The sequence below is a fragment of the Triturus cristatus genome, chromosome 7 (assembly GCF_964204655.1).
Source record: "Triturus cristatus chromosome 7, aTriCri1.1, whole genome shotgun sequence".
Taxonomy (NCBI): domain Eukaryota; kingdom Metazoa; phylum Chordata; class Amphibia; order Caudata; family Salamandridae; genus Triturus; species Triturus cristatus.
Window position 1 is genome coordinate 152,694,381 of NC_140590.1, and position 60,948 is coordinate 152,755,328.

General features: G+C 47.2%; 1 long non-coding RNA gene across 1 annotated transcript; it reads right to left on the reverse strand.

Annotated features, from left to right (window-relative positions):
* Nucleotides 1-22,672: 22,672 nt before the first annotated feature.
* LOC146809079 (uncharacterized) lies at nt 22,673-48,769 on the reverse strand. The gene is made up of 2 exons (XR_014965523.1): nt 48,286-48,769; nt 22,673-23,041 (listed from the first exon to the last, which is right to left on the reverse strand). It is a non-coding gene; the product is annotated as an uncharacterized LOC146809079 (long non-coding RNA).
* Between the last annotated feature and the right edge of the window lie 12,179 nt (nt 48,770-60,948).

Below are 60,948 nucleotides of genomic sequence, written 5' to 3' on the forward strand. Positions count from 1 at the left end.
CCCCACCGAGCCTATTGGCTCCGAATCCCATGTGGTCAATACAACCATTCACGTTGGTCGAAGTCCAGTTGGCCATTTTAAGCATCCAGCCGAACAAAGCACCGGGACTGGATCGGATCCCAGGTGATTTATATGGAGAAGAACCGACAGTTTGGGCCCCATACCTTCAAGTATTATTTAATGCGATATTGCAGGGGTTACCACTTCCAAGTACTTGGCTGGGGGCGGAGATAATTCCCATTCATAATAAGGGTTCTCCGCTCCAACCCGCTAATTATAGGCCTATTAGCCTTATCGATGTGACCCAAAAAATGTATGCCAGGCTCCTGTTACAACGTTTACAGGCTTGGTCTAAGGATAATAACATCTTCACCCCGCTTCAGGCGGGATTTAGGGCTAAAACATCAACAATAGACCAACTATTCCGGTTGCAGGTCCTTCATTGGAAGCATGTGGTCTTGGAAGGGGGTAGTCTATATCTTACATTTGTGTACTTAAAGTCCGCATTCGACTTGGTGGACCGGCACCAGCTATGGACCATTTTATTATCAATGGGGGTTCCGCCATATTTATGTCATCAGTTTAAGATTCTACATGAAGGCACTTTTGCCAGAGTTCGTTTTGGCAGGCAAGGTCAGTTAACCGGACCATTTCCAATTGAGAAAGGCGTTAGACAGGGCTGTGTGCTTGCCCCGTCCCTGTTTTCCCTCTTCCTCAATGGGCTTATTGAAGATCTCCTTGCCATAAACGACATTGACTCCCCCAAATTGGCTGCCCAAAGATTTCCCACATTAATGTTTGCGGATGACACGCTGCTGCTTTCTAAATCCCCAATGGGGATGCAGCGGGTGTTGAATCAGTTTGCCAAATTCTGTAATAAAAGGAACCTGGTGGTCAACATAAATAAGACCAAGTATTTGGTTTTTAATGCTAGTACCGTTAATTGCCCCCATCAAATGATGGAAGGTAGACCCCTCGAAAGGGTTCCAACTTTTGATTACCTAGGTTTAACTTTGAATGACAAAATGGGGTGGGGTCCACAATTGGCCAAGGCCAATTTAAGATTAACCCAGGCAGCTGGGGGTATCCTAAAAGTGCAGAAGAATTGTACCCACAAAATAATAAATGCCCCCCTTGAAATCTTTAGAGTTCAAGCCAGGGCATCATCCCTTTATGGGGCGGAACTCTGGGGACATACAACAGCAAGTGACCTATCTATAACAGAAAACAATTTTATAAGGCAATTACTGGATTTGCCAAAAAGTACTCCCTTGGGCCCGCTCAGATTGGACTTGAATATTCGCCCAATCGCAGACGCTATTGCTGCTCGGCCCCTACTTTATTGGAGGCGGCTGTGGAGCACCCCTGAGCTGGTGAACTACAAGGAGGAGCTCAAAGTAGTCATGGCTTCATTACGATCTGGTAGGATCCCTTGGCTAACATTTGTAAGACAATCACTTACATTGACTTGGCTCTAGGATCTCTGGTTAAATCCCGAGGTCTCCTGCCCAGCCATTTCTAAGAAAACCATGACATGTGTTGTAAAAGACTTTAATTTAAGGAATCTCTTCCGCTCAGTAAAAACCTCAAGCCTAACCGACATCTTTTTGGATGTTAAGTCTTTTTATAGCTTTGAGCCGGAGATTGATGTAATACAACCCACTTTGGCGAAGAAGCTCTATTTGCAATTTAGATATGGCACCTTGCCTTTTTACTCTAACACTGATAGGTGGATAGGGGGTCCGGCACGCCCTTGCCCAGGTTGCCGAACTGAGGAAGAAACCACTGTACATGTTATCCTTTTCTGTCCAGCATATGTTAACATCAGGAGGAAATGGATAATTCAGTTGTGTAAAAATCTGGGTGTAAAGCAATATTTGTTTTTTTTAGGATTCTAAAAACTGATACCAATGCACTGATTGTGTCTGCAGTAGCCAAATATTTGCTTTCTATGTGGTCAATTCGAAGGAATTTGATAATTAAGATTGCTACATATCTGCACTAAGTCTATTGGATAATGAGAGAACAGATTGTATTTTATTTAGCATAATGATCATTGTTTTAACAATTTTAGAGTCCTAGACACTATTTAAATTTTTTAAGTCTTAAAGGATATGTTTAATAACTTAGCTATACAACAGTGATTATATGTATGCATCAAATTGACTGATTAATTATTGTATAGAATTGTTTTACTCTTTTTTATGTGCTTTTATGGTAAACCAAACCGCAATCAAGCTTGAATGATGATGATGAGAATATTGATGAATTTATGAGAATAAATGTGCAAAATATTTTTTATGTTCCTTCTAGATCATAGAAATGTCTTTAGCTCATGCTTAAAGGACCGTCTATTAAAGATTGCAGGAAATGCTGTTAGCATGAGCTAAAAGCCATTTTGTTCTTGGCAGCCATTTTAGTTAGCCATGTACTCACCATGTGCTTTCTTCCTCTTCCAGAGCCTTGCACATGCTCAGAAAGACCTGTAGCTGTCAGAATGCACCTGACTTAGACTGTAACTTTCAGGCTGAAATAGAGCCAGTCAAAAATGTTTTATCAACTAGCCTCAAGACTGAGAATGATCTTGTAATGGCCGTTTCATTACTGAGATGGTTGTGTATGTGCATGCCTAGTTACATGCGAAAGCTTTAAATGTTCCAAGTATTTTTTAGTAGTAATTTTCAATTGCAGAAAGTGCTGCCCTGAAGGCGCAACCCAGAGCAAAAAAAACTAGGAATGCCTCCATTGGTCAGGGGGGCTTAGTTCAATATTGGGAGATCAATGATGGGTGCAGGTTAGTACAGAGGTACATTTTGGGAGCCATGCCTTTATCCCAGTACTAGGATTAACATTGCAGCTCAAGATAGTGGTACATTGTGAAAGTTATGTGCATATTTTTAGGGGTGGGCGGAATTTGCGAAATTCACTTTCGCAAATTATCGCAAAAATGTTAAAAATCTCCGCAAACACGCGGAAATATCGCGAAGATGCGGAAGTTCTTTTCCCGCCCGTTCGCGGTATTTTCTGCGTGGTCGCGTGGTCGCGGCTCGCCAAATTACCCATGCGGTTGCTCGCCGGCGCGGCCATCTTGTTTTCACTTGTCTCGCGGTGCATGATCGCGAGAAGAAAGACGTGATCGCGCGACGAATGCCGTTACTGCGGGCGCGAACTGTCGCGAGACAGCGCAAGTGGCTACCAACAATCCAACATCTCGTGGAGAACGCGACCGGACCAGGGAAACTTGTTGGCGAACGCGGGGATTCAGGTAAGGCGATCGTGCGCACACGAGAATGTATTATTTTAAAGCGCGAGCAAGCAAAAGATTTCCGGTAAAATGCGGATTGCGGAAATTTTTACATTTTCGCGCTCTCCGCTGAACGCGAAAATGTCAAATTATCGCAATTTCCGCGAGCGGAACGGAATTTTAGCCCAGGGCTACATATTTTATTACTTGTTACTAATGCAGGCGGTGTGTCTGTGATAGAGGTGGAGTAGGAGAGCTCTCTGGATGCAGGGAGACCCTGGTGCACCTAAAATCAGAGTAAGGCTGTATTGTTAGAATGCTGTGAGTGTTACAGTGTTCAAATATGAGGGAGCTCTGTGGATCTCAGTGCTGGCTGGGATAACGGCGCTGGACAGCCCAGGATTAAATGGTATTATGCCAACTTCTTGAGTGTTTCAGTGCTCAGAGTTCAGTGCATAACAGGTCAGAGCAGAGGAGTATTGAGAAAGCTCCAACAGAAAAAAGACTGAGATGTTATTGTAAATGATTTATAAAGACTGATTATGTTTTAAACAGATCGTACTACCCAACACTTCATTTGTAGTTGGTTCTCTGTTGTTTTGCAAGGGAAGTTGAGACAGTGTACATAGAACCGAATTCAGTGGTCCTTCAATAAAGGGCAAATCTGTATGACCTGCTCAGATAATCTTAATTCTCCTTGCAAGGGATGTGAAAAAGAAAGCATCAGCTGTTGACTTTACATCCTTCCTCTTTATGGCATGAATCATCACTGGCACAGTGCCCTAAGTCTTCAAGGTGCCAGCAGCTAGGTTTATATTTAATTTTAGCTTTCCTGAAAGTTAAATGTTGCCCCACTCACCCAGCACTAGAGGAATTTCCCTTTTAACTCCTGATTGTGTTCCTTATTGCTCTCGGTCAGATATAATGAGGCAGTATTTTTCTTTATTCCTTTTGAATCTTGCAGTTTTTCCCTATATTATTCAGGCCTTATTGTGGTCTAGGTTCTTGGTTTTGAAAGGGTGGCCTAGGAGCAATGGTCTTTGCATGACTGACTAAGCTGAGCCCCAATACCTATTTAACATATTCTAGCAGACCTGGTCTGTTGCCCCACCTCCGAACCCATTGAAGATGCCCCATGTGGTGATGAGAAGCTCAGCAGCAGAGGGTAGGCTTTATGGTGTATAGAGTGCACCCAACGTCTATTCCAACCCAACACATAGTTAAGGGTGCAACCAGCCGCTCACAAAAGGCTACAGGGTGGATGATGTTTGGCAGCTGGTCATGGTATAGTACATTTTTGCCTGTACCCCTGGAGGGAAGATGACCTACCAACTTCTCCCCTGTAAAAGTTATAGAGCACCGACAGCTAGGGCCCTCCCTTTCACCCTACAGTAGTGAGTTATGGTTCTGTGGTGTGTTTCAAAGGTTTGAGGTACAGTGGCAAGGAGACTCAACAGGGTGAATGGTGTACAGAAAGGATACTGTGAGCAGCGGCCCAAAATGGTGCCCAGTTCCCTGTCTTAAACTGCTAGACTCAGTGCATCAGAAATTGGCAGGGCACAGGACGATCATTATCCCCCAAGCCCCATGCTTTTTAGGACCCATGTTTCTGCTGCAACATTTATCTATACATTTTTAAGCAAATCTTCTCTATCTCTATCACAATTGAAATGTGTGCCAAATTCAGAACTGCCTGTCTCACACATAAAGCTCTTCACACTGGAAAACCGGCCTATCTGGCTTCCAAGCTCAAAAAGGCAGGACAAACGAGGAACCTCAGGAGCACCAACACCCTTCTTCTGGCCGGTCTGGTGGTGCAGTGAACTAATGCATCCACTGTAAGGGCCTGTGTTCGACCGCATGGTCACAGGTTCTAATCCCGGTGGTTCCACTCAGCCTTTCATCCATCTGAGGTTGATAAAATGAGTACCATTGAGTTGGGTAACAATATACATCTGTTGTTCAGCGCCTTGAGACCCTTGGGTGATATGTGTGCTTTACAAATACACGTGTTATGTTATGTTCTCATTCCACCGAAAGCTCGCAAACAAAAAACCCTGTCTTGCTCCTTCTCGGGGAATGCACCCAAAATCTGGAACTCCATACCAGTGCATATCAGGACTAATCTCTCCTTCGTCAACTTCAAAAGCCAGCTCAAAGACCTCTTCCTCAACCAATCTCACCCGAAGGGAGAGATGTCTCATAATGTGACAGAGCCCCTCCACCAATGGAATTCTGCCAAGTGCAGAACCTAGACACCTCAATAAGAAGGGTTTCCATTGCCTGTTATTTTTTGTTTGACTTGTTCCCAAGACCGCTGGAACAAGATTCGACACAAGACAATGCTGTTTATTGTAATACTGTATAACTGATTGCATCACAATATATTTGTAAAGCGCTCTGATACCTACGGGTCTGGCTAGAGCTATATAAAACTCTTAAATAAATAAAATAAATAAATCTATTAATGAATAGCGAGGAATGAAACACGGGTAATACAGCAAATGGCTTACATTGCTTTCAGTTTGCTGACACAGCCCCACCAAAAACTCTGACATGAGTGACTGAGAGAATCTGTCAATTCATTGTCATCCAAGGTACTACCTACACTTCATGAGTTACCATCCCCCTTTCCTGTGTTGTACTGGGTACAGCCAAGTTACCAGAAGAGGTGAACTCAACCTGTCTGGAATTAGACACGGGGGATACACAGAACATTTATGGGTGACATCTGCTTCATCCTCTGTCAGCCAGAGGATGCACTCTGCCCGGACTGCTCACCAAGCAGTGGAGCAGGAGAAGTTCAACGTCATTTCACAAGGACTGAAAGAGTTATATTGACTTGCTTCAACTTTAATAATGGTCTTTAAATTTTTCTGTTTGGTTTACAAGCCTTTATACCATTCGCCAATTGTATCACAAGGATGGCTGGGTTCAAACTGGAATGGCATGGTGAGCAAAAAAACGATGGATTTAGGCCCAGATCTCTGTACTGGGGTGAATGTATGACATTGTTCTGCATTCTGTCCATCAACTGTTGTTTTTGCATTTGTCACCCCGAGTGGGACGGGTATGCTCAGACGTGAGTCCCGTGCTCTCCATGCCACTGGAATCAAGCTATCCTGGCTGAAGAGGGGTGAAACCCCGAAACTGGTCCTAGGATGCTTGTTTCCAGTCTAGGGAGGACCTGGCTTGGCATTCGTGCTGGACTGTTCCCATGAGGCACAGGGTCAAGACTGATTTGCATATGGCTGGGTTCAAACTGGAATGGCATGGTGAGCAAAAAAACAATGGATTTAGGCCCAGATCTCTGTACTGGGGTGAATGTATGACATTGTTCTGCATTCTGTCCATCAACTGTTGTTTTTGAATTTTTCACCCCGAGTGGGACGGGTATGCTCAGACGTGAGTCCTGTGCTCTCCATGCCACTGGAATCAAGCTATCCTGGCTGAAGAGGGGTGAAACCCCGAAACCGGTCCTAGGATGCTTGTTTCCAGTCCAGGGAGGACCTGGCTTGGCAGTTTGGGCTGGACTGTTCCCATGAGGCACAGGGTCAAGACTGATTTGCATATGGCTGGGTTCAAACTGGAATGGCATGGTGAGCAAAAAAACGATGGATTTAGGCCCAGATCTCGGTACTGGGGTGAATGTATGACATTGTTCTGCTCATCAACTGTTGTTTTTGCATTTGTCATCCGAGTGGGACGGGTATGCTCAGACGTGAGTCCCGTGCTCTCCATGCCACTGGAATCAAGCTATCCTGGCTGAAGAGGGGTGAAACCCCGAAACCGGTCCTAGGATGCTTGTTTCCAGTCCAGGGAGGACCTGGCTTGGCAGTTCGAGCTGGACTGGTCCCATGAGGCACAGGGTCAAGACTGATTTGCATATGGCTGGGTTCAAGCTGTAATGGCATGGTGAGCAAAAAAACGATGGATTTAGGCCCAGATCTCTGTACTGGGGTGAATGTATGACATTGTTCTGCATTCTGTCCATCAACTGTTGTTTTTGCATTTGTCACCCCGAGTGGGACGGGTATGCGCAGACGTGAGTCCCGTGCTTTCCATGCCACTGGAATCAAGCTATCCTGGCTGAAGAGGGGTAAAGCCCCAAAACCGGTCCTAGGATGCATGTTTCCAGTTCAGGGAGGACCTGGCTTGGCAGTTCAGGCTGGACTGTTCCCATGAGGCACAGGGTCAAGACTGATTTGCATATGGCTGGGATCAAACTGGAATGGCATGGTGAGCAAAAAAACGATGGATTTAGGCCCAGATCTCTGTACTGGGGTGAATCTATGACATTGTTCTGCATTCTGTCCAACAACTGTTGTTTTTGCATTTGTCACCCCGAGTGGGACGGGTATGCTCAGACGGGAGTCCCGTGCTCTCCAGGCCACTGGAATCAAGCTATCCTGGCTGAAGAGGGGTGAAACCCCAAAACCGGTCCTAGGATGCTTGTTTCCAGTCCAGGGAGGACCTGGCTTGGCAGTGCGGGCTGGACTGTTCCCATGAGGCACAAGGTCAAGACTGATTTGCATATGGTTGGGTTCAAACTGGAATGGCATGGTGAGCAAAAAAACGATGGATTTAGGTCCAGATCTCTGTACTGGGGTGAATGTATGACATTGTTCTGCATTCTGTCCATCAACTGTTGTTTTTGCATATGTTGCACGGCCAGCATGCCATTACAGACTGGTGCATGTGTGCACCACTGGTATGTCCAATTTCATGACAAGCCTACCAGTTGCAGACTGGTGTGTGTGTTGCACCATTAGTACTTTCAAATACATGACCAGCCTATCATTGGAGACTGGTGTGCATTTGCACCGTTGTTATTCCCAAATCCACAGCCAGCTTGCCATTTCAGGCTAATGTGCATGTGCACCATTGGCATTTCCCAATAAGCAGCTGGTCTGCAATTTTCAGACTGGTGGGCGCATTTTGCCTCTAGTATCTTCAAATATGTAACCAGCCTGCCATTGCAGACTGGTGTGCGTGTGCACTGGTATTCCCGAATCCGTGGCCAGCCTCAAATTGCAGGTTGGTTTTCATGTGCACCGCTGGTATTCCCAAATACGTGACCAGCCTGCCATTGCATACTGGAGTGCGTGTTGCACCAAAGGTGTGTCAAAACCTGTTTCCGGCTCACCATTGAGGGCTGATGGGCGCACATGCACCGATGGTGCCTTGGAACCCGTGTCCAGCCTGCCATTACAGACCGGTACTATGGCCTGCAACTGTGGATTGCCATGGCGCAGCCTCATCACTTTTCCTATCATTTCATTTGTGGTGACATCGCCCTTTCCAATGGTAAAGGTGGCTTTGTCCAGATTCGCGTGAAAATGCCACTAGTAAAACGTGAACCCCAACAAAGACAGACCTTATTATTTTTGTTTAAATAAACACCAGGACTCTAAAAGCTGTGTTTGAAAAAGTTGTAATGTAATTTGCCGTCTTACATATAAGTAACCAATATACCATTTATACACACCTATACTGTCACTTCTTTCTTTATGGTTTTGGTTTTAGTCACTTGGGATTCTTGTAGAACATCTCTTCACTATTCACTTGACTGTTATATTTTATAGTTTTTTGTGATTCAGGATTTAACTTTGATATTGATGAAAACAGAAATTTTGATTCAGCTGAATTGAATTTATTCCGAATACTGGATGGTTTTCTCTTTTAGATTGAATCAGAACAGAAATACTTTTCTGTAAAAATACAAATTTTTTTGGTGAGATTAATTCTATCCAGGATTTCCTCTATAACCATATTGATTTTTAGAGAATGAGTTCCATGTGAACACTTGTCTTGAACTACAAAATACTAAAACGTGGGCATTTCTTTGCTCTAAACCTTTCTTATGTGACTTTGTGCTTGGCTCCAGTCCATGCTGGAGGTTGGGGGAGCAAATCTGGGCATTCCCCAGCCACAGCTATAAAACACTGGGCAGACAACTGCCATTTGCGGGACAAGATGGATAGATTGGAGGGAGAAGTTTTGACACTTAGCCTCTGGAGCCAGATCGTGGCCCCACTAAAGATTAGGATCTGCATTCCAAGGCCTCATGGCAGACAAGGCTGCAATTTAAGGGAGACATAAATCATACTAGGGTACTAGAGGCACCGAATTCCCTTGTGGTAGCCTTTGCATTTTGCCTCTTGGTTTTTTAAACTTGACGCTCCTGTTTTTAAAAATGTGAATGCTTGCTGCTATTGTTTTTAAAACGTGCTGCTATTTGTTTTAAAACTGTTATGAGTCCGGGGAGAGCTGCGTTCAATGCTCTTGGGTAGTGGGGTCTCTTATTTAACTTGCACTCGCACTAGGCGCCGGGTCAGCCTTCTAGCAGCTGATACCCGACGCATGTCTGACACAAAAAAAGCAGCAGATGATGCATCCGCTCAGCGGGCGCGCTGCTGGCGCCCGGCTGTGTAGCCCGTCTGAGCCTGTGCGTGCCCGACCGGGCCCAGGGGCCAGAACCCCTGCCTCTCCTCCCTCAGGTCAGTATTATTATACTAGCATGCAACTCAAACAGTTAAATCGAGCCCTAGGGCTAAAATGTGCACACTCTATCTCGATCCAGATGCTCCAGGATAAGTGTTTCCCTTGTCAGTTTGAGCCCTCTGCACTCGCAGAAAGTATATAAACTGTTCTTTCTCAACTGCAGTTCCCTGCCCAAACATACGACTGGAATCTCCATGTTTCTAAAAGACTCCGAACCAGAAGGCTTATTTCTCAAGGAAACCTGGCTCAATTCCAGCTCAGAGCCGGACATTGTTCAAGCACTCCCCCAGGGATATCTGATTCAGAGGATGGATAGAGTGACAGGAAAGGGCGGGGGTATCGCCATTATTTACAAAGATCATCTGACTTGCCGCTTGTTAGGCACTCTGGTGTCCGAATGCGAGAACTCTCACTTCTCCATTGAATTTACACCCACCCTCTTATTGTCAGGTATCCTTATCTACCGCCCACCAAGGGCAATAGGTCAATTCTGTCAAACCTTGCTAGAAACAGTTGTCAATCTTGCTAGTCTTGCAGCAAATTTTACCCTCCTCGGAGATTTTAATCTGTAATTCGAAGACCCCTCAGCTCTGCCCGCAACTGAATTAGCCCAAGACGTTTCGGCCTATCAATTGATTCAGACGGTTTCGCAAGTAACTCATGTAAAAGGACATCTCCTTGACCCCATTTTCGCTAATTTGGGAGACCTGAAAGTAAAAGAGTCCATCCCTCTCCCGTGGTCAGACCACTTTATGATCCCCTTTCTTTGGGCCTCACCAAGCACAGTGTCACCCACCCCATCTATACGAACTCAAATCCAGCCTTGGTCCAAACTCTCGTTGGAGAGGTGGACTGCAGAACTCGAAAAGACCACACCAAAATCTGTCTCTGACCCAACGGCAGCGAATTAAAGTTTCTGCAACTGGATTAAGGGGTCACTCAACTTGGTGCTCCCTAAAGTGTCAACCCAGAAGAAAGCTGGTTCCAATAAGGCCGCCTGGTTTTCCCCTAAATTATGCACTTTAAAACAGCATTGCAAAAAATTGGAAAGAATATGGAGGAAAGATTTCTCTCCTGAGAAGAAATTGGAATATAGGGCGGCTATCGGACGATACAAGGCAGAAATAAAAACTGCTCAAGCCTCTTATTATGAGGGAAAGATTGTGTCTGCCGCTAGCCACCCCAGAGAATTCTTCCTCATTGCCAAAAAGCTACTCAAAGTCCCCGGCCCCTCGGCCTCACCGGATACCCCAGGTCTCCGTTGGACTGAATTGGCAGAACACTTTTCCACTAAAGTACAAAATATCCTTAAGCATCTCCCCCAAAAAGACAGCAATATCTCAATAAAGCATATGAATATTGGTGGGCATCCAGTGGAACATGAACTGGAGACCTTCCCCATGATGACTCAGGAATTATTCCTAGCCACCTTGTCATCAGTAAAAAGTGGGTCGCCACTAGACCCCGCACCTCCTAACATCTTGAAATTGGTCGGACCGACAATTGCTCCCACTGCCACCTGCCTGATCAACGCTTCATTTGCAATGGCCATGGTACCTCCTGAGTGGAAAAGGGCAATGGTAAAAGCGCTGTTAAAAATACCCAACCTGGATCCAGCCGACCTGGGCAACTATCGCCCTATTTCGCTCCTTCCTGGAATCAGCAAGATAGCGGAGAAACATGCTAACCACATTCTCTCCGAGTTTCTCGAAACCAACCGTGTTCTCCACCCCTCTCGAACGGGTTTCCGCCCCTGTCAAGGGATGGAAGCCGCCATACTATCAGTGGTGGAAGAAACTAGAAAAATTCTTGATGCTGGAGGGGCAGTAGCCATAATCGTCCTCGACCCAAGCACAGCCTTCGATACGGGGAACCACTGTGTCTTGGTTCACTGCCTCAGGAGCGCAGGAGTGGCAGGAACAACTCTATTATGGCTACAATCCTTCCTAGAAGAAAGATTTTTCCAGGTCTTTGAAGGCGGCGCCAACTTACAGCCCATCCCCCTACAGTGGGGAGTCCTGCTGGGCTCTTCGTTGAGCCCCACTCTTTTTAATGTTTACATGGCCCGCTGGCGGATGTTGTATCCCCCTTTGGGATTCATATGGTGACATACGCCGAGGACACACAACTGGTCGTTGCTCTGGGTCACCCCAACTTGCAGACTAATGACTTCCTTTCCTGCCTTGAGGAAGTTGCCAAGTGGGTGAGTCTTTCCCACTTGAAACTTAATGATGAAAAGACCGAGCTCATGATCCCCGGCAATTCTCGAAGTTCTCTATCAAGCACAATGTGGCCTTCCTCTATGGGTCCGATGCCGGTTCCCAAGACAGAGATTAAAATTATGGGTATCTGGCTTGACCAAGACCTTACTTTTATCGTACAGGCTAGGAAGACTGCTGTTTTATGCTATGGCCTGCTGAGAATGACATGCAAAATACTCCCCTCTTACCTTTCCAAGCAAAAATTACTGATCCAGGTTTCAATTTTGTCTAGGAGAGATTACGGAAATGCCCTCTTCTTAGGTGCCCCGAATTCAGTGATCGCAAAATTGCAGGTCGTACAAAAATATGCAGGAAGGCTGCTTACTGAGGCCCCCAATCGATGCTCAGCAAGGCCCACGCTACGCTCTCTCCACTGGCTCACGGTGCAAGAGAGAATCAACTTTAAGGCCCTCTGCATAGCCCATAAGTCTCTGGATGGGCGTGGACATCCCGTCAACAAAGCCATGATTCATCCCTACAGGGTGAACAGAAAACTCAGCACAGATGAACTTCACCTTGCTGTGGTCCCTAGGATTAAGAAGGCCAGAAGTGGCGGACGGCTTTTCTCATTCAATGCCTCCAGACTCTGGAACACCCTTCCGCTGAACCTCCGCAGAGAACCAAATCACCTGACGTTCCAGAAACAACTAAAGACCTGGCTTTTCCCCTAGGGTATCTGTCCTCTAGTTACGGCATCTGCGCTGGGATGCCCCCGTGTAGCCATGCGCTATATAAATGCCAATTCATTAATATATTCATTTACTAGAGTATATATATGGGTGTAACACCACAGAAAAGGGTGAGATGGGCTTGTGGGGATGTGAGACTGGAAAACATGGAACTACGTAGTGCACCCTGTAGAGAAATCAGTTGTGCATAAGGAGGATTACTGCTGTTGAAAGGACCATGTGTCCTTCCTGAGTAGTGGCTGACCTGGGCCAGCTACCTGCTGCTGTGTGGCATCCTGAAGTGTGCTCTCCAAGGGTTTAGCAAGCTTGCCTCCTGTTCTTTAGAGTTGTCAGGGACATCAAAGTTCTTCTATGAGGGACCCACACCTTCTACCTGTGACACACCTGGAGAACGGTGCCCTCTCAAGTGCCCGCATTGACAGCTGGAATCCAACTGGTAGTGCAGCATTGAACTAAGAATTGTGTCTGGAAACCAGATCGCAATGTGTGGAGCCCCGAAGTCCTGCCCACATCTAAGCCATGTGGCCCCCGCATCGTGGGAATCTGGGCATGCATTAGCGTCTTGTTTTTAGTTAGCGGATTCACTGGTTGTGGGATCCAAAGTGACCCGTTTTGTTAATAGTGCAACAGCTCTCTCCAGCAACATGCCAACTGCATGCTCAATGCGTGCGGTGTCTGATCCACAGGCTGCGACCCTCAGGGGTGAGGGCTCAATCATAGTAGTGCCTCATTCTACCTCATTACTGAACTTGAGCTTGTGCGTGTGTGACCTGACTTGTCTGATGTGACCAACATCAACATGCACCGGACGTTGTATCTCACTTCCAGGGATGTACAGAATTGCAACTCTTTGCGTGTGTGACCAGCATGGCCTGGTGCCGCTCGTATCATCGTACACCAGACGTGGTGCCCGGATGGTGTGGTGTGACCAAGATCATTGTGCACCGGACATTGCGCCTCCTTTCCAGAGAGGCACTGATTTTGCAACTGTTCATTGTTTGTGACCCAAACGGACTGGTGCAACCCGTATCATCGTACACCAGCCATTGTGTCTGGATTGCCTAGGTGCAACTCTGATCAATGTGTACCTGCTGGTGTGCCTCTTCCTTCCTTTTGCCGACTGCCTCCTTATTGACCTTGACGCCTGCCCCCACCTGCTTTCCTTGGATCCTGACTAATAGTGACTTTAGCTGCATGCAGCCTAGTTCCTAGGGGGAGGATGGCGTTTCTCCAATCTGTGGGGTTGCAGGATTGTCTGGCTGATTGGAGGGTAGAGGGAGACTTGGGGCCATGGGGGTTTGCAGTGTGTTACCAAATTGACCTGCAGGCTTTTAGTAGCACCACATTAGGTTGCTGGGTGCTTATGTGTGTGAGTGTGTGCTGTACGCACCTGCCTGACAGCCGTGGCATCACGCAGCGATGTGGAGTGATTGTTTTTGGAGGAGTGACAACTCATAAACCGCCTGTGATTCATGACACTGGCTGGCGGTATTGCCGAATGTGTGATTTCTTGCTAGAAAAGAATTAACGTGGACATTGGTTTTACCGGCGCAGCCTCGATCTGCGACACTGCTAAAAAAGTTGTTTAACTCAGTGTATGTACATATTTTTTATATAGTTTTGATCCGGGGTGTACCTTTTAACTGTGTGGTGTTGACTTACATTAATTGGTGGGGTGTACTTGGGGTGGACAACGTATTGCCACATATTGCACCACATAAGGGTGCTGGGGGGATGTTGGATCAAATCTTTCCCAAGTGTGCATATTGCTGATGTCATTAGAACATGGCTGGGCCTAGCAATGCTAGAAATAATTTAGAATGTGATTAATGCCCAGAAGTGCAAGCTGTTCATGTTATGTTGATTATTGCCTGTGTGTTGAATATAAATGTTATTTACATACATCACATGTGAAGCCTCTTTTGTGATGTTACAGTTATTTATTGTGAGTGAGTGCTGTGCTAATGTTTATAAAATGCCTCTGTGGTAAGCCTGACTGCTCAGTGCCGAGCTACCCAAGGGTGAGCGCAGCTTATACAGTGTGCGTAATCACCCGCCCCTGATGGTAGTGGTAGAATCAGGCTCAGACAACCAGAAAGTGCCGGTTTCAACAACCTCTCACTACTATTAAAATGTTTGCAGAGCTCATGACTTAAAGGTAAAGATATTTTGGTTCACATTCCAGTCTGTCGTTTTTGTTCACTATCCCACTTTAGAGAGAACACAGCCATATTCAAATTAGATGGGTTGTGCTCAAATAGGCATAGTCCAGCCGCCTGGACTTCCAGGCTGTAATCCCTTGAAACTGGGAAACAAGCACCCCAGATCACTTTTAGCCCATTTTAGCTCATCAGTGAGATAGTAGGTACGATTAAGGCATAGTAAGACATACCTTCCGCATGCAAGGTGTCATCTGCAACAACCTACAAAGTGAAAGTAGAAATTCTTGAATTCATCTCATGTACCGGTCATTGCTCACACAGTCTGGGTCCTGCTCCAACAGCAGCAGTCCAATCTGAAGGGCCTAGCCAGGTACATTGGAAGCAAGCCAATACAAGACCGATTTTGCCTTATTTAGGCGTTCTCAGTGAGCTAAAGCTTGAGATCAAAGGCACAGTGAGTACAGGACTCAAAATCTGTGCAGACCTGCTATGCTTGTTGCAGGGTGCAGTGAAGGGTACTGTGTGATGCGGGATAGGACACCATAGGGTGTGGCAGAGGATATAGTGTGTTGTGTTCCCGATCCCACAGACTACGCGAGACACATCAGATCGTTTCAGGTATTCTTTATTATCATTACTTGTCTCGTGCGTGGACCCTGACCTCTCGTCCTGAGGTCCTGCCCTGGAATGCCCCTGTCCCCCGTTCCCCCTCCCCTCACCGGAACTGGTGTCCAGTGTCCTCTGGCCTCTGCCCTTTGCCCCAGGGTCCTAGTGCCCCTGGTCTGGGCATGACATCTCCCCCCTTGTTGCAAACATTTTTTTTTTGTTTTCGCTTCTCGTCCTTAAAGAGAGAGAAAGAGAGAGAGTGAGAGAAAGAGAGAGAAAGAGAGAGAGTGAGAGAGAGAGAGAGAGAGAGAGAGAGAGAGAGAGAGAGAGAGAGAGAGAGAGAGAGAGACAGAGACAGTCTCCACGGACCTCTGTCTTCTCACATTTCTTCAATTAGTCTTTTTGTTTTCTTGCATTCTCTTCTTGGTCGTTGCGTTCTGATGTCCACTGGAGCTGTCTCTTCATGTGTCTCTTCCTTCAGCCCATGTGTTGGCAGCTCCTCTGCTTTTAATTTCAATTCTCTGAAGTGCGAGCTGTTGCGAGTGATGTGGTATGGCCCTGCTGAAGCCGTTATCATTGGCCCTTTCACTCCTGTCACTGTCAGTGGGTCCCTTGAGAAAACACTGTCTGACTTTCGCACTTGTCTCTGCCGTACTACCACGGTGTCTCCTTCTTCTATCTTTGTGCTTGCCGCGTGTCTTCTCCGATCAGCATATGCCTTCATCTTTCCTTTTGCTTCGGTGTCTCTCGTTGCTATGTCTTGTCGCTCCATGCTTTCCTTTTCTTTTACTTGTGGCAACCTCGTCCTGCTTGATCGCCCCAACACCAGTTCTGCGGGGCACCTTCCTGTGGAGCTGTGAGGGGTGTTTCGATAGTCCCTTAGGACCTGGCACAGAGCTTGTCCTATTGAGATCTGCGTCAACTTTGCTCTTTGTATTGCCTTTTTGATTGTCCCCATGAACCGTTCTGCCATCCCATTTGCTTGTGGCCATAGGGGAGTTATTCGTCGATGATTGATCCCGAGGTATTCCATGAACCTTTTGAATTCCTCGCCTGAAAATGGGGGCCCATTGTCCGTCTTCAGTGTCTGTGGTGAGCCCCATGCTGCGAAAACATCATCCAGGACTGGCAGTGTTGCGTTTGCTGACGTTGATGCTACCTGCCTCACTATTGGGAATCTGGAGAATTCGTCTATTATTACCAGCAAGTAATTTCCTGTCTCCAGAGGTCCATAGAAGTCAGCCGCCAGTTCTGTCCACACTGCCTTTGGTAGTTTGGACATTTGCAGTGGCTCCGGCTTTGATGGGGGCCCTGTTACTTGGCAGATGTGGCAGTGCATCACGGTGTCTTCCACCATGTTGTCCAGTCCCGGGAACCACACTTTTTTTTGCCACAATCCCTCGATGTGACTCATGTGCTAGTTCTACTGTCCTTCTCCTCAGGGTTTGCGGTATTACAATTCTGGTACCTCTCATCATCATTCCATTTTCGCTTTCTGAGAGTTCTTCGCTGATCTTTTTGAATGCAAGCAGTTCTTCTTTTCTAACACCTGCTTCCCAGTTGTTGTTGTTGTTGACGTGCCTCCACTTTTGCTGTTTCGTCACTTTCATTATTGCTTGCATGGTGAGGTCTTTCCCTGTCTCCTGTTCCAGTTCTTCCATTGATATCGTTGCCGGTGTGTTGAGTTTGAGTGCAAAGTTTAGGTATTCCTCTGCCATTGTTGTTACTTGAGACGCTTGTGGCAGGGGGTGCCTTGACACATAATCAGCCGGATTGTGTTCCTTTCCTGGTTTGTGTATTATTTTGAAGTTGTAGTCCATTAGCCGTATTCCCCACCTCTCTATCCTGGGTGGTATTTTTGCATTTGGATTTCCGTATATTGTTATCAGTGCTTGGTGATCTGTTATTATTGAGAAAGGTTTTCCGTAGATGAGCATGTGGTAATGTTCACATGCCCATACTACCGCCAGGCTCTCTTTTTCCGGCTGGGAGTATCCTTTTTCGAAATCCGATAGGCTTTTGCTTCCATATGCTACTACATGTCTTGGGGAGTCTTTTCCTGGATGGTGTTGCGCCAGTATTGCCCCTAGCCCCACTGGGCTAGCATCTACGGTCAGTTCAGTGCACAGTCTCGGATCAAAGTATGCTAGGTGATCTACTGCCGTTACGGCGCTTCTGTTCTCCTCAAACGCTTTGCTGTATTTTTCAGTCCATGCAAAACTTTGTCCTTGTTTTGTTAATTCCCTCAGCGGTGCACTTGCAGTAGCGAAGTCTTGAATGTACCTTGCACAGTAGGTGGCCAGGCCAAGAAATGACCTCACTTCTGCCACATCACTTGGTTGTTGTGCTCTTTCCAGCGTTTTTACCTTGTTGCGATCCGGCCGCATTCCTTTCTTGGAGAAGATGTGGCCAAAGAATACTAGTTCGTCTCGCTCCAGCTCACATTTCTCTTTATTTAGTGTCAGACCCGCCTGCTTTGAGTGAGAGCATACCTCTCTTAGGGCTTTGTCGTGCTCCTCGTTTGACTTTCCAAACACCAGGATGTCATTGCTGTAATTCAGGCTGTTTTTTACCGGTCTTATTACTTGTCGTATTGTCTCTTGAAATATCTCCGCAGCCGACGATACACCAAAGCTCAAACGTTTGTATCTGAACAGGCCTAGGTGTGTGGAAAACGTCGTGATGTATCGAGACTGAGGATCTAGTTCTAGCTGGTGGTATCCCTTGCACAGGTCTAGTTTAGAGAACCGCCTCATGCCTGTTAGACAGCTGATCATATCATCAAGGTGCGGTCTGGGATGTCTCTCGCGTTCAATTGCTTTGTTTGGTATCCTCATGTCGACACAGATTCTTATTTTTGACGTGTCTTTCTTTGGTACGGCCACGATCGGTGAAACCAATGGCGTAGGTCCTTCTGCTGGTTCTATGATGTCTTGCTTTAGTAATGCATCCAATTCCTCTTCTACCTGCGGCTGCAGGTGTATTGGTACCAACCGATGATGTTGCGCTATTGGCCTTACTGTTTCATCAATGTGTAGTGTTATTTGCCGCCCTTTTAGCTTCCCTAAGCCTTGCAGTAGTTTGGGGTATTCATTCAGGATGCTTCTTTTATCTCATATGTTGTAAGTCATTTCAAAAAGACCCATCATCTGAGCTGTGATGTTGCTCAATAGGCATGGCACTGGGATGTCACCCTTTAACACATGAATTTCTTCCTTTGTCTTTTGGTCTTTGTATGTTAGTTCTTCTGTAAATTTCCCCATGTTTGTTACTGGTGTCCGGGACCCCCAGGTGAATACTTCAACTCGGGACGGCCTCAAGCTTGGCTTTATTTTCATTTTTTCGTATTCCGATTCACACGTGATGTTACATGTTGCGCCACTGTCTAGGACAAACTTTGCTTTGTGTGACCCTACACCTATTGTCACCGATTCTGTCCTTTTTATCTTGCTTTTGTCTACCAGACATATGCTTTCTCCGCTTTCACCCTCCTCAGCTTGTTCGGTAGTGACATCCGACATGAGATATAGTCGTCCCGTCGATACCTCTTCTTTTTCTTCTTCGGATTCTATTGAGGAGCTCCTTATTTCTGTTTCAACGTGTCGGACATGCCTGCTTGCTGATGCTCGTGGTCTTTCTGTTCTTCCTCTATCGTTCCTGAATTGCATTCCTTGACACACACTGGCATAGTGATTTCTCCCATTGCACTTCCGACATGTCTGACCAAACGCCGGGCACGTTCCTCGATGTGGAAATTCAAGTCCACACCTGTAGCACGTTCCTTCTGGTCGTTTCTTCAATGTCTGGTCATTTCTGTCTTTCTTCCATCCACTTGTGCGGTTGTTGTTTGTCATTCGGTGCACTTGGTCCACTGATCGTTCCTTTCCTCGTTCCATTTCCTTTGCTTGTGCTGTCGCTCTTGCTTCTGCTCTTGCTAGTGATAGGATGTTTTCTAAGGACGTTGGCTCCTTTAGAATTCTTGCGCGAAATTCCGTGTCACGGCAGCCCTCTATGATGCGCAGTCTGATGGCTTGTTCGTTATCGAATTTGTCGAATTCACAGTGTGTTACAAGCTTTCGCAGTCTCGTTGCGAAATCATCCAGCGTTTCATCTTGTTGTTGGAAAGCGATCGAGAAGGTATATCGCTCGAAATCGACATTTCTTTGCGGGTCAAATTTATTTGTCAGACACGCTTTTAGTTTGTCGTAGGTGGTAGTCTCCTCTTTTGGCAGTGTCACTAATAGGTCTTCAACTTCATCCCCTACTAGGTTTAAGAATAGGCCTAGTTGCTTTGCTGCTGTCACATCCGTCGCTTCCTTGTACCGTTCAAAACGCCTGATCCATTTTTTCCATCGTATTCCTGCTTGTGGCTCTGATGTGTTAAATCGTAATGGTCTACGATATTGTGCACTTTGTTTTTCTGCCATCTTTTTCTTTTATTGCTGCCTCTTTGTTTGCCTTTGCCAAAGCTTGTTTTCTGCTTCTTGTTTCTTTATTTGTCCTTGCCAGTGCTTGTTTTCTCCTTTTGTTTGCCTTTGCCAAAGCTTGTTTTCTGCTTCTTGTTTCTTTATTTGTCCTTGCCAGTGCTTGTTTTCTCCTTTCAGTGTTGTATTTGGCACTTTTCTTTCCTTGCCTGACTTTAAAATGGCCGTCGCGCTGGTCTGTCTTCTTATCGGTCTGTTTGCCTGACCTCAAAATGGCCGCCGGTGGTCTTGCGATACTTTGTCCACCTATCGGGACGCTGCCTGACTTCAAAATGGCCACCCGCTGTTTCTAAATGCTTATTGTCCCTCATTCTGCCTGACTTCTGCCCTCTTCTCGCGATATTTCGCGCTGCAAGCAGTTCACAGCGCTCGTTCACTCGGCTTTCCCAGTCACCTTACCGTGTGATGCAGGACAGTCTTCTTTCGCTCGATGACAGTCGGGGTGGGCTCCCGCGCCGTGTCTCCTTCTGTAGCCGCACACACGAGGCAGGGTGGGCTCCTGGTCTCGATGACGGTGTCCTTCGACGCGGCGGACTGCCGCTCTTCTTTCTTCTGCTGGGCACACGATCACGCACCTTCGTCACCAGTTGTCGTGTTCCCGATCCCACAGACTACGCGAGACACACCAGATCATTTCAGGTATTCTTTATTATCATTACTTGTCTCGTGCGTGGACCCTGACCTCTCATCCTGAGGTCCTGCCCTGGAATGCCCCTGTCCCCCGTGACCCCCTCCCCTCACCGGAACTGGTGTCCAGTGTCCTCTGGCCTCTGCCCTTTGCCCCAGGGTCCTAGTACCCCTGGTCTGGGCATGACATCGTGTGAGGTGAGTTAGGATAGTCTGTGGTGCAGGGTAGGATCCCAAGTGACGTGAGACAGGATATTGTGCAGCATAAGGTAGGATACTGAGTGATGCGGGCTAGGATGCTGTGGGGTGCAGTGCAGGTTACTGTAGTATGCACATAGGGTATTGTGAGATACTGTGCATGATACAGTGCATGCAGGTTGGGAGGCTGTGGTATGTGGGGCAGGATAGAGTGTGATGCGGGCTAGGATGCTGTAGGGTGCGGTGCAGGTTACTGTGGTATATACATAGGGTATTGTGAGATACTGTGCACGATACAGTGCATGCAGGTTGGGAGGCTGTGGTGTGTGGGGCAGGATAGAGTGTGATGCGGGCTAGGATGCTGTGGGGTGCGGTCCAGGTTACTGTGGTATGCACGATAGGGTATTGTGAGATACTGTGCACGATACAGTGCATGCAGGTTGGGAGGCTGTGGTGTGTGGGGCAGGATAGAGTGTGATGCGGGCTAGGATGCCATAGGGTGCGGTGCAGGTTACTGTGGTATGCACATAGGGTATTGTGAGATACTGTGCATGATACAGTGCATGCAGGTTGGGAGGCTGTGGTGTGTGGGGCAGGCGAGAGTGTGATGCGGGCTAAGATGCTGTGGGGTGCGGTGCAGGTTACTGTGGTATGCACAATAGGGTATTGTGAGATACTGTGCACGATACAGTGCATGCAGGTTGGGAGGCTGTGGTGTGTGGGGCAGGATAGAGTGTGATGCGGGCTAGGATGCTGTGGGGTGCGGTGCAGGTTACTGTGGTATGCTCATAGGGTATTGTGAGATACTGTGCACGATACAGTGCATGCAGGTTGGGAGGCTGTGGTGTGTGGGGCAGGATAGAGTGTGATGCGGGCTAGGATGCTGTGGGGTGCGGTGCAGGTTACTGTGGTATGCACATAGGGTATTGTAAGATTCTGTGCACGATACAGTGCATGCAGGTTGGGAGGCTGTGGTGTGTGGGGCAGGATAGAGTGTGATGCGGGCCAGGATGCTGTGGGGTGCGGTGCAGGTTACTGTGGTATGCACAATAGGGTATTGGGAGATACTATGCACGATACAGTGCATGCAGGTTGGGAGGCTGTGGTGTGTGTGGCAGGATAGAGTGTGATGCGGGCTAGGATGCTGTGGGGTGCGGTGCAGGTTACTGTGGTATGCACAATAGGGTATTGTGAGATACTGTGCACGATACAGTGCATGCAGGTTGGGAGGCTGTGGTGTGTGGGGCAGGATAGAGTGTGATGCGGGCTAGGATGCTGTGGGGTGCGGTGCAGGTTGCTGTGGTATGAACGGTAGGGTATTGTGAGATACTGTGCAGGATACAGTGCATGCAGGTTGGGAAGCTGCGGTGTGTGGGGCAGGATACAATGTGATAGAAAAATGGATGCTGGTGGATATGTGGCAAGGCACTCAGTAGTAGGGATAGGCCACTCGCCTAGACACTGTGGGAGGCGAGGTGTGCGGCGGTGTGTTTTAGGGCAGGATTCCGAGTGCTGCGGATTAGGCAGCGCGCAGGAGGGACGGATAGTGAGAGGCAGGATTCTGTCTGGTATTCGGAAGGATACTGAGGGGCAGACTTACAAGCCCCTTGCGCCACTTTTGCGTCACTTTTAATATGGGAAAAGTGACGCAAAAGTGGCGCAAGGGGTTTGTAAATATGACCCTGAGTGAGGATGACTAGGTAGAGAATGATGGGGTGTGTGATAGCATAATGTGTGGTGCCGGCACACCTTCCCGCTTCACCAAGTCTGTGCCTTTGCACAGCATGCTCAGCTTTCACACACTGCTTGGGCTACACATACTATGAGCTAGTCATTTTAGAGCATTTAAACTAACATTCAGGCATCTTTGACAGAAAAACATACTACAGGACCTCGATGGGTTCTCCCTTTCTTTTAATCGGGCATTGCAAATAAAAACTGAGCATTCTCATCACGCAGAGCCGTGTCTTCCAGTCTTCCTTGAGATGGAATGTGCGATTTGAACCTTCTGCCGTGACGCCAGCTCCTAGCCTGATTTATAGTAGTAGTAGTAGTCATAATAACCACTGGTGGAGTAGCTGCTGCTGCTGCTGCTGCTGCTGCTGTAGGTAGATTTGATTATCACCGTGTAGTAAACCACAAGAACGATGATCCAAGTCAGGGTAATCACAATCCCAACGCCGAGCGCGATGTTGTTCAGGATGAAGGCGGTCCTCGAGTTCTCCCGGGCACCAGCCGCATCCCCAAGTTGGTTGCAGTTGTGGGTCTGTAGGGGGAGAGAAGAGCCTGTTCACCACCGCCATTAGAAACTGCAAACGTGTGGCATGAAGAGCAATAGAAAGACAAGCCACAGGTGATAATGTAAATATGAACACAATAATAATAGTAATAACAACAACATTAACAATAGCAATAACAACACCAACAATAATAATAATAGCAATAACAATAACAAGAATAAATATAACAATAATAATAATAATAATGACCATAATAACAATAAATTATAATAATAATGGTAATAATAATAATGACAATAACAATAATAATAACAATATTATTCGTATTATTGTTACTATTATCATTCTAGCTATATACAATGATAAAAATAACAATAATATTAATAATGAAGGTGATATTGTGAGGACATTGCGATATTCAGCGCTAAATAGAAGACACGCAAGTGACTCCGGGCTAATAATGGCTGGTATACAACTTCTGCTCCAACATTCCGACGATTGTTTTTCCGATTCTCTCTATTTATTTTAGAACAGCCCATCCTTAGTGAGCATAATATTATAATAGCATTATAACCCTTCGGCCTCTGGCCATTACTGTTCTTGAAGGTCCTCTCCCTTGTTTTAGCCCCTCACCTGTGTCTTGGGCCTATAAGGTGCCAATAGGGCCTTTAACAACTGTTATAGCCCTTGGCTGCAGGTTACAATGCTAAATTATTATGATTATTAATTGTTGCCGCCTTTTTTATCTGTAAAAAGTTTTTTAAAATCTAGAAAATGTGCCACGTCATGTGCTTGCTCATCCCTCCACTGGTAGTCCATGTGACCATTTACTTGAGATTCTTCTGTAACAATCTCTGTCCTAAGCTGCACACTCCATTTATTCCTGTGTTGTGGGATGTGGTGATTTTATTAATTGTATGGTTTATTTTTGAGCTTTTCGATGTTTGCTCTGTGGCTGGTGCATTTTATTTGTTTTTGGATTTCGGGGTAGAACCCCTTGAAATGTCTCTTCTGCCATAGTACCTCAAAATTAACACAAAGAGGTTCTGCTGCTAGGTTGAAGCAAAGAGGTCTTGTTTTTATTGCTATAGGTAGTTAGTGTTTGTACCAAGAATGCAAGTCCTCATCCCATGACATCCTATACTGTGTATTTTCTATTAAAAAAAATATGCAGTATTGGTATACTTGGTTCCCCAGTTGCTGTCTTTCCTGTGCAAGGCATTGTAAAAATGTGAACAACATTGAATGCTAATAGTACACGTGTGACGTGTTCTAGCTTTTTCCTGGCCCTAATATTTGGCAGAGAAATATATTAAGCAGTTGAAATGTGAGGCTGCAGCAAATAAAGACGTTTAATATTAGGTCTTCATTTCCATAAACCTTTATCTCCTGTGTTGCAACCAAGTTTTCCTTAACATTCCTCGAAATTGCCCAAACTTGGGTATTTCCATATATTGAGACTGTTAGAATCGGGGATCTCTGGTTAGCACAAGTAGGTACTTGGGGCAAGCAGGGACCCTCTCTTCCAGTCAGGGCAAGGGGTTACACTCTAACAATAACCCCCGCTCACCCTCTAGGTAGCTTGGTGCGAGCAGACAAGGCCTATCTCAGAGCAAACAGGTTAAGCATTTGTGACCACATACAGTAACTCAGGCGACCCACCACAAATGGACTCCACACTGGGATTATCAAAAAAAATAGTATTTTTTATATCAGGCTTAGCACAAGACCAATAACGATAAAGAAATGCCCACAGTACCATTAACAATAAGCAGTTCTTGATTCAAGCGTAATGTCACAGTTCTGTGCGGTTCGTTCCTCTTCGTACGGTTCGTACGGGGAAGAGAGATGCTTACGAACGGGTCTCACAACTCTGCAGACGCTCCGGTGCGAAGCGTACACCCTGCGGTGCGAAACAACACAGTACCTTGTCTTGGGGAGTTCGTCATGGACGATGCGGTGACAACAAGTGCATTGTACGTTGCGATGTCCTCCTGTTACGGTGCGAGCTACGGCTCGTTGGGGGCCTTAGTCGTGTTGCTCGAGGGGATGGTGCGTAGGTACGGTGCTCTTGCTGTTCGTTGCGGTGTACGAGCCGTACCTTGAGAGTGGAGCTTTTTCCGTAAGTGCGGTGAAGCAGGCAGTACGCTTCCATTGTGAGCGACTTACCCAGCCACTCTACGCGCCACAGCCTGCCCACAACAGGGGTAGGGGGGCACGCTTGAGCAGTACGGTTCGAAGAGGGGAAACCAAAGTGCGGCACGAAGTCCTTCCTTTACGGTGCGAGCTACGGCTCGTAGGGGGCCACAACGTCACGTTGTTCGGGCCGGACAGCTGGGCACAGACTTTCCAGTGTACGTGTCGATCGACGAGACGCACACTTCTCTTGGCTTTGGCGCTACGGTGGGAACGGCGGTTCTCAGCAGCGTTTCTCAAGGCGGTGAAGTCCACTGGTCCTGGGACTTCGTTCAGGGGGCAAGCTCAGTCACAAGGCCTTGGAGATCTTAAAGCACAAGTTGAAATAAAGATTCTTTGCAGTCTTTCTCCTCTCCTTCAGCAGCAAGGCAAACACTGCAGGCCAGTCCCCCATGTCAGGGACAGTACTCCTCCTTACAGCTTTCCCAGTTCCTTCTCCTCAGGCAGAGATTTGTCTTGTCAAGCAGGATCTAATTTCTTGGGAGCAGGGTCCCAATACTTAGAGGGCGATTCTTTTGTTCTTGCAGGCCAGGGGCCCTTTGCCTAGTTCGGTCCGGTTTCTGAGCACTTTGTTGACATGATGCAGGCTTCTGCTTTCAGTGTGCAGGGCAGAGACATCAGACGCTCCACAGGAGGTGGAGCCAGCATTGTGGTAGCAGAGCACAGCCCTATTCAGAGTCCAGGTGTACTCCTCCCACCCATCCTGGTGTAATCTTCCTATTCACCACCTGGCTACCCAGACTGTCTGCTGGATTCCCCAGCCCTGTCACTCACACAAACCAGACAGCAGATACACATCAGCGCAGAGGCGGGCGGAAATGGTTAGGCAAGCGAATGCCAACTTTCTAAAAGTGGCATTTGCAAACACAGAATATTAAAATAAACTTTGCTAAAAGATATATTTTATTATTCTGAGTCCAGGCATACTAAACTCGAATTTCTACCATGTTCCCTGGGTCTGTTAGGATCATAGAATGTAACAATTCTAACAGCCCATCCTGGCCTATGAGACCCGGTAGCCTTACAATAGTGAAAAACGAAAATGGCTGTCATTCACTATTAGGACATGCCACACACATCAGGGCTTGTCCTACCTTATGCTTACAATGCACCCTGCCCTTGGGCCTACCATAGGGGTGACTAACATGAAGTTAAGGGAAGGTTTAGGGACTGGCAAGTGGGTGCACTTGCCCAGTCAGCATGACAGTACCAGACTGCATGCATGTTCTGCAATGGCAGACCTTAGACACATTTTATCAGGCCGCTTCTGTGGGTGGCCCAACCAGTGCTGCAAGCCCACCAGCAGCATTTGTATTTACAAGCCCTGGGCACTCCTGGTGCACTTTACTGGGGTCTGACAGTAAACCAAATAAGCCAATCATGGAATCCAACCAACATATACATTGTATATAGGGAGCACTTGCACTGTGGCACTGGTTGGCAGTGGCACAGTGCTCTGAGCAGCTAACACCAGCAAAAACATGAGGCACAACGACAGAAAAGTGGAAGGGAGACTCACGCCAAGGTGCCAGACACAGCCAATTGACCATTTACTTGAACTCACATTCATTTCTTAGGTTAAATAATGCATAGTGCGCACCAGTTATCAAATAGTTCGATTTACATCAAGGTTATGGCATTCAATGCTCAACTAAGAGCCCTGGCCAGCCTTTAGCTTCTTTTATCATGTGTGTCAAGATCATCTATGGAAGGAGACTGTGTTCACTTACAGAAGCGAAATGTATTCTCAAAGATGCACTTTGATGTCAATTTCAGACTTTCTATTTTAGGATTTTAATATTAGACTGGAAGAGATTGTAGCACGCATTTACAATCATTTACAACTGTGTGGATTTGGCCAGATTCATTGGAGACCTATACACAGCAAGGGACTGCTATTTATCCCAAACACATGGATTGACTTGTAAGAGCATCAGGCGTCTCTGACGTTAAGGATCCCTTATCCTACGGTTATGTTGTATGAGGGTACTCCAAAGTACATCATATCCACATTAAAGGAGGGCTTTAAGGCTAATTAGATAAGATGCTTCCAATAAAATCCATGATAGATTCTCTCAGGAACCAAACAACCTAAAATGGCAAACCAAGCAGAAAAGCAAGCACGACACAACCTAAATTCAAATTAAAATACATTTTTACATGTTTTACGTTTAAATACCATGCAACCTACCATGTGGGCATCCAGACATGACAATTTGAAGGGGAACAACCTTTACAACGCAACTTTTACAACGCACTACACTTACAACGCAATTTTTACAACGCAACATCCACTACAACGCATTCCATTACATTGCATGACACTACAACGCATTTTTAAAAACTACCTTTACAACGCATTCCATTACATCGCATACTACCTTTACAACGCATACCATTACAACGCATAATATTACACTACACTATCCAACACTTACCCTACTGTTGCACCCCCTGGAGTTAGAATAGTAATTTTTACCCCTATACTATCCAACACTTACCCTACTGTTGCACCCCATGGAGTTAGAATAGTAAGTTTTACCCCTATACTATCCAACACTTACCCTACTGTTGCACCCCCTGGAGTTAGAATAGTAATTTTTACCCCTATACTATCCAACACTTACCCTACTGTTGCACCCCCTGGAGTTAGAATAGTAATTTTTACCCCTATACTATCCAACACTTACCCTACTGTTGCACCCCTTGGATTAAGAATAGTAATTTTTACCCCTATACTATCCAACACTTACCCTACTGTTGCACCCCCTGGAGTTAGAATAGTAATTTTTACCCCTATACTATCCAACACTTACCCTACTGTTGCACCCCCTGGAGTTAGAATAGTAATTTTTACCCCTATACTATCCAACACTTACCCTACTGTTGCACCCCCTGGAGTTAGAGTAGTAATTTTTACCCCTATACTATCCAACACTTACCCTACTGTTGCACCCCCTGGAGTTAGAATAGTAATTTTTACCCCTATACCATCCAATACTTACCTTAAATGCAATGTAATATTATGCGTTGTAATGGTATGCGTTGTAAAGGTAGTATGCAATGTAATGGAATGCGTTGTAAAGGTAGTTTTTAAAAATGCGTTGTAGTGTCATGCGATGTAATGGAATGCGTTGTAGAGGATGTTGCGTTGTAAAAATTGCGTTGTAAGTGCATGCGTTGTAAAAGTATGTGTTGTAACGTCATACATCCCAATTTGAAAGGAAGGTTTAGATGTGTCAAAAGGACTTGTTGTGCCCTGTTGCATTGCTGTTTTTACACTGCTTAAGTCAGGCCACGATGGTAGGCCTAAAGCCCTGTTTGCACTGACATGGTATTGGATGGCAGTATAGGTACTGCAGTCCACAAGTGGAATTAGACATCCAGGCCCAGGGTACACCCTGGACCACATAATTTTATAGGCACGTTAAATATGCCATTTAGGAATTTGCCAATTTAACCATGTTAAAAGGAGAATCACTGGCATTTCACTACTGGTTAGCAGGGGTAAAGTGCACAGAGTTCCACCGCCGGCAAAAACAGGTAGGGCAAAAATCTGCAGCTACACCACTCAAAAGATGGTCATTTCCTACACCATTGTCACACAATCACTCTACACACGAACTGTGTACATTCTTGTAGTCCTGCTCTTCAACGCAAAAGAGATAGTAAGTTTGCAGACATTAAGAATAAAAGTATAATCTGTAATCCAAAATTATATACTTCAAGAAGCAAAGATAATACTACATTCGGATTAATGCAAACCAGATTGAAAGAACGCTTTAGCTCAAAATGTGTAGAAACATGCAGAGATTCTTAGTTTTATTTATTATTGTGTTTAAACTTTTTATAGAGCTCATAACCCTGATACAGATCACCTGGTGCTGAAGCTTCATTCAGACAAAGGATGTACTGCTATTGAGAAGAGCCAGATCAGTAAATGCTAATTACACACATAAGAGCTAGGTTTTTACGGCTTTCCTAATGCTCTATTACTTACCGGTAATCTTCATTACTCCGGGTCTCGTTGTCCTCGTCCCATTCATTACTATATGGAGATAACCATCTCCCGACAGAAAAAAGACTAAAAGAATGCTGGGACACTAACCCCGCCCCTTCCACTGGGAGTACATAAGGAGGACTTACCCAGCATTCCCCCTGAACAACCAAGCCCACAACAGGAAGGCCGGCCATCTGGGAGGGAGGGAGGGAGGGAGGGACGTATGAATGGGACGAGGACAAGGTAATGAAGATTACCCCCAGGTCACTTATGTCCTCATCCCATTCATTACTATATGGAGTAATACTAAAGCAGAAAAGCCGGCCATACCAGACAAAACAGAAGCCAACCCAGGAAACCACACCAAGGCAGCTACCGACTGAAGCAAAAGGCAGAACCGGCGAAAACCCAAGGCAGAGCACCCAGACAAGAGGGAGCCCACCAAACCTGAAAGCACCCAACAAAACAACGGGAGAACAATCAGATTACCAGTCCGACAACCACCAAGGACAAGCCCACAGCAGGAACACCCCACAACCAATCAGAGAAGGGGAGAGCAAGGACACACAAGCCAACCATGGCAAGAACAAAACAGCGAGGAGGCCACCCAAAGCGAAAAGCCAAGGTCCACCAGGCCAGCAAGCCAGACCGGGCAACAGGAGCCAAACCCAGGCACAGAGAACCCACGACAGCCGAATGCAGGCCCCTGAAAGAAATGAAACACCCAGCAGACAAGGTGGCCCTAGAAACGCGAAGCCCCAACAAAAGACGACCAAAATGCCCCATGGAAAAAAAGGTGGAGAAGCCCACCAAGGGCAAACCAGAAGAGAAGGGAAGCAAAGACACTCCCCCAGAGAGACCAGAGAACAAGCCCCGGAACCTCCCAGAAGAGCATCAGGCCCCATGAAAAAAGGGCCAGCAGCAGCCTACATCCCAGCAGCACCAAGCCAAGAAGGCGAGACAGAGCCCACGGACAGGAAAAGAGGGAAAGCCAAGGCACCGGGGAAAGATGAACAAACACCCGGAAGCCAACCCACCAGGCCCCGAGAGCCAGAAGGAAGCAGACCCAGCAGGGCCCAGAAAACCATCAGGCCAAAACCGACCAGGAAACAAGGCCCCAAGAGAACCAGCACTGCCAGGGAGCCCGACCAGCAAGAACTGACAAGGGCAACCAACCAGGACAATGAGACCTTGGAAAACATAAAAGAAAAGGGAACAGGAGGAAGCACATGAACCGAAGAACACAGCCCCAGCAGAACACCCCAACTTCAAACCTGTGGAAACCGGAGCAGGAAGCCACAGCCCAAAGAAGGCACACCCTGATTACCAGAGAAGGAGAGAAATGGAACGGGCAAACAACCCAGAGAACCCAAGACCAGAGCAAAGGAACCCCAAGGGAGCCAACACCTGCCACAGACAAGCCCAACCAAATACAGGCCAGGCCCAGACATTCCCAAACAGCCCAAGCAGAAGGCAGAGGCAAAACACATAGGCCAGCAAAGACCAGGGCCAACAACCCCAAGAGGACCCGAAGGAGCGGGACAGACCCAAACATCACAGCAGGGAAACCCAAACCCACCAGGGGAGAGGAAACACAAAAACATCCCGACCACAGAAGCAACAGAAGCAAGGGCGGAAAGCACAAGCAAACCAAACCCCACAGCCCAGCATGACCCAAGGAAGGGCAGGAGCAGGGGACGAACCCCCAGGGTATAAAACGGCAACTGAGGACACAGTAATCAGGAAGCCAAGCCGAAGCCAAGCAACCCGCACGACCAGAAGGACCCGAAGGCCCAACCCACAATAGGGGGAAGGCCAAAGAAGGGAAGGCCCCAGCAGAGCACAGGCCAGAGAGCAAACAGCCACGGCGTCACCCTAACGGAAACCCAAGAGTAGGCAAGCAGGGAAACAGGAGCAGCCGACAGACCCCAAATAGACACCGACAGAGCCAAGAGGCCACAACTGCAGTCAGCAGGGAGGAAGGCCGAAGGCAACAGGCAACTACAAGGAGACACCGAAGATGGCCAAGCAGAAGCAGCCGCAAGCCAGCCGACCAGGAGGACCGAAAACACGGACCCCGGAACAACATGAGAAGAGGGAAATACCGAAGCACTACCCCGGCAAAAAGAACCACCAGAAAAGGCAGGGACAAGCACCCCCTTCCACAGTGAACTAAACCGGAGAATAACACCGCAGGCCAGAAAAGACCCAGCGGAGGGCAACAGAACCCGGGAACCATCCAGTGCACCAAAACATAGCCTACCAAGAAGCACCACAGATACCAGACAAAACCATAGGAAGCAGGGAGGAAAGACCGAAGGAGGAGGCACAGCCACCAGCCAAGAGGCCAAAAACAAGACACCCAAGACACCTCAGGGGAGCCAGAAGCCACCGAGGCACCAGAGCAGACGTGGCGCCCAGAACACCACGCAGCAGCGGGGACCAAAGACGACCGAACAGGGCACCCCAAGCACACCGGCAAGGGAGCAGACCCCGAAAGTAGGCCAGACCAGCACCACAGCGCCCACCAAGAACCAGCAGCCCGGGGAAGCAGAAAAAGAGGAACCAACCTCATCCCGAAAACGAAGCGGGCCACCCCACTCAGGAGAGAAGCCATCCACAGGGAGGAAAGGCCACAGGCAAAACCCCGGAAGCCAGGACCACAACATCGAGGCCCAGGACACAGCCAAGGAGCTCCAGCACCCAGCCCAAAGCAAGGTCCCGCAGACAACTAGGGCAAAACGCAGCACAAACAAGCGCGCCAGGAAGAACCACGCAGAAGCGTAGGCAAAGGCAACATGGAATGGAACCAAGAGAGCCATAACAGCAGAAGGACGACAGAGCGAACAACCAGGCACTGCAGCCACAGGCCCACACATAAGGAAAAGCAATGGGCAGAGACCCACCGAAACCACCAAGAGGCACCGGTGCCACGAACTCCAAGTACAGGCCAGGGCCGAGAATCCCCAAAGAAAAGGACTCCAAAGAGCCCCAGAACCAGAAAGTCCCAGGACAACCAACCGAGCACTGAATAAGAACACCGCCAGTGCAGAGTTACACGGACTCGCCCCCAAGTGCGCAGCACAAGCACAAACAACAAGTGTCAGTGCACATGAGTTTGAAAAGCACGCAAACACAGGCATGCACAGTCGGAAGCAGAGCAACCGAGCAGCGAAGAAAGTGCCGAACTCAGGGCAGCAGACATCACCCTGCCACTCCACCAGACAACCGAGAGGAACAGCACCAGGCACACGGAAATGCAACATGGCAGGAACGCCAGACATACGATCACCTAGCCAACCAGAAGCCGGAGAAAGCAAAGCGGCAGAAAACTAAGAACGCGCTGAGAAAAGAGGCCACACAGAGCAGCGCCTGCCAATTAGAGACACTGAAAACCACCATGAAACAGTCACCTCTCCCGAAGGCGGAGCGCACTGTAGGGAGGCAGTAGGAAATAGCCATTTCACAATTAAACAGATTTTCTGTGACACACGCCCAGTACGAGCAGTACAGAGTGACTTCAGACAGGTGAAATACAACCTACGTGACCCTGAATGGAACCACATCATACCAATATCAGGGTCTAAAACTCCATGCCCCGTCGGGCCCGAAATGGAGAAAAGCAGACACAAACAAACCGCTATGCGGGACTCACCCGGGGGGCTCCATACAGCAACAAAGCCCCCCCCTTCCACCTTCCACACAAAGCCGCCGTCAGCCCAAAGCAGCAAACGGTACCCCCACAAGGCTGAGGGGGGGGGACAGGAAGGCAGGGAAAAAAAGCTTGAAATCCACCCGGCCAAGCCACAGGAAGACGAGCCAGCAACCCGGAAGGACCCGGGAGGCCGGCACACCAGCCGCAAAGGGTCGTCAGGACTCTCCATGCAGGGAAGACAAGGAGCCGGCCGAAAACCAAGCCTCCCAGCAAGCCCAGCAGGTCGGGAGGCAAGGAACCAGATACCCCAACCACACAGCCTGGCAGCCGGATGGGGTATAACAGGAGAAGAAGCCACTCAAGTCCAGCAGGAGCAGCACCAGCATCCATATCCAGATTCTGTCGACAGACAGAAAAAAAGAACAGGGGGAATGCTGGGTAAGTCCTCCTTATGTACTCCCAGTGGAAGGGGCGGGGTTAGTGTCCCAGCATTCTTTTAGTCTTTTTTCTGTCAGGAGATGGTTATCTCCATATAGTAATGAATGGAACGAGGACATAAGGGACCTGAGGGTAATGTACAGTAGTTAAACTGCAGATCTTGAAGTGACTCGTAGCTTATTCCAAAGCTGAGCCACTCTGACCATGAAAGCTCGACCGCCGGGTCTTGTTTTCTGAAATTTTGCAACGCAGATAAGATTTGCAGTTGTTGAATGGAAATTCCTCCATGGGTCATATCTTTTCAATCTTCTTTGCAAGTGCAAAGGGCCCTTGCCCTGGAGCGCTTTAAAAACTATGCAAAGAGATTCAAAGGCTATCCTTTGTTTTATCGGAAGCTAATGGAGTTCCTTCAAAGCACTAGATGAAGAGGATATTCTTGGCTTGTTTATTTCCAATTTTGCAGCTGCTGCTTGAACTTGGTACAGTATGGTATTCCTGACAATAAAGCGTTGCAATAGTCGCACAATCAAAGTTTTAGCTTGGGAGTGCAGCAGCGACAGGATTTTCCTTAGACTTCGAAGAAGTCCAAAATTGATAGCAGTAACTTTGTTAACATGGCTCTCTATGGATAACTTATTGCCAAAGATGACCCCCAGATTGTGAACTGTCTCCGAGTCTCTTAGTTCGTCACCTTTTGTCAGTGGCCAGAAATTTGAAGAAAGTTTCATAGGAGCTCCATTAGTTGAACAACACAGATACTCAGTTTTGTCCCCATTGAATTTTCAAGGAATTTTTGTCAAGCCTGTTGACAATATCACCCACACGGTTGTGGAACGAGTGTAGAACATCAGACTTATAACTTTCTATAGACATAATCAGTTGTGTCATCAGCATAATTAACAAGCCTGATGTTATGGTATTTAATAAGAGTTATTAGAGCCTGCACTGAAAATGTTATCTCGATCCTTGTGGGGCTCCATGCTTGGCTACTTTAAAATCAGAGCAATACGGGAGTAGGGAAAACTGCTTCACAGCACTCACACAAATATGAACACAGCCAATTCAGTGCTGTATCACCTAATCCATTCATAGCTAATCTTGCCAGTAATGTTTTGTGATTGTCCGTGGCAAAAGTAACTGATAAGTCGAGTAATATTTGCAACTGACCCTCATCTGGAGTTCATCCAGTGCCACTAGCATTGCTGATTAAGTTCCATGTCCTGGTCTAAATCCAAACTGTTCTGCTTCTAGGAGTTTTTGGTCTTCCAGATGCATGGACAGTCTTTTGCTCACATTTCGCTGTAGGATTTTTACAGGAAAAAGTAGTAACGATATTGGCTGTAAATACTGAGAATCAGAGGACCTGCAGAGGGCTTTTTCAGTACGGGGGGGGTGACTATAGCCCTTTTCTATACCTGGGGGACATAGCCTAGTTCCAATGATTGGTTACATATCTGTAGTAGTGGGGAGATTAACTTATCAGCCATATCTTTCCTCACTCTGTGTGATAGAAGGCCCACGGGGGAACCAGAGGTAGTAGACTTTGCTATTGCTTTAAAACAGTCCTCAGATATTGGTTCAAAAGATTTTAGCCTATTAACATGGCTGTTTGGGATATCAAAAATATTGGAGGCATTCATCCCTGATAGAGCAAGCCTTGATATTTCATTTATCACATCTGATAGGCCAGCTGTAGGGGCATGGTCTGTCATCTGGTGAATATTTCCAATATCCTCTAGAATCATTTTAATCTTGTTCTCAAAAAATTCAGGTTTGCTTGTAAAGGTTTAACTACTTGCCTCATGCACTCCTGATTTGATAATTCACACATAATGTCAAATACTTTCTTTGCGCTGTTTGGTGCATCTAGAATTGCGTTTGCATAATGATTAGCTTTTGCTTCACAGACTTCTTTCAGACATCTTGCTGGTCTTCACAGGGGATCTAAACGGAGGAGCTTACCTGATTCCTACTTGGCGCCCAACCTCCACTCGGCGCACCCGCTTCGCGGGTGCCCCTTCGCCGTATCGAGGAGCGGACCACAATCCACGCTGGGAGGAGTCCGGAGGAGGGAAACCGGCATCAAGCGTGTGGCTGCAGCGGGGCTGCGAGCGTGCGGGGACTTCATTTCCCAGAAGTCCCTGCTAGACCGTCGACGAGCTTCCGGTCCGCTCTCCCTGCTGCCCCGCCCCCCGCCCTCCTGAGGTTTAAAAACACCTGTTTTTCGTGAATTTAGCGGGACATCTTGCTGGTCTTCACAGGGGATCTAAACGGAGGAGCTTACCTGATTCCTACTTGGCGCCCAACCTCCACTCGGCGCACCCGCTTCGCGGGTGCCCCTTCGCCGTATCGAGGAGCGGACCACAATCCACGCTGGGAGGAGTCCGGAGGAGGGAAACCGGCATCAAGCGTGTGGCTGCAGCGGGGCTGCGAGCGTGCGGGGACTTCATTTCCCAGAAGTCCCTGCTAGACCGTCGACGAGCTTCCGGTCCGCTCTCCCTGCTGCCCCGCCCCCCGCCCTCCTGAGGTTTAAAAACACCTGTTTTTCGTGAATTTAGCGGGACATCTTGCTGGTCTTCACAGGGGATCTAAACGGAGGAGCTTACCTGATTCCTACTTGGCGCCCAACCTCCACTCGGCGCACCCGCTTCGCGGGTGCCCCTTCGCCGTATCGAGGAGCGGACCACAATCCACGCTGGGAGGAGTCCGGAGGAGGGAAACCGGCATCAAGCGTGTGGCTGCAGCGGGGCTGCGAGCGTGCGGGGACTTCATTTCCCAGAAGTCCCTGCTAGACCGTCGACGAGCTTCCGGTCCGCTCTCCCTGCTGCCCCGCCCCCCGCCCTCCTGAGGCCTTAAAACAACATCCTACTCCCGCAGCGCGGGACGCAGCCCGGGCTAAGACCTGGCAAAGAGCGGGCCGTTTTAGGCCGTTAGAGGCCGGCAGAGACCGGACCGGGCCCCCTCTCTATCGTTGTCTTTGTCCCAAACCCCTCTTTTTTCTATATTGACAGTTAGTGGTTTTTAACTATCCCGCCCGCTATGGCCACTAGAGTATCTAGAAGTAAGGCTGCCCAACAGTGCTCCAGCACGCTGGATAAATTCTTTTGTAAGTCTAGTGCCGCGGCTAGTAAAGGTCGCATAGCATCAGACACTATCCCAGAGGTAAATGTTGAAAATGTGTCCGTCTCAATGGTCCCCTCGGACTCTTCATCCATTGATATCAGCACTCCAACACCATTTGACGCCACTCACTTATCTCTCATGGATAGCATCGACCAGACAATAGAGACCGTCCTCCAACAACTGAGGACCCCGTCAAACCTTTTGAGGGATAGCGAGTCTCTGTGCCCCTCGGGGGTGGTGGAGACCACTCCGCATACTATTTGTGCAGAAACATCCAAAGTACAGGTTGAAGGGCAGGTTGTAGCGCCAACAGATCCCGTAGGCAGGAGAGTCTACCACCCTTCGAAAAGGAAAAGGATAAGGAAATTAAGAGGGGCAAAAAGGGCCAAAGTGGATAAAATCAACCCATCACTAGTTGCTAGTTCTGGCGTCCTAGCTTCTCCCGTAGATAGTTCCCCGGGAATCGGTTTTGATCATTTAGATTCGCCATTAGCAACAGTGGTACCTGGGTCTTCTGGCCCGTTTGTATTTGGTGGAAATTCTCTAAATACAGCCGAAGCTCTGATTGGCTCTTTTAGGGATATCCTTAGGAGCCTGTTGGAGCCTCTGACCGTCAAATTGGATTCTATAGCTGCTAGACTTAAGGCTATGGAAGAGGCACAGAATAGGAATAGTCCTAGTAGGGGGTTGGGTCCAGGTGCACTGACGGCTCCCCAGGATCCTGCTGGGCTCAGAGCGCCTTCTGCTGGAACAAGTACACAGGTCCCGGCAGGGGTTCAAGATAGTGGTATAGGTAGCCATTCTCCCCCATTGCCCCCCTTACAAATACTTAGGCCCCCTGTCCCGGTACCTAGAAGATCTAAACAACCAACATCACCACTCCCAATGAGCGGGGGGCGAGCCAACGATGAATTCACTGATCGCCCCATGAGTCCTAACAGTAGGCGTAGGGTGGTTAATTTGCCCCCGGAGGCTGTGCCCTACACAGCGATTATGGTAGGAGTCCCTGAGCTCACTAGTGATTTCAGAGAGCCACAGGACTCACTTCGTAATAAAGTAATTAGTTGGCTTAATACTAATAGGCCCCTCCCTCCTAATATAAAAGGTGATGTGTTGATGGTTAGAAGGATCCCATGGATTGGAATCACTCCCAAAAATAGGGTAGGGGACTGTATCATAATCAGTTTTAAAAGCCCACTAGTTGCCCCTTATATTTGCAACTGGCTGGTAAGGCCGGACAAATCCAACATAGATGTAGTGTCTCTCTCGCAATTCTATCCAAATGCTTCCAACTTAGGAGTGGGGAGGGAACAGAGTTGGACTAGAGTGGGCTTTGCAGTAGATGGTTCACGGTACAGACCCAAGTACAATCCATTGCCTGCCCATGGTAATTTTGTCCATCAGAACAGATTTTCCTGTCTGGAACTGGTAGATTGACCAATAAGGGGGGCCATTCCGCAAGGTCAGATAAATTCTGCCTATGGCTCTATACTTAGGGGGGAAGGTACATCTGTTCCCACTTACAAAAAAAGGTCCCTGACCCCTGTAAAAGCCGAAGGGCCCATACTGGGAAGCACTCAAGTCTTTAACGAGGATCCACCAAATGCATTAATTGTTCCTGCAATGCAGTTGGTGGAGCTTGTTGAATTACCCACTCGGTCGCCCATCACCTCTGGCCTGGGTGATTTGGGCGACTCTGCATATGACATCCCGTCTGCACCAAGTGAGGTTGGTCCCAAACCCCAAGGTCCTGGTATGACTATCCTGTCCTGGAATGTAGCTGGCATCTCTAACAAGGTGGATACCCCAGAGTGGGAAACTTTGGTTAGTAAGTGTGATTTACTCCTTTTTCAAGAGACTTGGGCCAGGGCACCACTGGCCAGGAGGGGATACGACATCTTTGAAATCTCAGCAAAATCGAATGGGAGAGGGAGACCTTCGGGAGGTTTGGCAATCTGGGTAGCAAGCCATATTGGGTGTCAGGCAGTTGGTATGGACACACTCTCACCGGACATTCAGTGTGTGCTCCTCAGATGGCCCGACAAAAGTACGTGGGCTATTGTTAATGTATACTCTCGACCAGTCGCTGTGGGTAAAGAATCCCCCACCCTAGCTGACCTCTCATCCTTTTTAGGGCAATTGACGGGGAACTTGAAAATAGTGATGGGAGGAGATTTTAACTGCCACTTTGAACCCCTGGAGGGCCTAATGGAGGGTGTTTTTAGTGCCGAGGATGACCATTGGGGAGTCCCTCCCTCTTCATCACCTCACCCTAAAGCTTGGTCCCCGTTGGCAGTACAACTTACCTCTCTCACCTTGAATTTCGCCTTGAGGGCGTGCAATGGGCGCACTCCTTCTGACACCCCTTCGGTCTGTACTTTTAATAAAAAGAACCATGAGTCAAGGCTGGACTACATTTTTATAGATATTTCCCTGTGGCCCAAAGTTATAGATTTTAGAGTGATCTCGAGGTTAGACAGTGACCACAATGCCCTTTCCCTGATGATCCAGCACCCAGCCCCTGTCTTAGGGACACCAACTACCGGTTTTCTAGCCGACCAGGGAGATATATTACTCACTACAAGCAGGCGCCGAGTGAAATGGGGGAAACTACTTGAGAAAGAAGAAGCATTAAAAAACCTCTATGGCATAGCACTCCCTAGGTTCCAGGAGGTGGATGCCCTTATCAGCCAATCTAGACCCTCAGATTACAATGAGAGACTCTCTGGTATTCATCTGGCCTTAGTAAAGGACCTTGCAGATGTCTTCAATCCGGCCCTGCCTACTAGAAGGAAAAAGACTCGTGCTCCGACTTGGTACACTTCCACTTGCAGGAAAACTAAGTCTGAGCTTCTTTCTGCAATCAAAGAGGGTAGTGATAAGGTGAAGATAGCTGCCCTTAGGAGGGGGTATAAGGTAGCACTGGCCAATGCAAGGGCTGAGTGGGATTGGAACCACTGGCATGACCTGACCGGAGCCCTGAAATCCAAAGATTTTAGAAAATTTTGGGCTCTGGTAAACAATGGAACAGGGGATCTGCTGTCTGCAGTAGAACCCAACATTGCCCCCTCTGTTTGGGAGGCTCATTTTGGGTTGTTATACCAAGATTCCACTCTCTGGCCGGAAGGGATGGTGTTGGAGTCCCCCTGCCTGCAAGAGATTGCCCTGGAATTTTCTCTGGGGGAGGTGAAGCTGGCACTGGAGGGCTTAGCTCTGGGGAAGGCACCGGGGCTGGACAAGCTACCAGGTGATTTGTTTAGATATCACCCGGATATTTGGGCCCCGTACTTTCTTGTCCTTTTTAATGCCATTTTGGGAGGTATGGCGATCCCCTCCTCTTGGTTAGGGGCTGAAATAGTTCCGATCTACAAGAAAGGGTCCCCTCTGAGCCCTGCAAACTATAGGCCTATCAGCTTGATAGATGTTCCCCAAAAGCTTTTTGCGCGTCTTATCTTGAATCATCTATTAGACTGGGTGGAGGAAAATGACATCTTGAGTCCCCTTCAGGCTGGCTTCAGGAGAAACACATCGACCATGGACCAGATCTTCCGCCTAGTTCTCCTCTACTGGAAGACGGTGAGGATTGAGGGCGGGAGACTGTACATGGTCTTTGTGGATCTGAGGTCAGCCTTTGACCTAGTCCCGCGCAGGAAACTCTGGGAGGTATTGGAAAAGCTAGGAATTCCCTCCCAGCTACTTAACATCCTGGCCCGCCTGCACGAGAACAACTATGCGCAAGTCAGGTGTGGGAGGGATGGCAGACTTTCATCCAGGTTCCCTGTGCGCCGAGGTGTGAGGCAGGGTTGTGTCCTGGCACCGACCCTGTTTTGTCTATTCATTAACAATGTCATATCACACCTGGAAAATGTCAAGGATAATGACGCCCCCTATTTGGCAGGTAGGAGGGTTCCGGCAATCATGTTTGCCGATGACACCCTCCTCCTCTCAAAATCTCCAATGGGGATTCAGAGGATCCTGGATGGGTTTGGTCTATTCTGTAGTGAGCATGGATTGGAGGTGAATACAGAAAAGACCAAGTTTATGATCTTTAACCCACCAACTAAAACTAGGCCCAATCCTACCCTGGGGACCGCGAGCATTGAGAGGGTGTCTACCTTCATATATCTGGGGGTCACACTGCAGGAAAACTTGGCATGGGATCGGCAGATAGTACGTTCCAAGGCCAAATTATCCCAACTCTCGGGTGCAATCCTGAAAGTGGCCAATACTTCTTCTTTCAAGCCCATAAGCCCGGCCCTTGAAACCTACAAGACCCAGGCCAAGGCTGCGGCCATGTATGGCAGTGAGCTATGGGGACATAAAACGGTGAAGGGCTTATCAACAGTGGAAAACAGTTTTTTGAGGCGCCTTTTAGCCCTTCCAAGTGCCACGCCACTCCAGCCTCTGAGAATGGACATGGGCCTCCCCCCTATTGCAGAGGAGCTTGTGTCAAAGCCAGTGAAGTTCTGGCACAGGCTCTGGTCTACGGACGAACTTCATCACTATAGGGAGGACCTTACCCATGTCATGAGCTTAAATTCAAGTGGCAAAATCCCCTGGCTCACCTTTGTGGAAAACGAACTGTCTGCCCTTAATCTTCGTCATCTGTGGGAGGACCCTGCACGAGGTTGCCGTGCAATCTCGCGCAAGGCTCTGGCTCTAATTTATAAAGACAGGTCCCTCGCACACTTGACGGCTGCTCAAAATAGTGGTACCCTAACCCTGCAATTTTTAGAATCCAAAAATTCTTATGCTTTTGAACCTTTTATGGATTTTATCTTTCCTATCCTGGCAAGGAAATTGTATGTTCAATGGAGGTATAGCACACTACCTATTAATTCATACACCTCGAAGTGGACTAATGGGGGCGACAAAATATGCCCCTGCTGTAACAACTATGTGGAAGATGACCCCCATATCTTGTTTGTGTGCCCTGCATACCAAAGGCCTAGGAAATATTGGATAGCGCCACTCTGTAAGAACCTGGGGTTCAGAGAGTATGCACAAGCATATAGGATCTTGAAAACTAGCACCCTGGACCACATTGTGTTTGCTGTTTCCAAATTTCTTATGGCTATATGGTTGATCAGAAGGAAAAAATTGTCTGAAGCTCCTTGAACCTTTTAAAGAACCTTCTAAATGCGATTTTAACTTATTCCTTGCTGGGACAGTCGTTTATATTCAAATGTATTTTATTAATGTTTTATTGTCTGTATTCTTTTTACTGCATCTTTTATGGTCTATATGACCGAAATAAAGAATTTTTGGAATTGGAATTGGAATATATTTACCTAATGCGATCTTTAATCGTTGTTTGTTCTATGCCAAGTTTTAATATTCTTAATGGGTATTTTTGTATCTAGCGTCCCCTGAAATGATTTTCTCTTAGGCTTCATAGTTGTCCTCAACTGTCCATGTAGAATCAAATGATAAAGTAAAATCAAATATCTTACTAAGTATTGGCCTGTTTAATTTGTGTAAGGCTCTACCTTGTCTCATACTGGCTGATTCCAAATTCTAAGTATTTACTTCCTTTCTCTTGATGTGGAAAGCTACTAAAATGTTGTTGGTCCAACACATGGGTATAATGTCTTCAATTACAATTAACTCTTCTAGTGGGAAAATAAGGTCCAAGGCTTGTCCATCTTGGAATTGTCATAGCCCCAAGATTTCACAGGAACCTTGCAGTTCCTTAAAGGAGAGTGATAAATTCCCCTCTGCCCACATAGGGAAATCTCCCAGGATTAAAACATTTGAGTGTGAAAGGGCCGTATTCGAAATAATTTCTATAAGTGATTAAAGATTAGGGATTGTTGGACCCGGTGGTCAGAGCAAAGAATTTCTGAAAAAATCCAGCAACCTGATTTTAGTGTAAAGCCCATTAATTCGGGACTTGCCAGTTCATCTATAGCTAGGAAGTTGCAATTCCATCTCTCTTTAAAAATTATTCCCACTTATCCTCTTTTTTTATTTTCTTGGGGCTTGTGCTGGATTTTGAAACTCAGTGAACACACCATGCTAAAATCTATGGCCGAGTCTTGTGAGGTCCATGTTTCCATATAAAGATTGCATCTCAATTATTAGTCTCTATCATCAAATTAATCTCTAGGAAATTACCTCTCATTAATGAGACCACATCTCATTGTATCAGATGATTCCCTAACAATGACCGAGGGGGGTCTTCCCTTGTCCCGGTGGTGGTTTCCATTAAAGTAGTAATTGATCTTTCGTGTAGCATATTCTAACATTTGTGCTACCAGTAGATGACGCTTGTGCCTCAGTATGGCAATCAGCAGCATGGCTGGCACGGTGTGTGGTTGGTGCGAGACTGGGCGCAGACAAGCATGCCTTTGGTATGCCTTGGTGTGCACATCAGAGTCCTCATCAAATAGCCCATTACCTTAAGAGACTAGACCGAAAACTAAAATGGTGGTCAATGATGTCTCTATTAATATGACTGTCTGGGAATGCCCCAACACAGTTCAGATTTACTTAAGACAGTACAAAAATAAGAAGCACTCTAAAAAAACTTAAAAGATCAGTTCCCCCTACTTTGAGAAACGTGGGGGGGGATGATAGCTTTAAAAAAAAATACACATGTTGATTTTTACTCCTTTCTGCTTTTTCTATGTGTGCTGCATTCTTCAGCACACATGAAAAGAGCTAAATGCCATTAATGATTGTGTTTTTAGCAGGAAGGTATTCCTTCCTACACAAAAGCAATCATTAAGTAATGGCGACTTGCTACTTCTACCTGCAATGCAGGCACTCTTGCACTATGGCGAAAGGTGTCTGTGTTGGGGCTAGGCAGCTATTGTTAGCGCCAGCACGAGGGAAGACACAGCGGTGCAACATATTCTTGTAAGTGCGCCACATCCCTGCGTTAAATGATACTACGCAAGGCTGCAAAATTTTCCGCAGCGCTGCGTCTGAAGTTTATGTATTAACACTGTCTGAAGTTTATGCATTAACGCTGATGAATATAAAGGTATGCGCTTGACACAGCATTAACTGTAAACGCAGGCTCTCAGATCTACTCTGAGCCAGCGCAACTCCTCATGATGCAGAGTCCTGGGGTCTCATTTACAGTGATTTGGTGTAAGGCAGCGCCCAAGCCTTTTTGCTTCGCTGCCCTATGCCAAATCGAAAGGGCAGAATGCACGGTATTTACGAAATACAGTATATTCATGTCCTTTCAGCCAGTGCACGCACACAATTTGGTGCCTGGCACCAATGCAGGCACCCTTGCACCATGGTACAAGGGTGTCTGCATTGTTGGCAGGATTGTTTTTGTGCAGCATGGGACATGTGGCAAGGGGACACATGTACGTACCTTTTTTCAGGTTGCAAATTTGACCAATTCACTGAATCTGGCTGTCTGCAACTAGAAGAATGTGTTTTACTATGTGCCAAACCCTATTTTGCGATTCAGTAAACTATTACTGAATTGCAAAATGGGTTAGCGATTTGATTTTAGGAAGGGGCGTGTTAAGGGTGTCCCTGCCTAATAGCGACTCACAGTGGTATGTACGAATGTTTTGCGACTTAAAAGTGGTTGCAAAACATTCAGTTTTTACCTCTAAATACAATTTAGTGGTAACCCATTCTCAAATGGGAACGGGTCCCCAAGGACTCCTTCCCATGTGTGATAATATACGAAAATATTTTTTAAGAGCAGGCAGTGGTTGCATGGACAACTGCCTACCCTTAAAAAATGAAAGTGAAAAATGTCATTTTTCTTTTTGAAATGTATCCCGTTTTCCTTTGAAGAACACTGGCTATATTTAAAAAATGGGAAAAAAAAACTAACATGGTCGCCTTCTGCCCCCAGCGGGACCCCATCCCTGTGTTTTTAGCAATTCCTATTGGGTCACAAATTGTGACCTACCTCATGAATATATTAATGAGGTAGGTCTTTTGCGACCCGATCAGGAATCGCAAAACGTGTCACAGGCACATTAGTGCATATGTGTTTGCAATTTCCCAGTAGCGAATTGCAAAAAATCACTGTTTGCAACTCGCAAAATGAAACCTAAGTATATGTGGCCCAGGGTTATCTAATATATGGCAGAAACCTCAAACTATGAGCTACATTCTCTGGAAATCAACCTGACATTCCTGATCTCACTTTAAGCTTCTAAGTACTTGACCTTGAAAGATTTCATGCAGATGGATTAGACTTCACCAATTTCTTGGCACATGAAATTATATTTGTGCCCTCATTTGGCTTAGCCAGACCTTTATGGATCTGCACGAAATGTAACATACCATCAGAAATCTGCCTAATTTCATGTGGATCCATTAAATGCAGGTAGTTATTGCCCTTTTGATGGATCTGCGTGATTTAAAAAAAGAAAGTGTAATCTTAAAGTGCCAAGCGTTTTCCTAATTTTATGTAAATTTGTCAGAAGATTCTAAAAATGCAGCCAAGTCAATAATACATGCTTTCAAGAGTCAAGATAGCTCTGCATTAAGTATTCCATGCCTGGCTGACACATTATTCAAATACAAATATTTTGCAGACTCCTGAATAGATTTACGCCAAATCAAGCAAAGTAAAGGCACTCCAACAAGTAAAGCTTTACTTGTATGCTATAAGTTGCTGTAAGTCACTTCAGAGGTTTTTGCTACAGGAGAGAGCACATTTTTACTATGAGAGCTAAAATAGGAAATACGAAAATCAGTTGATACAATGACAGTTGATTAATGACCCGGTCTGGAGCTTCCAGGTCATGGCAAAAATGTGAAGTGGCCTGTGAAACTCAGTGGGGGGCAGTCTCAGCGGTTGACCTTGCTAGATGTAATTTATAATTTTATCGACCACTAAGCTTAGTTTGTGTAGCAAACCGTAGTGCAGAAGCATACTCAGAAAGGAACTATATCTTGGGGTAACCACCAGTTTAGTGGCACTGCAGCCAACCCTACGCTGTGCATGGCCTTTGAGTTGGCTTTACCTATGCACCATAGTGCAGGGGAAGATTGATTCTGTGCAGGAAGGTGTCCTTCTTTAAATGGCATTTTGTAACTTCTATGTGTGCTGCTTAATGCAGCACACATGAAAGTTACAAAACGTCATTTTTTAAAGACTGTTTCTGTGCAGGAATGGACACCGACCACCACATAAACAATCAATGGCATTTTGCTGTTTCCATGTGTTTTGCACAACGCAGCACAAACGGAAACAGCAAAAACTAGGAGAAATTAAACATTTCTCCGTGTTGCGCCCTGTTGAGACCAAGTTTTCCCTGTTGTTAATTTTGTCGCTGCCCCATATTTAGGCCACCCTTGTAAATATGGGGCAGCATCAAATTCAATGGGTGTTGCAGTGAAACGCCGACGGCAACACCCATTGCCGTCCCCTTTCACTCTAAGTATAGTGTGAAAGGAGGCTTTATGTACAAGGCAGCGTTAACCCACATTAAGCAGCTTAACGCTGCCTTGTAAATAAGGCGTAGCCCTTATCGCCACAGCAACGTCGTGAAAAGGGACATTGTGGTGGCAATAGGGGCTTGTAGTAATGCCCTTTAGTTCTGCATTAAGTTTACAAACATAAACCCTAATGGCTTTGCCAATGCTTGTTCTTTGTGAAACAGACAAGCTGGTATGAAAGCAGTTAAGCTGCAATGAAATGGTTCCCTTGTATGAAAGGATTTTGCTGCACCGTATGTCTCGCTACTCCAGGCAACAGTTATAGGACAGGTTCTGTGTCAGAAAGCCTCAACTTTAACACTGCATCATACTCAGATGAAAATCTTTTTCATGCATATCAGTAATATTTGTATTCAGTCCAGTGCACTTGAACTGATATTCCATTTTCAAATGCACCTGTGCAATCTTGTCTACAAATCAGTTGTATCTAATTTAATACCTCTGTACTCTTTTACGTGACTCCTAAGTGGACCCCTTGTAGTGGTGATTCCATTAGTTATAGGCACCCTTATAGTGCACAGTAGTGGGCATATTGAGACCTGGAAGTTTGTTTTTACCAATATGATTGTGGGCTTAAAATCCCCAGCATACTAAGTAAGAAAAATAAGCCACGACGGGCTGAAGGTGTTACATGATATATTGATAGATTGGAACGGAAGAAAACATGTAGCATTACACCATTGCAAGCCACTGAAATCAGATTCAGAGATAATACCACACGATAGAAAAAGCATTAGCAAAGCTAACCGGTCTGGTCTATGAAAGAGCTATTACCTTTACTAATTTGTTTTGCCATGTTTTACACCAGCGTGGCTGCTGTTCAGCATGCCTAAATGCTAGCGGCATAAAATAGAGTGCCTGAAGTGTCATAGATTGGAGTGGAGTGTCGTAGAGGGGGGTGGAATGTTGTGGAGTGACGTAGAGAAGAGTGGAGTGGAGACGAGTTGAGTGGAATGGAGTGGAGTAGAGTGTTGTAAATTGGTGTGGCATAGAGTCGCATACAGTCGAGTGGTGTTGCGTGAAGGAGTGGAATAAAGTGGGGTAATATGTTGTAAAGTAGAGTAGAGTGGAACAGCAAAGAATGGAGTAAAGTTGTGTAGAGTGACTTGTTCAGAGTGGATTAGGGTGGAGAGGCATAGAGTGGAGTAGAGTGGCCTAAAGTCAAGTGGCATAGAGTGTCTTAGAGTGGCATAAAATAGAGTAGAGTGTTATAAAGTGGAGTGTCGTAGAGCAAAGTAGAGCAGAGTGGCATAGAGTAGAGTGGCATAGGATGGAGAGGCGTAGAGTGGGGTGTCATAGAGTGGTATAACGTAGAGTAATGTGTCGTAGAGTGTCATGCAATAGAGTGGCTTAGCGTAGAGTGGAGTAAAGTGTCATAAAGTGTAGTGGCATAGAGGTGAGTATAGTGGCATGGACTATCATACAGTGAAGTGTCATGGGGTGTCGTAGAGTGGAGTGTCATAGAGTGGATTGTCATGGCCTAGAGTGAAGTGGTATAGAGTGTTGTCGAGTGGATTGTCATAGAATGGAATGTCGTGGAGTTAAGTTGAGTGTCACAGAGTGGAGTAGCGTGTTTTTGAGTGGAGTTGTGTAGTGTGGTACCTCACTGCCATTACAAACAACACATTTTCAATTGAAATGACTATTACATTTGCACATACAGTCTTGATGATAAAACTATACAGTGCACAAATGAAAATTTGTGGAAATGGCATCACCTAGTGTATGCTTCATTTGTGCTTTCCTAATTCTGATTTATTTTGAAATATTTGTCCATTAATTTACAGACATTTCGATTTCTTTGCATGCTAGAACAAAGACTTTCTTTTCCTGTACCCAGCAAGATTTTCAAATAAATCCTCTCACATTGAAGTAAGAGAAAGAGAAGTAAACACCAAGCTTCCTCGGTAGACAGAGCCTGACGTTTTACCTCTGTCTTTGAGTGCACAGCAAATGTGACAAGAAAAGTAGACAATGTATAGGCTTGTTTATAGAAAGCAAGCACTAGTGGAAGAATGCAGTAAACAGTCTATGCTCTATGGGATGGACTAACTTAAGCTGGACAGCCTGAAAGAAAAAGAACCAGAAAATAGAAAGCAAGCAAATGTGAGTTACCGATTATTAAGTCAATGGTAAACAATGAGTAGATTGTATTCCCCAGGAAGCCTGTCTGTGCTGCGCTGTCTTTTAGTCATTGACCAAAACACTGAATCTATGTTAGTAGTATCTTAATTGGCCATTTTCACATTATAGGAATAACATGGCTCCTGTATGGAAGACCACAATGCCATCTGCCTATAATAGTAGGTGACCTATACGTAAGGTGCGGGGGAGGCCGGTGGGGAGATTCTTTCATGATGATTCATCCTTCAAAGAAACAGCTTCTCTAAAGACCCAGAGAGTGGCCAGGCCAAGCCCAATAAGGTTACCTTGCAGGAGAAGATGAGAGCAGCAAGCCCCAAAGGGAAGCAGCACCAAATCATGTTGAAGATGGAGTAGCCCACATAGCTTGACACGTAGTTAGGCAGAGACATTGTCACCACGGTTGGCTGTGTGGTCACCACAGGCACAGCCTCCTGAACGAACACCGTATTGTTTTGTGGGTATTGATAGTTTGGATAACCAGGACCCGTATTCACAATAGGTGGCTGCTGCGCTTGCATCTTTGGAGGATTGGGGCTGTAGGCTGGAGGGTTGTATGCTGGCAGATCCTGGCGGTTTCCTGTTGGGTACATTCTTCTGATCTGTATCTCTTTTCTTCTTATCCTAAGTTAATGTATAGATCTCTTGTCTGAAATTTTGCCACAAAGTCCTCTCTTCTTTTTCTCCAGTTTTCTATGTAGCCAGTTTTGAGCGTAGTCGGATAACTGGCTTCTAGCACTGCTTCACGTCCCACACATTCTGTCTGTTTGCCTTGCCTAGAAGTCTGTCCAACAGAAACAAAAGGAAGTATTCTGTTTTCTGTGTTCACAACGGTTGCCTGTGGTGCAAAATGCACAGCGAACCACCTGAAAGCCATTGTTTGACAATTGCTTGACAGTATAATTGTAATCTCCAGCTTGTAAAGCTGACATTACTTCTATTGTTCAATGTAGCCATGCAGACTCCTTTCTGTCTTGTTCCTGTGCATGTTGCACTGATTGATTTTCTTTGGAGGATGATTTCAGACATTTGCCTTCTTATGTTCTCAAGATACAACTCAAAGGTCTCGTCTCAAGTTTAGGTGTGGTCCTGGCCTGATATCTACTCTCTGGACCCCTGTCCTTCTTTTCCATTGACCTCTGCCTCGTAACTTTACTGTGCGTCAAGCATGTCAGCTGTCCATAATAAAAATCACTTTACTTTTCTATGTTATTGTTCTCTCACTGGACAGCAGTGCATGGTACACATGGTACTTATTTGCCTTCAGTTCCTACCAGCTCAATTTGGTCTTGTTCAGATATTAATTTTCTTCCCACTGAGTGAAATTAGAAATAGAGAGCTGAATTAATCAAAAACACATTGGGGCTCTTAACAAAGGCATTTTGGAGGAAATAAGGCAGTACTGTTGTAGGTAATGTTACCTGCCTTTGGGGCCCAAAGCATCGTAAATGGGAAAAAATGGCAATATTCAAATTCAAAACCCTGCCGTAGCAATAATTTCTTGGGTGGTACTATGTCGTGTCACGGCCGCAGATCCTGACAGATGAGCAAAGATTGCACAATTGTGTAGGCTGCATGAAGAGAACAGCTACTTTTTGGAGGGTACGTTGTTTAGTTATGAGCAGTAGTAATACAGGCACGACTAGCCCCTCGCCCAAGCAGCCACTACCAGGACTGGTAAAATGGACACTCAAATGCCTACACATTCCAACAAGCAATGCTGTCAGACATTAGCACTAGACTAGGGGCAGCCTCTCATGGGGGTTCTGAACCTCCTTTTACCATCATTGTATTAAAGCAAATGAGCCCTTTTATGGCCTGACCATCCAATGCAGATCAAAGACAATCCATCCTCAAGGTCACTATCTGTAACTTTCAAAGGTTAAGAGCAATGCTATGAGAGTGCACTTGCTTTAGCCAGAAAATAAAAAAATAAAAATCAAGAGCAAGTTGGTAAATGTATTAACAAGACTCAAGAAAGTCAAATACATTTCATTTCAGGGTAATATAAAATGACAACACTAGAGAGTGGTTTAACCCCAAGCTGCATTGTTGAGTGTTTTAAAAAGGCAGCAGGACCTCCAATTTGAGTACTGCAACAATATATTTTCTTCCCAAGGCTCATGAGGGCATTATAGTTTGATTATATGTGTTGCAACACGTTATGCAATTACAAACAGAAAAGTTAGGTGACCATATCTATTTTCTCTGAATAGCATAAATCTGCATTGCAACTTAAGGGCTAATTATGAGTGGCGTGTAAAATGTTGTCTCGTGCGAAAATTCCTACGTACATGTAGCGTCCTCCCCAGCCTGGGTGCTCATAAATAAATATGCCACACACTGAGCCTGGTCTTACACCTCTTTATTGCTGTGTGTGTAAATGTGGGACTCAACATTATAAGCATTAACTCTATTCACCACACCTGAATGCTTAACTTCACAGTTCTAAGGAGTCTTTCAGGAACCAAAAGGGTCCCGTCATCGTTAACCCACGAGACACCAAGGGGCATATCAACAAAGGCTTTATCTCTGCTTTTTTGGCTTTAAAATCCAAAAAAGGAGAGATAAAACTAGCGCCCTATCAACAAGAGGGTGCTAACATGCAAATTTGCATGTTAGCACCCTTTTACTCTATGCTTCCCCTTGCATCTCTAATGAGATGCAAAGGGGGCGTTCCAGAGTAAAATAATAGGAGAAATTTCGCTAAGCGAAATTTCTCCTATTATCAAGAATGTCGCTAACCCTGTTAGAGACAAAAAAAGCAGCGCTAACCGCGGTTAACGCTGCCTTTTTATATCTGGTATTTTTCAGACTTAAGCAAAAACCAAAGGAAATGATGGACGGAGTGTTGAACATTGCAAGCACTCACCCCCAGTCAACTGATCTGGTTTAATCCATCACCGTTCTTTAGCCCACTCTGCCACCCCAGTTCAGACATGGCCATATGCAAATCAGTCTGACCCTGTGCCTCATGGGAACAGTCCAGCCCGAACTGCCAAGCCATGTCTTCCCTCGACCGGAAACAAGCTTCCTAGGACCGGTTTCTGGCATTTCAGCCGTCTTCAGCCAGGCTTGCTTGAATCCAGTGGCAAAGTGAGCAAGGGACTCACGTCTGAGCATACCCTGCCAACTTATGGCGAACAAAGCAAAAACCAAAGGAAATGATGGACGGAGTGTTGAACATTGCAAGCACTCACCCCCAGTCAACTGATCTGGGTTTAATCCATCACCGTTCTTTAGCCCACTCTGCCACCCCCGTTCAGACATCGCCATATGCAAATCAGTCTGACCCTGTGCCTCATGGGAACAGTCCAGCCCGAACTGCCAAGCCATGTCTTCCCTGGACCGGAAACAGGCTTCCTAGGACCGGTTTCTGGCATTTCAGCCGTCTTCAGCCAGGCTTGCTTGAATCCAGTGGCAAAGTGAGCAAAGGACTCACGTCTGAGCATACCCTGCCAACTTATGGCGAACAAAGCAAAAACCAAAGGAAATGATGGACGGAGTGTTGAACATTGCAAGCACTCACCCCCAGTCAACTGATCTGGGTTTAATCCATCACCGTTCTTTAGCCCACTCTGCCACCCCAGTTCAGACATGGCCATATGCAAATCAGTCTGACCCTGTGCCTCATGGGAACAGTCCAGCCCGAACTGCCAAGCCATGTCTTCTCTGGAGCGGAAACAAGCTTCCTAGGACCGGTTTCTGGCATTTCAGCCGTCTTCAGCCAGGCTTGCTTGAATCCAGTGGCAAAGTGAGCAAGGGACTCACTTCTGAGCATACCCTGCCAACTTATGGCGAACAAAGCAAAAACCAAAGGAAATGATGGACGGAGTGTTGAACATTGCAAGCACTCACCCCCAGTCAACTGATCTGGGTTTAATCCATCACCGTTCTTTAGCCCACTCTGCCACCCCAGTTCAGACATGGCCATATGCAAATCAGTCTGACCCTGTGCCTCATGGGAACAGTCCAGACCGAACTGCCAAGCCATGTCTTCCCTGGACCGGAAACAAGCTTCCTAGGACCGGTTTCTGGCATTTCAGCCGTCTTCAGCCAGGCTTGCTTGAATCCAGTGGCAAAGTGAGCAAGGGACTCACGTCTGAGCATACCCTGCCAACTTATGGCGAACAAAGCAAAAACCAAAGGAAATGATGGACGGAGTGTTGAACATTGCAAGCACTCACCCCCAGTCAACTGATCTGGGTTTAATCCATCACCGTTCTTTAGCCCACTCTGCCACCCCAGTTCAGACATGGCCATATGCAAATCAGTCTGACCCTGTGCCTCATGGGAACAGTCCAGCCCGAACTGCCAAGCCATGTCTTCCCTGGACCGGAAACAAGCTTCCTAGGAGCGGTTTCTGGCATTTCAGCCGTCTTCATCCAGGCTTGCTTGAATCCAGTGGCAAAGTGAGCAAGGGACTCACGTCTGAGCATACCCTGCCAACTTATGGCGAACAAAGCAAAAACCAAAGGAAATGATGGACGGAGTGTTGAACATTGCAAGCACTCACCCCCAGTCAACTGATCTGGGTTTAATCCATCACCGTTCTTTAGCCCACTCTGCCACCCCAGTTCAGACATGGCCATATGCAAATCAGTCTGACCCTGTGCCTCATGGGAACAGTCCAGCCCGAACTGCCAAGCCATGTCTTCCCTGGACCGGAAACAAGCTTCCTAGGACCGGTTTCTGGCATTTCAGCCGTCTTCAGCCAGGCTTGCTTGAATCCAGTGGCAAAGTGAGCAAGGGACTCACGTCTGAGCATACCCTGCCAACTTATGGCGAACAAAGCAAAAACCAAAGGAAATGATGGACGGAGTGTTGAACATTGCAAGCACTCAACCCCAGTCAACTGATCTGGGTTTAATCCATCCCCGTTCTTTAGCCCACTCTGCCACCCCAGTTCAGACATGGCCATATGCAAATCAGTCTGACCCTGTGCCTCATGGGAACAGTCCAGCCCGAACTGCCAAGCCATGTCTTCCCTGGACCGGAAACAGGCTTCCTAGGACCGGTTTCTGGCATTTCAGCCGTCTTCAGCCAGGCTTGCTTGAATCCAGTGGCAAAGTGAGCAAAGGACTCACGTCTGAGCATACCCTGCCAACTTATGGCGAACAAAGCAAAAACAAAAGGAAATGGTGGACGGAGTGTTGAACATTGCAAGCACTCACCCCCAGTCAACTGATCTGGGTTTAATCCATCACCGTTCTTTAGCCCACTCTGCCACCATAGTTCAGACATGGCCATATGCAAATCAGTCTGACCCTGTGCCTCATGGGAACAGTCCAGCCCGAACTGCCAGGCCATGTCTTCTCTGGACCGGAAACAAGCTTCCTAGGACCGGTTTCTGGCATTTCAGCCGTCTTCAGCCAGGCTTGCTTGAATCCAGTGGCAAAGTGAGCAAGGGACTCACGTCTGAGCATACCCTGCCAACTTATGGCGAACAAAGCAAAAACCAAAGGAAATGATGGACGGAGTGTTGAACATTGCAAGCACTCACCCCCAGTCAACTGATCTGGGTTTAATCCATCACCGTTCTTTAGCCCACTCTGCCACCCCAGTTCAGACATGGCCATATGCAAATCAGTCTGACCCTGTGCCTCATGGGAACAGTCCAGCCCGAACTGCCAAGCCATGTCTTCCCTGGACCGGAAACAAGCTTCCTAGGACCGGTTTCTGGCATTTCAGCCGTCTTCAGCCAGGCTTGCTTGAATCCAGTGGCAAAGTGAGCAAGGGACTCACGTCTGAGCATACCCTGCCAACTTATGGCGAACAAAGCAAAAACCAAAGGAAATGATGGACGGAGGGTTGAACATTGCAAGCACTCACCCCAGTCAACTGATCTGGGTTTAATCCATCACCGTTCATTAGCCCACTCTGCCACCCCAGTTCAGACATGACCATATGCAAATCAGTCTGACCCTGTGCCTCATGGGAACAGTCCAGCCCGAACTGCCAAGCCATGTCTTCCCTGGACCGGTAACAAGCTTCCTAGGACCAGTTTCTGGCATTTCAGCCGTCTTCAGCCAGGCTTGCTTGAATCCAGTGGCAAAGTGAGCAAGGGACTCACGTCTGAGCATACCCTGCCAACTTTTGGCGAACAAAGCAAAAACCAAAGGAAATGATGGACGGAGTGTTGAACATTGCAAGCACTCACCCCCAGTCAACTGATCTGGGTTTAATCCATCACCGTTCTTTAGCCCACTCTGCCACCCCAGTTCAGACATGGCCATATGCAAATCAGTCTGACCCTGTGCCTCATGGGAACAGTCCAGCCCGAACTGCCAAGCCATGTCTTCCCTGGACCGGAAACAAGCTTCCTAGGACCGGTTTCTGGCATTTCAGCCGTCTTCAGCCAGGCTTGCTTGAATCCAGTGGCAAAGTGAGCAAGGGACTCACGTCTGAGCCTACCCTACCAACTTATGGCGAACAAAGCAAAAACCAAAGGAAATGATGGACGGAGTGTTGAACATTGCAAGCACTCACCCCCAGTCAAGTGATCTGGGTTTAATCCATCACCGTTCTTTAGCCCACTCTGCCACCCCAGTTCAGACATGGCCATATGCAAATCAGTCTGACCCTGTGCCTCATGGGAACAGTCCAGCCCGAACTGCCAAGCCATGTCTTCCCTGGACCGGAAACAAGCTTCCTAGGACCGGTTTCTGGCATTTCAGCCGTCTTCAGCCAGGCTTGCTTTAATCCAGTGGCAAAGTGAGCAAGGGACTCACGTCTGAGCATACCCTGCCAACTTATGGCGAACAAAGCAAAAACCAAAGGAAATGATGGACGAAGTGTTGAACATTGCAAGCACTCACCCCCAGTCAACTGATCTGGGTTTAATCCATCACCGTTCTTTAGCCCACTCTGCCACCCCAGTTCAGACATGGCCATATGCAAATCAGTCTGACCCTGTGCCTCATGGGAACAGTCCAGACCGAACTGCCAAGCCAGTTCTTCCCTGGACCGGAAACAAGCTTCCTAGGACCGGTTTCTGGCATTTCAGCCGTCTTCAGCCAGGCTTGCTTAAATCCAGTGGCAAAGTGAGCAAGGGACTCACGTCTGAGCATACCCTGCCAACTTATGGCGAACAAAGCAAAAACCAAAGGAAATGATGGACGGAGTGTTGAACATTGCAAGCACTCACCCCCAGTCAACTGATCTGGGTTTAATCCATCACCGTTCTTTAGCCCACTCTGCCACCCCAGTTCAGACATGGCCATATGCAAATCAGTCTGACCCTGTGCCTCATGGGAACAGTCCAGCCCGAACTGCCAAGCCATGTCTTCCCTGGACCGGAAACAAGCTTCATAGGACCGGTTTCTGGCATTTCAGCCGTCTTCAGCCAGGCTTGCTTGAATCCAGTGGCAAAGTGAGCAAGGGACTCACGTCTGAGCATACCCTGCCAACTTATGGCGAACAAAGCAAAAACCAAAGGAAATGATGGACGGAGTGTTGAACATTGCAAGCACTCACCCCCAGTCAACTGATTTGGGTTTAATCCATCACCGTTCTTTAGCCCACTCTGCCACCCCAGTTCAGACATGGCCATATGCAAATCAGTCTGACCCTGTGCCTCATGGGAACAGTCCAGCCCGAACTGCCAAGCCATGTCTTCCCTGGACCGGAAACAAGCTTCCTAGGACCGGTTTCTGGCATTTCAGCCGTCTTCAGCCAGGCTTGCTTGAATCCAGTGGCAAAGTGAGCAAGGGACTCACGTCTGAGCATACCCTGCCAACTTATGGCGAACAAAGCAAAAACCAAAGGAAATGATGGACGGAGTGTTGAACATTGCAAGCACTCACCCCCAGTCAACTGATCTGGGTTTAATCCATCACCGTTCTTTAGCCCACTCTGCCACCCCAGTTCAGACATGGCCATATGCAAATCAGTCTGACCCTGTGCCTCATGGGAACAGTCCAGGCCGAACTGCCAAGCCATGTCTTCCCTGGACCGGAAACAAGCTTCCTAGGACCGGTTTCTGGCATTTCAGCCGTCTTCAGCCAGGCTTGCTTGAATCCAGTGGCAAAGTGAGCAAGGGACTCACGTCTGAGCATACCCTGCCAACTTATGGCGAACAAAGCAAAAACCAAAGGAAATGATGGACGGAGTGTTGAACATTGCAAGCACTCACCCCCAGTCAAGTGATCTGGGTTTAATCCATCACCGTTCTTTAGCCCACTCTGCCACCCCAGTTCAGACATGGCCATATGCAAATCAGTCTGACCCTGTGCCTCATGGGAACAGTCCAGCCCGAACTGCCAAGCCATGTCTTCCCTGGAGCGTAGACAAGCTTCCTAGGACCGGTTTCTGGCATTTCAGCCGTCTTCAGCCAGGCTTGCTTGAATCCAGTGGCAAAGTGAGCAAGGGACTCACGTCTGAGCATACCCTGCCAACTTATGGCGAACAAACGGAGTGTTGAACATTGCAAGCACTCACCCCCAGTCAACAGATGGCAGAATGGGCTAAAGAACAGTGATGGATCAAACCCAGATCTGTTGACTGGGTGTGAGTGTTTGATTGGTTCTGATACTCCGTCCATCACCACCCCTTTTGTACCGCTTTGTTCGCCATAAGTTGGCAGGATATGCTCAGACGTGAGTCCCTTGCTCACTTTGCCACTGCATTCAAGCAAGCCTGGCTGAAGACGGCTGAAATGCCAGAAACCGGTCCTAGGAAGCTTGTTTCCGGTCCAGGAAAGGCATGGCTTGGCAGTTCGGGCTGGACTGTTCCCATGAGGCACAGGGTCAGACTGATTTGCATATGGCCATGTCTGAACTGGGGTGGCAGAGTGGGCTAAAGAACGGTAATGGATCAAACCCAGATCTGTTGACTGGGTGTGAGTGTTTGATTGGTTCTGATACTCCGTCCATCACCACCCCCTTTTGTACCGCTTTGTTCGCCATAAGTTGGCAGGATATGCTCAGACGTGAGTCCCTTGCCCACTTGGCCACTGGATTCAAGCAAGCCTGGCTGAAGACGGTTGAAATGCCAGAAACCGGTCCTAGGAAGCTTGTTTCCGGTCCAGGGAAGGCATGGCTTGGCAGTTCGGGCTGGACTGTTCCCATGAGGCACAGGGTCAGACTGATTTGCATATGGCCATGTCTGAACTGGGGTGGCAGAGTGGGCTAAAGAACGGTGATGGATCAAACCCAGATCTGTTGACTGGGGTTGAGTGTTTGATTGGTTCTGATACTCCGTCCATCACCACCCCTTTTGTACCGCTTTGTTCGCCATAAGTTGGCAGGATATGCTCAGACGTGAGTCCCTTGCTCACTTTGCCACTGGATTCAAGCAAGCCTGGCTGAATACGGCTGAAATGCCAGAAACCGGTCCTAGGAAGCTTGTTTCCGGTCCAGGGAAGGCATGGCTTGGCAGTTCGGGCTGGACGGTTCCCATGAGGCACAGAGTCAGACTGATTTGCATATGGCCATGTCTGAACTGGGGTGGCAGAGTGGGCTAAAGAACGGTGATGGATCAAACCCAGATCTGTTGACTGGGTGTGAGTGTTTGATTGGTTCTGATACTCCGTCCATCACCACCCCCTTTTGTACCGCTTTTTTCGCCATATGTTGGCAGGATATGCTCAGACGTGATTCCCTTGCTCACTTTGCCACTGGATTCAAGCAAGCCTGGCTGAAGACGGCTGAAATGCCAGAAACCGGTCCTAGGAAGCTTGTTTCCGGTCCAGGGAAGGCATGGCTTGGCAGTTCGGTCTGGACTGTTCCCATGAGGCACAGGGTCAGACTGATTTGCATATGGCCATGTCTGAACTGGGGTGGCAGAGTGGGCTAAAGAACGGTGATGGATCAAACCCAGATCTGTTGACTGGGAGTGAGTGTTTGATTGATTCTGATACTCCGTCCATCACCACCCCCTTTTGTACCGCTTTCTTCACCATAAGTTGGCAGGATATGCTCAGACGTGAGTCCCTTGCTCACTTTGCCACTGGATTCAAGCAAGCCTGGCTGAAGACGGCTGAAATGCCAGAAACCGGTCCTAGGAAGCTTTTTTCCGGTCCAGGGAAGGCATGGCTTGGCAGTTCAGGCTGGACTGTTCCCAGGAGGCACAGGGTCAGACTGATTTGCATATGGCCATGTCTGAACTGGGGTGGCAGAGTGGGCTAAAGAACGGTGATGGATCAAACCCAGATCTGTTGACTGGGTGTGAGTGTTTGATTGGTTCTGATACTCCGTCCATCACCACCCCCTTTTGTACCGCTTTGTTCGCCATAAGTTGGCAGGATATGCTCAGACGTGAGTCCCTTGCTCACTTTGCCACTGGATTCAAGCAAGCCTGGCTGAAGACGGCTGAAATGCCAGAAACCGGTCCTAGGAAGCTTGTTTCCGGTCCAGGGAAGGCATGGCTTGGCAGTTCGGGCTGGACTGTTCCCATGAGGCACAGGGTCAGACTGATTTGCATATGGCCATGTCTGAACTGGGGTGGCAGAGTGGGCTAAAGAACGGTGATGGATCAAACCCAGATCTGTTGACTGGGTGTGAGTGTTTGATGGGTTCTGATACTCCGTCCATCACCACCCCCTTTTGTACCATTTTTCAGACTTAGCCATGATATCCTATGGAAGAAGGATATCATGGCTAAGTTTGCCTGTCCCTATCAACAAGGTAACGTGAGATTATCGCTGGGTTTCCAGCGATAATCTCAAGTTAGCCTGTTAGCGTGAGGATTTTTAACGCTATTGAGATAAGCGTTGCTAATAGCACACTATCTCAGCGATAAAAATTCACGCTAGCCGGCGATAATTATCCTAGCGCTAAGTGCGCTTAGAGATAATTATCACCGGTTGTTGTTGATATGCCCCTTAATCTATATCCTTGATAAATAAAAAATGCTATATTTTCGGAGATATATATATATATACACATTACAACTCCTCCATAAGTCGTCATGGCTCACTGACTAAATGCCCAGATCGTGCCTTCTGAGGCTGTGAAGTGAGAAGAGAGGTGTCTATGACTGTCACTAGTGATGTAGGGACAGAGGCAGGCAGGGGGCTCTCAATCGAACCATTCTCATTTCTAACATCAGGAACTGGCGAATTATGAGGAAGGTACCTTAAGTGCAATCTCATGTAATGGGCTTTCCAGAACGGTAAGTCACTTTGTGTCCTATACTAGTCACAACTTTGAAGGATTCAGAATCAACTGGGGCATCAGACTTGCGGTTTCCTTGCTGTTGCACCAATACTCGATCTCCTGCATTGAAAGTAGTGTTCTTCACACATCAATGCTTGTCAGCATATACTTTCATCTTTTGCTTGAGGCACAAGGTTGTTTGACGAAGTTCATCGTCTGTTATAGATCTTCTGTTGGTCTTATGTGGAATCTTGGTCCTGATGGCTCTTCCGAACATCAGGGTAGCAGGACTTTAACCGGTCGTTGAGTGCAGAGTCGATAGATAAGCTCATAGAGCAGCATGGAGAGCTGACTTCAGATAAGTCTTCTCAAATGTAGCAGGCTGGATGGTCTTTTTAAGTGTGCTCAAAAAGCATTTGACGGTGCCATCTCCTTGTGGCCAAAGAAGAGTGCTTTTCTGATGGATCACATTGAGATGATTAGGAAAGTCTCTGAATTCTCGACTGTTAAAAGGTGGTCCACTGTCAGACTTTAGAACTGAAGGAACACCTCTCGATGACTCTTTCTGAGTAATCGATGAGAGAGCTTCTACAAATTGAAAATGGGAATATTCATCGATAAACACCATTATGTGATGTTGATTGCCAAGAGGACCAAATAATTCTACAGCAATTCTCTCCCATACATATTTTAGTAAATCGGAAATGTTCAAGGTATGTTGAGTGATTTGGGAGATAAGCAATTGCACAGGCCTTCAGCTCTCTTTCAACTCTCTCATCAAAATGTGGAAACCAAACTCGGTCTCGTAGTGCTTGTTTAGTGGCAAAGTCCTTCATGGGCCACTTCAATTACTTATTGTTGCAGGCTCTCCGGAATGATGATTATTGATCCTCACAAGACAATACCTTCTTGAGTAACAGACAGTTAATTTTTCACATTTTAGAACTTCTGTTATTTACTGTCACATGTGAGAAGAAGAGTGTGCTGTTTCCTGGATTGATGTGCAATATTATCTTTCAGTATCAACATGTCACTATTTTTGCTCATTGCAGTAATAATCTGCTCCAATGAAATAGTGGCAGGTGTACTGGACTTTACGATGAAGTTAATGTAGGTTGGGGACATGATCTAGCCAAGCCGCAAAATGGCCGCTCCTTGAGAGGGCTCTGTAGGCTGGGTCAATATCCGTGTATAATCCATCTGCATCTGTGAACGTGACGCTGTAACTTACCAGTAACCGATTATCCGTCCACTGGGGAGTCGGTTGAGCCCGGTCCGGAGGCTGTGCCAGGTGCCATCGGACTGTTACGGGCTGCTCCGCGCCACGCTTGGGTCTGCGTGTGCGAGCTGCGGGCCCGAAGCGCATCGGCGTGTACATCGACATGCGGCATCAGTGGAGACCCCGGATCTTGGTGTTCGCGGCCTGCCTGTGCCCGGACGAATGACATGACATTGAGCCCTTAGACCGGACCGGGACTACTTTGTCAGCTCGTGAACTTGGAGGGCGTACCGATCTACAGGTGAGAGGTGGGGTGGCTTCGCAGGGCGGCTCTAGCTGCGCTGGCTGGGTTGGTACGATCACGGCGCGGGGAGTGGCCCTGCAAGATGGCACCCCTTGCCAGCAGATACTGCACTGTGGGCTCTAATGGCAGAATCGGCTGGAATGACGGCCTCCGAGACCCGCTGCTCACCATAGCATTGGGCGTGTGCGGTGGTCCTCGCTGAGTAGCGTGGGAAAGGTCTAGGCAGCCGGGAGAGTTGGAGGCCCAATCGCGCATAAGGAGAATCCACCGCACATGGCCAAGGGAGTCTTCTGAGGCCAATGAATCACCACTGAAGACACCACACAAGCCT